General features: G+C 40.0%; 2 protein-coding genes across 2 annotated transcripts in view; one reads left to right on the top strand and one right to left on the bottom strand.

Annotated features, from left to right (window-relative positions):
• Window positions 1–5586: 5586 nt before the first annotated feature.
• On the top strand, window positions 5587–45698 carry gpatch8 (G patch domain containing 8). Its single transcript, XM_062050050.1, has 9 exons — window positions 5587–5723; window positions 17857–17934; window positions 28329–28401; window positions 37230–37297; window positions 37391–37477; window positions 40509–40652; window positions 40740–40864; window positions 40957–41716; window positions 41969–45698. Exons 1-9 carry the CDS (start codon window positions 5679–5681, stop codon window positions 45056–45058), a joined length of 4470 nt encoding a protein of 1489 aa, XP_061906034.1. The 5' UTR covers window positions 5587–5678; the 3' UTR covers window positions 45059–45698.
• A 5830-nt stretch (window positions 45699–51528) lies between these two features.
• Window positions 51529–52406, bottom strand: part of gosr2 (golgi SNAP receptor complex member 2) — a 12648-nt gene continuing 11770 nt past the window's right edge. The window contains exon 6 of the mRNA XM_062049404.1: window positions 51529–52406. This exon is cut by the window's right edge and continues 1911 nt beyond it. The gene's annotated coding sequence lies outside the window, so the exon portion shown is untranslated.

Below are 52406 nucleotides of genomic sequence, written 5' to 3'. Positions count from 1 at the left end.
CAAACCAATGTACATCAATATATGCTAAGCTGTGAACAAAACCTCCACGTTAGGTTTGTGTTATAGGTGACAAAGACAATGTGTGTAATCTAGTAACTAGGCTGTCACAAATGGATAACCAACAGGAAGCAATACGTGAAGATAGGCGAACACGCTTCTAAAGAGCTAAGAAAATCTTATGGCGTACCTCAGGGATCAATACTCGGACCAAAATTGTTCAATCTCTATATAAATGACATTTGTAAAGTTACAAAGGACTTAAAGTTAGTATTATTTCCAAATGACACAACTGCGTTTTGTTTAGCAGAGAACACACAGACGATTATACAAATAATAACAGAAGAAAATAACAAATTAAAAAGATGGTTTGACAAAAACAGACTATCTTTGAATCTTAGTACGACTAAAATAATGCTATTTGGTAACAGTAGAAAAGAAAGTCAAACACAAATACAGATAGACAAAGTAAATATTGAAAGTAGAGATGTCCGATAATATCGGACTGCCGATATTATCGGCCGATAAATGCTTTAAAATGTAATATCGGAAATTATCGGTATCGATTTCAAAATTATCGGTATCTGTTTCAAAAAGTAAAATTTATGACTTTTTAAAACGCCGCTGTGTACACGGACGTAGGGAGAAGTACAGAGCGCCAATAAACCTTAAAGGCACTGCCTTTGCGTGCCGGCCCAATCACATAATATCTACGGCTTTTCACACACACAAGTGAATGCAAACGCATACTTGGTCAACAGCCATACAGGTCACACTGAGGGTGGACGTATAAACAACTTTAACACTGTTACAAATATGCGCCACACTGAACCCACACCAAACAAGACTGACAAACATATTTCGGGAGAACATCCGCACCGTAACACAACATAAACACAACAGAACAAATACCCAGAACCCCTTGCAGCACTAACTCTTCCGGGACGCTACAATATACACCCCCCGCTAGCCCACCTCAACCTCCTCATGCTCTCTCAGGGAGAGCATGTCCCAAATTCCAAGCTGCTGGTTTTAGGCATGTTAAAAAAAATAATGCACTTTGTGACTTCAATAATAAATATGGCAGTGCCATGTTGGCACTTTTTTCCATAACTTGAGTTTATTTATTTTGGAAAACCTTGTTACATTGTTTAATGCATCCAGCGCTGACAACAAGCTATCCATACGCTTGGGTAGAACGGAATCCATCCTGTTTGGGTCCCACATCAACCTTAAGAAAGTCAATGATTTCACTATAAAAGTGGGTGACATTGTTATCACCGGGAAAGATGAGGTCACCTACCTAGGTTCCATTCTAGAGGCTAATCTTTCCTGTGATAAAATGACAACCAAGGTAATCAAAAAGGTCAACCAACGAACAAGATTTCTCTATAGAATCTCCTCTCTGGTCAACAAAAGCACCATGAGGATTCTAGCGGGAACTCTCGTTCAACCCTTTTTTGATTACGCATGCACCTCCTGGTACCCTAGCACCTCCAAAACCCTCAAATCTAAACTCCAAACATCCCAGAACAAGCTAGTCAAATTACTTTTAGACCTCCACCCCAGATCACACCTCACTCCTACCCACTTCTCCAAAGTGAGCTGGCTCAGGGTGGAGGACAGAGTAAAACAACTTGCACTGAGCCTAGTCTATAAAATCTGCTACACCTCCCTGATACCGAAGTACATGTCAAACTACTTCCATAACGTAAATGACCGCCATAACCACAACACCAGGGGGAGCTCCACTAACCATGTTAAACCCAGATTCCGATCTAACAAAGGTCTTAACTCATTCTCTTTCTATGCCACATCAATGTGGAATGCGCTCCCAACAGGTGTAAAAGAAAGGGCATCTCTATCCTCCTTCAAAACCGCAATAAAAGTACACCTCCAGGCAACTTCAACCCTAAACTAACACCCTCCCCGGATTGTAAATAATCAAATAATCAAATGTAAATAATCAAATGTAGATACTTTTTCTTATGCTTTCTGATCTCTCTCTCTCTATGTCCACTACTTGCTGTACATATCCTACCAAGTCAGACCTACACTGTTTCAATGTCCATTTCTCTGATGATGCAATTGTTGATGCTGATTGTTGATGACTGAAGTGTTGATACCAACCAAACCTAACCCCTCACCCCTCCATATCCCACACCCCGGATTGTAAATTATGTAAATAATTCAATGTACATACTCTGATGATTATCTTGTGTGATTACTGTATTATGATGTTAGTATATATTTGATAGTATATATCTGTATCATGAATCAATTTAAGTGGACCCCGACTTAAACAAGTTGAAAAACTTATTCGGGTGTTACCATTTAGTGGTCAATTGTACGGAATATGTACTTCACTGTGCAATCTACTAATAAAAGTTTCGATCAATCAATCAATCAATCAATCAATCATCACAACAAAATTAGGCATAATAATGTGTTAATTCCACGACTGTATATATCGGTATCGGTTGATATCGGAATCGGTAATTAAGAGTTGGACAATATCGGATATCGGCAAAAATAGCCATTATCAGACATCTCTAATTGCATTACTTCGTTTTTGAACATCTCATGGTTAAGCCTAGGTTGATTCCACATCCCACACCCCGGATTGTAAATAATGTAAATAATTCAATGTATATACTCTGATGATTATCTTGTGTGATGACTGTATTATGATGATAGTATATATCTGTATCATGAATCAATTTAAGTGTACCCCGACTTAAACAAGTTGAAAAACTTATTCGGGTGTTACATTTAGTGGTCAATTGTACGGAATATGTACTTCGCTGTGCAATCTACTAACAAAAGTTTCAATCAATCAATCATCACAACAAAATTAGGCATAATTATGTGTAAATTCCACGACTGTATATATCGGTATCGGTTGATATCGGAATCTGTAATTAAGAGTTGGACAATATCGGAATATCGGATATCGGCAAAAAATAGCCAGTATCGGACATCTCTAATTGTATTACTTTGTTTTTGAACATCTCATGGTTAAGCCTAGGTTGATTGGCAACATTAAATTGGCTCTAGTGCAGTGGTTCTTAACCTTGTTGGAGGTACCGAACCCCACCAGTTTCATATGCGCATTTACCAAACCCTTCTTTAGTGAAAAATAAAATGTTTTTTTTTTTCAAATTCAAGACAAAGTTATATGTTTTTGGTAACACTTAAGTATGGGGAACATATTCTAAGTAACAAAGACTTAATTTAGAGTTATTTGGACACTAGGGGAACATATTCTAAGTAATAAAGACTTAATTTAGAGTTATTTGGTTAGGGTTAGAGTCAGGGTTAGAGGGTTAGGGTTATAATAAGGCCTTGCATTAATAAGTACTTAAAGGCCTACTGAAAGCCACTACTACCGACCACGCAGTCTGATAGTTTATATATCAATGATGAAATCTTAACATTGCAACACATGCCAATACGGCTGGGTTAACTTATAAAGTGCAATTTTAAATTTCCCGGGAAATATGCGGCTGAAAACGTCTCGGTATGATGACGTATGCGCGTGACGTCACGACGGCAACGGAAGTATTTGGACCCAATGTGTCACCATACAAACTGCTCTGTTTTCATCGAACAATTCCACAGTATTCTGGACATCTGTGTTGGTGAATCTTTTGCAATTTGTTTAATGGACAATGGACCTCCAAAGACATGCACCTGGGGATAGGTTGATTGGCAACACTAAATTGGCCCTAGAGTGTGAATGTGAGCGTGAATGTTGTCTGTCTATCTGTGTTGGCCCTGCGATGAGGTGGCGACTTGTCCAGGGTGTACATCGCCTTCCGCCCGATTGTAGCTGAGATAGGCTCCAGCGCCCCCGCGACCCCAAAAGGGATAAGCGGTAGAAAATGGATGGATGGGAGACTGCAAATAAGAAAGTTGTATGTGCGATCGGTGTATTAGCGGCGGACTACAGCAACACCAACACCAGGAGGTTGTGTTGTGTTTGAGCTGGATAGCAGACGCACTACCGTGAGTACAGCTTTGGCTTCCAAACATTTGATCGCTTGCCCGTACGTGCGTGTCGCTATGTGCATGTCACGTTCGTAACTTTGGGGAAATATATGTTTTTTGCCGACTCTGATGGCGGCCGGGGTGTCGTCGAAAGCTACAACGCCCGCCGCTGCTCCGTAGCTAAATTAGCTTCAATTGTTAAGCTTCGCCAAGCTGGAAATTATTAACCATGTATTTACATGTTCATGGTTTAATAGTATTGTTGATCTTCTGTCTATCCTTCCAGTCAGGGTTTTTTAAAATTTTGTTTCTATCTGCATTTGAGCCTGATGCTATCAAGTTAGCTCCGTAGCTAAAGAGCTTCAACGATGTATTGTCGTGGAGATAAAAGTCACTGTGAATGTCCATTTCACGTTCTCGACTCTCATTTTCAAGAGGATATAGTATCCGAGGTGGTTTAAAATACAAATCCATGATCCACAATAGAAAAAGGAGAGAGTGTGGAATCCAATGAACCCTTTGTACCTAAGTTACGGTCAGAGCGAAAAAAGATACACCCTGCACTCCCTCTCTAGTCCTTCACTCTAACGTTCCTCATCCACGAATCTTTCATCCTCGCTCAAATTAATGGGGTAATCGTCGCTTTCTTGGTCCGAATCTCTCTCGCTCCATTGTAAACAATGGGGAAATGTGAGGAATCCTTCCTCCTGTGACGTCACGCTACTTCCGGTACAGCCAAGGCTTTTTTTTATCAGCGACCAAAAGTTGCGACCTTTATCGTCGTTGTTCTATACTAAATCATTTCAGCAAAAATATGGCAATATCGCGAAATGATCAAGTATGACACATAGAATGGATCTGCTATTCCCGTTTAAATTAAAAAAAAATCATTTCAGTAGGCCTTTAATAATGACTAGTTAAGAGCCAATATGTTACTAATTTGCATGTTAATAAGCAACTATTTAATGGTGAATATGTTCCCCATACTAAAGTGTTACCATGTTTTTTTACTGGTGCACAAAATGAACCGTGCATGAACATCACCTTGTTCAAACAACAAAACCAACACAGTGCATAAACTCACAACAAATTACACACCTGCAAATCAGTCTGACTTCTGCTGTTGCCGTATCCGTAACACGCAGATAGTGAGAAGTTTGTATTTACACGATGAGTCGGGTGTGTTTTGACCTCCGCCGAATCCCTGAGGCCGACTCACCGAACCACTAGGGTTCGATCGAACCCAGGTTAAGAACCACTGCCCTAGTGTGTGAATGTGAGTGTGAATGTTGTCTGTTTATCTGTGTTGGCCCTGCGATGAGGTGGCGACTTGTCCAGGGTGTACGCCGCCTTCCGCCCGAATGCAGCTGAGATAGGCTCCAGCACCCCCCGCCACCCCAAAAGGGACAAGCGGTAAAAAATGGATGGATGGTTAAGCCACCTAGTGGCAAGGTGAGGCACTGCCTCAATATGTTTCCCCCATTTATTTTTACAAATGTGTTATTTTATTGTTTTAAATGTGAGGCGGTCAAGTGCACGCTTTATCTAAATAAAAACAATGGTTACTAGTTGTACTTTTTTGTATTTTGTATCCAGGGTGGCTAACTTGTTAGCCCCGGAGAGGCTAATTGGCAGCGAACAGGTCTGGCCAGTGCGCATCACAGCATAGAGAAGCTGCTGTCTTCAGCAAAATGGCCGACAGGTTCTCTCGGTTCAACGAAGATCGTGATTTCCAGGTAAAACGCCGGTTATGCCTTGCACCGTTCGGGGTGTTTTCTGGACACATGCAGAGCTACCACGTCACCGGCGGTCGAGGGTTTCTCAGCGCCGTGCACCTTGCATGTCCGCATCCATGTTCGCAGGTTAGCATTAGCGGCTAGCGCAGGCTAATGCACTGCGGCGCTTCTCCAATTTTTGCTTTCGATGGCGTAAATCGCAACATTTATCCGCGTCTGCCAGCCGCGTCGTCGCTTGTTTGCGTCCACGACAGCGACACCACGCAGCGACCCGCTTGATATTTAAACCCCCAAATAGCTCATTAATGACCTTGAGAAGTGATTATTTATCGACATGCTAACGAGGCAGGGCTAAGCTGCTAGCTAGCAAGTAACGCTTTTTGAGCATTAGCATGCCATGACAGTGACATTTTCCCAAATAAATCTTCTTTTAACACTATTAACTCTTTTCTCCCTGTTGATTCACCCCGCCGACTGTTAAACTATGTATTTACTAAGTTGACGGTAATGCGAGTTAAAACGTAAATGCATAATTAACGTGTACAATGATGTTGTCTCTCTCAGACATGAGTAGTTATTTATTGTTCCACCAGCCCAAATAATGTCATGTAAATGATGACATCGTATTATAACATGTTTGCTGTTGCAGTTGCACCGTTATGACGACCTGCACTTCAGCAACTTGCTGTTATCTGTGCTTTAAGACCACACCCAGCAACAGAAAAAGCATTTATTTAATGTAGAGATGTCCGATAATGGATTTTTTGCCGGTATTCCGATATTGTCCAACTCTTAATGACCGATTCCGATATCAACCGATAGCGATATATACAGTTGTGGAATTAACACATTGTTATAATGATACATGGGTTATACTTGTATAGCGCTTTTCTACCTTCAAGGTACTCAAAGCGCCTAATTTTGTTGTGATGCCCCGCGGGATGCATTAAACAATGTAACAAGGTTTTCCAAAATAAATCAACTCATGTTATGGAAAAAATGCCAACATGTCACTGCCACACTGCAAAAAGTCAGTGTTCAAAAACAAGAAAAAACAAAACAAAAATTAGGGGTATTTTATTTGAACTAAGCAAAATTATCTGCCAATAGAACAAGAACATTTGGCTTGTCAAGACTTTCCAAAACAAGTAAAATTAGCTAACCTCAATGAACCCAAAAATACCTTAAAATAAGTATATTCTCACTAATAACAAGTGTACTACTATATGAGTATGTATTTTTTTATTGTTTCATTGAAAATAAAACTCCAAAGTCCATTTGGCTGTCATCTGTTTTAATTATGAGACACAATTGTGTCAAAGTCTTGCTTGAAATAAGAAATTATTACTTTGAAAAAGTAGTTTTATACTTGCGAGTGTTGATGACACAGCTTTGCAGCAGTTTATATTCTAGTTTCAAGCATGTTTTACTCTATAGGTCATAAAATCTCAGCAACAAGCTGTAATATCTTACTGAGATCATTTAGGACCAAAACAAGTAAAACACTCTAACTTAAAATCTGCTTAGTGAGAAGAATTATCTTATCAGACAGAAAATAAGCAAATATCACCCTTATTTGAGATATTTAATCTTACTTACATTCAGTTTTTGCAGTGCATATTTATTATTGAAGTCACAAAGTGCATTATTTTTTTTAACATGCCTCAAAACAGCAGCTTGGAATTTGGGACATGCTCTCTCTCAGAGAGCATGAGGAGGTTGAGGTGAGAGGGGGGTGGGGGGTAGCGGTGGGTGTATAATGTAGCTTCCCGGAAGAGTTAGTGCTGCAAGGGGTTCTAGGTATTTGTTTTGTTGTGGTTATGTTGTGTTACGGTGCGGATGTTCTCCCGAAATGTGTTTGTCATTCTTGTTTGGTGTGGGTTCACAGTGTGGCGCATATTTGTTACAGTGTTAAAGTTGTTTATACGGCCACCCTCTGTGTGACCTGTATAGCTGTTGACCAAGTATGCATTGCATTCACTTGTGTGTGTGAAAAGCCGTAGATATTATGTGACTGGGCCGGCACGCAAAGGAAGTGCCATTAAGGTTTATTGGCGCTCTGTACTTCTCCCTACGTCCGTGTACACAGCGGCGTTTTAAAAAGTCATACATTTTACTTTTTGAAACCGATACCGATAATTTTGAAAACAAAAACCGATAATTTCCGATATTACATTTTAAAGCATTTATCGGCCGATAATATTGGCAGTCCGATAGTATCGGACATCTCTAGTTTTAACAGTGCATGCACTATTCTGAAAACAGCTAGATCTTTACTTGGGTAAATGTTTAGTTTTATTATTGCCCATAATTTGAGCAGGTTGTCTTGTTGCACCTTTTGATTAAATTAGAGATGGGATTAAGGCTGGGCGATATGGCCTTTATTAATATCTCGATATTTTTAGGCCATGTCACGATACACGATATATATCTCGATATTATGCCTTGAATTAATCACACCGGTATGATGATTCTATGTGTCTTCAATAAAACATTCTTGTTCATACTGCATTAATATATGCTCATTCTAAACTTTCATGCAGAAGAGGGAAATCACAACTTAGTCAATTTACCAAAACTGTATTTATTAAACAGTTATTAAGCAGTGGCACAAACATTCATTTATTTCAAAACAAAGTGCAAGATTGTCAGAGACATTTTAAAACAAGCTATTAGTGCAATTTTGTGCATGATGTCACTAAGAAGACATATCAAAACAACACTAAATAAAATGCACTTTTTGTAGAATGCCACTACAATATTTAAAAACAAATAAAGTGCACGTTTGTGCATTATGTCACACGAGATATTTCAAAAACTGTAAAATAAAAATAATAGGAAATCAAAGTGTGTATGTCCTTTGCTATGTGGTAGGTTACTGCGGACGTTATCTCCTTCTGTTTTTGACTATTTTTTCATACGGTGTTGATGTGGAAATGGAAGACGCCAGGCTCAATTGGGTCAGTGCTGGTTGCTTCGGCATTTTGTTGGGTGGGGCACCGGCCGGAGATGTTGACATGCGGAGTTTCAAGCACTCTTCATTCTCTAGCGGGTGATTTTTCAAATGATGCTACAAATTAGTGGTGCTGCTACTTTTTGTAGCAACGCTTTTTCCGCATACTTTACATAATACGGTTGTCTGTTCAACATCTTCCCGCTTGAAGCCAAACCACCGCCGGACGATGGACCCTGTGCTGTTTTTCTTGGGAATTAATTTTCTTCCTCCATTTGTTACCAGATTCGCATCTTTCTTTCTCTCGTATTACCACTAGCACCACTCCGCGTGCACCGCCTGCCACAGCGAACCTTACCCATGCCGCTACCTCTCTGCTCGGCGAGGGCGTATGACGTTGCACGCGCGACAGTATGTGACGTATGTAACGAGGTGCGCTTGTTTTTTCTCTCTGTGAGAAGGAGAGACAAGAGAGTGAGAAATGCCTGTAGTGTAATGCCCGCAGCTAAAAGCAACTGCGTGAGGACGTATACTGGAATACTCATGAAATAGTAATTTTCTACATCGCACAGAGACAAACTACTCGATGTATCGCCCAGCCCTAGATGGGATTCATGGCTCTTTACAGGGAGCCAAATCTCGAGGAGCCGTTCAAAAGACTGGCTCGTCATTACAATTAGAGATCAAGCGATATGTCTTATTTTAGGAACTGTATCAATAAATGGTAGTCGACGAGGCTGATAACTGACATTTGAAGCCATTGTTTATTTGCATTAAAAATTTGCAAAACATAATTTGTATATGTCAGTTAGGGATGTCACGGTATGACATTTTTTTTATCATTGTTATTGTGAAAATGTTTTAAAACATCAGGGGATTTCACAATCACCTTTATTACGTGTGCCTAAAAGGAACATCAACATTTGTATTTCAAAATATAGGAAATCTCATGGGAAAATTCATACAAATATGGGATTTCTCTATATAACGTGCTAGCTAATTAATCTTACTAGCAGTTTATGATTTTAATACATTGTAAGGTTTCTTCCTGAGGAACCCTGAAATATTGTTTTTTATATTTTTTAAATACTGGTATCACGTGCATGTATTGTATCTGCTGATGTATTTTGGTTGTAGTTGTAAAAAAAAAAAAAAAACATAAAAAAAAAATTGGCCGACATCAATATACTTCAAAATGCCAAATAATTGGCACGGTCGGTCGATTCCTAATTATAATTCTTTTTTTTAAACTTTTTTTTAAAATTTTCACAAAGAAACAATCATTTGTATAATAAAGATCGGAATAATTTAATTTACATGAATATTTCTCTATTGGTGACAATTATTTTGAAATATATCCATAAGGCAGTGCCATATTTCCATGCTTTGGCAGTGACATCACTAGTTAGAATTTTCCCATACCTAAGTAGTGCAATTGTCAGTCATGCGCAGAGTGGGCAATTGCCGGCGCTAAATTTGCATGTGCATAAAAAACTGCTCACAATTGGGAATCGGTTCTCATCGTTCACTTAAAAGAACCGTTCAAAAAACTAGATTTGTTTGTGAACATCACATCTCTAAATTAAACATGGGTTGTTTTGTTGCATTGCGAGCATTCCACTCCGTAACCTGTTTAAGTATGAATTTGGTTAATTCGGTCACATTGCTTCTCTTTTCCTCCCTATTCATTCCCTGCTGTTATGTTAATGGGAGAGCTGCATCGCATTGCTGTAAGGCTGAATATGCCAGTGTAGGGCAGCTCTGCACAGTGGTGCTCTGTTGGCGCAAAGGCATTCACGCTGTCAAAACCCAGACAGGTTCTCTATGCAGTGAAGCCCCATTGCTTCCGAGCACCATGCTGCCGGAAGCGTCCGTGGTTGCAGTTGGAGTCAAACATGCGTGGTGTATCGACTCACATTGTGCTTTTAACAGGCATCTTGTAGGTCATGTCTGCTTGAAAGCGAGACCGTCCCATTTAACACGTCTGCAGCCCCTGAATTGGGACACACGTGTCATCTGTCAATACCAATTTTGTCTGCAGCCCATTTGAAAGCAAACTACTACTTCAAAGTCATCTGCTCTTGCGTTGGAGCTGCGCTGCTCCACAAAGTCACATTTTGAGTTTTTTCAAAGGGTACAGAATCGATGCAGTCGCTCTTCCCCTGACAACATACTTTATCATAAGCCCCCCACCTCCTCCCTGGCTTTACTAATGCTGATGGAAGGTCCAGTTTAATCAGAATTTGACCCCTTCTACACTAAGCCGGATAAGGTTATTCAGGGTAAATCCCACCCAACCTTGTCCGTGTCCACACACAACAATGCCACCGTTTAAGACCCCCTACCCCCTCCATCGCAACGCGACCTAGTACACATGCGCGAAATGCGCGTGTCATAGTCACCTCTGACCTGGAAGTGTATTCTTACCCCATGTTTAAATGTAGCCTATTGCCACATTTCTTTTAACAGTAAACCTTGCTTGCCTCACCATCAGCAGCTGTTAGACTATTGTAGTAAATCACACCTGAGCCATCATACATGAATCATATATTTAATGAACGTGAGAAAGTAAACAATGCGATAAAGAACATTTTACAACAACCAACAGGACACTGTGCTTGTAGGCTGAAATTGGCGGTCGTACTTGACGGCCGCAACCACTTCATGGCTTTACAATAGTTATGGAGTACAAAAGTAGACGTTGAGTAATCGCTCGACTAGAGATGTCCGATAATGGCTTTTTTGCGGATATTCCGATATTGTCCAACTCTTAATTACCGATTCCGATATCAACCGATACTGATAAATACAGTCGTGGAATTAACATATTATTATTCCTAATTTTGTTGTGATGCCCCGCTGGATGCATTAAAAATGTAACAAGGTTTTCCAAAATAAGAGAACAACTTCAACTCAAGTTATGGAAAAAAGTGCCAACATGGCACTGCCATATTTATTATTGAAGTCACAAAGTGCATTGTTTTTTTTAACATGCCTCTAAACAGCAGCTTGGAATTTGGGACATGTTCTCCATGAGATAATAATGATACCCACTACAACTATGGGAAATACTATACTTTGAATTTCACAAAGTGCATTATTTTATTTTATTTTTTTTAAACATGCCTCAAAACAGCAGCTACAAAAACAATGAAGGCACACAGTTTCTGTCCAGAGTATACTAGAGTAATAAAGTAACAATAACATAGTCCTCATTTAGTGCAAGACTGCCTGGCATACTGTATAACAGGAAATTATAAACTGGGCTCACATCCATCTTCTGCTTGTATTCATCGTGTATCTCCTTATGATTCTTGAAGAGGTGGAAGATCAAATTGCTCGTATTAAAGGAAGACGTCTTGGTTCCTCCTCGCATAACCAACTTTTTGCAGTCAGTGCAAATAGCCAGTTTTTTATCCATCAGAGACACTTTAAAATAATCCCAAACCATGTCTTCAGTCAGTCACCGAGCGAGCTCCCTTGTTAGCCACGGCTACAGCACCAGCAACAACACACTCTTGTTGTTATGCTGCGCTCGGGGCGGTTTGATGAGGTCATCAAGCTTCGCCAGTACACCTCTCATGCTGCAGTCGTCAACTTCTGTGTTGTGTGTGTGGAAGAGGGGAGAGGGGAGGGGCTGCTGACTGGGAGACGCAACTGCTCTGTACTGCTCCTTACGTCCGTGTTTTACCGGATATGTACTGCTTCGTACAGCGGCGTTTTGAAAAGTCATACATTTAACTTTTTGAAACCGATACCGATAATTTTAAGCATTTATCGGCTGATAATATCGGCAGGCCGATATTATCGGACATCTCTACGCTCGACATACATCGCGGACAATAACTGACAGTCTGCTTTGCCAGTCCAAATGCATTCTCTATTTTTCGTAGTCTTACCTTGTCCACGGGAGCCCGCATTGTCGTTGTCACTCCTTCGACAAATGGACAAAGTTTTTCACGAAGTAAAATCACAGCTGACCTGGACATTCGAAAATTCTCTTGCCGTTCCTGTGACACAACACACTCGGTGACAAACATATCCCACCAGGCTGCTGTTCTTCTAGGGCTTATCCAAAACCGTTGCTATGTTGCTGTCTGAGATGTGTTGATTTTTATTTTTTTATTTTTATTAAGGACCCCCATTAGCTGGTTGCCACAACAACCCACTAGTCTTCTTGGTGTCCACAAATTCAATACAATTACAATTAAAAGCATATAATTATAACTACACAATACAGAAAAAAAATAAAAGCATCAATAAGAAAACAACCAAACAATTTACAGCCACAGAATTATAATTACCATATAAATATAACTACACAATACAAAACCAAACAAAAATCATCAACAAGCAAACTAATTTAAAGACTCAGATAAAATATTACTTTCCTTTTGAAAACCTGTTTACTTTCAATGCCGGTGAGAATTGGAGGCAGGTTATTCCAGAGCGATACAGATCTATAAATAAAAGATTTCCGCAAAGCATTCTTCCTGGGACGAGGGAGTACAAAATGCCCCTCACTAGACGCCCTGGTATTATGATTATGTATAGTGCTACTGTGAACTATTTGGGCCATGAGAAAAGCAGGAGTTTTACCACCGGTTACTGATTTGAACAATATAAGAGTATTAGCTGACAACCTGTTCTGCACTGTTAGCCAGGAAAGAGAAGCATGCATTTGGTTAACATTGGTTCTTAGTGAACAACCCAGAACCAGCCTTGCTGCTCTATTCTGGACAATCTGGAGCTTACTGATCTCACCACTTGCAGCAGATGCCCAGACTGTAGAACAATAGTCCACATGACACAAGACTAAACTCTTAACAATCTGAAAAAGAAGAGGTGGATCAACAAAAGCAGCACATTTCCTGGAAATACCAACAGCCCTTCCCATCTTTGTAACTAACTATATCACTGATATGATTTGACCAGGATAGAGTGCAGTCCAGTTAAACGGTGATTTAGTTTGGCTGAAACGAGGCTTAGGCTAAATAATTATTTGTTGAAGGGGTTATCCGGCCGAGTGTAGACATAGCTTTAAGGACCGGCAAATTCTACAGTTGAGGGCAGAATTTTTAAATAGAATGAAGATGTGTTGTTATGTGTCCGGGGAAGCGCGGAGTCGCGAGATGAAAGTGTTTGCACGGGGGGTAAAACCTGTTGGAATTGTGCCATTTATCATGAGATTGGTAATAAAAGTTAAAAATTGCGTCAGACTTTGTATGATTTCTTCTGATGCTACAATATATTGCATAACTTGGATTTGTTTTCAAGTAAAAAAAAAAAAAAGACTTAATTTGAAGATGTGGCGGTAATGAAAATGTTGTGGCGGCGCGCCACATTCAATTACATTAAAGGGAAACCCTATCTATGGATAACATGATATATATATCTATATGCTATAACGATATATATCACATTATATTGTTTGGTATGTAAATGATAATAGAACCATTTCAAAAAGGCTCATTAAGCTGCTGACGTAACATACCGCCGTTGTATCATCTTGTTAAAACTATTATCTACTTGCTAATTTACTGTTATCTGGTTACTTTCCGTTGTAAAATGTTCTATCTACACTTATGTAAAATTATAATAAGCACTTATTCTTCTGTTGTTTGGATAATTTACATTAGGGAAGTTTTGGCCGATACTACAAATTTGGGTGTTGGTCCAACACCAAGTAGTTACAGGGGCAGTATTATTCATACCAATGCTGATACTGATACTAACAATTTTTGAGATCATTGAACGATTACATTTTTGATTACAATCATAATTAGACAAAAACAGGATGGCGGTGTAACAAGATCAATTAAATATTAAATTGATTTCCTACTCTTAGCTTTGACTGAAATTTTTTGGTTTTTACCTTTAAAGCCCTCGTGTTTAGGGACTTATTTCCTGAGTTTGTAAACGCTAACAAAAAACGACAACATTTTAAAAATCGATCGAACCACTGTGGTATCGCCTTTATACTGACACTCGACTTAGTATTGTTACTGTTGATATTTGTATCGATCCGCCCACCTTTGTGAACATTCAAGAGCTCTAGTTTGCGGTTAGCATATACTTCTACGGTGTGTTCTGTTGCATGTTTAGTATATTTCTTGTCCTCCAGCGATAATGCTACTTGTAGGAAAGTAGTCTGAATATTTCTGACTTAGAAGTGGCTTTGCTCTGTGGAGGGATGTTAGCTACGGCAAGAATGCTACAGAGCGTTGATGATAGAGGTGGGAATCTTTGGGCACGTTACGATTTGATTATAAATCGATTATTTAAACGTCTTTTATATTATGTTATATAGTGTCAATATATTGCATATTATTATTATATATCCTAAATGTATTACATTTAATTATTAATATTACTATTTGTATTATGTCTACAAGACTCATCCTTTGGCTACTACGTGTGCATTATTGCTTACTTCCCCTCCTTGTCCCGGAAGTCCCACCACCCAGTCAGAGCCATTGGCCATTGGATATTATTGTCTCTGCTGACTTAATAATTTAGTTGCTAATTTCCTCTTCTTAGCTGGTTACTCTCAGCTGTAACGCGGTTCCTATTAACCTTCTCTTGAAGTGTGCAAAGTTTTTTATTCTTTGGTTTCACTATTTCGGATTCAAGCCAGTTTAGAGCCGCGGATTATCCTCTACTCCTTCGTCCTCCGTGGGTCCTTGCTAACCCAGCTAACACGTAACATTAAAAGAATGTTGGGTAATATTTCTCCCTTGGTTAATTAGAAACTAACGTTTAGAGAACAGTATCATTAAAGCCAAATTTTAGAACTGTCTATATTACCTCAACTTAAGTAAATAATCTTCGTTTGGGCATTTGTCCATCGATTCAGGAATCGCCCACGTTCTACTTGTGATGCATCGGAGAATTGATTATTTTCCCCACCCACTAATAACCATCAAATCGAGATCATCAGACCACTTTCAGATGCTTGGACGGATATATTAAAATCCCAAAATACTGTAGGTAGTGAAACAAAATGTTCCACTAATATAAATTCAAGTGAACGGTGGACTATTTTTGGACTCTTTTCTTTTCCTCTGCCTACATGAAGGTCAGCACACTTGACAAGACGCACTCTTCGCCTGTCCTCTGCCAGCAAGAGAAAGGAAGCCATCTGCCTGTTGTACAAACACTCCCATTTAGGAGTTAGCCTGCCCCATAACTCATGCTTTGTGCCTTTCTACAGAGTCCTTCCTAGTGAAGGAAGACAGTATCAGTGGACATGACATTGACAATGCAAAGACAGTTTCAACCAGGGATGTCTCGATTAACTAAATATATTTGTGGTGGTTCAAATGTATTACTAAATGAATAAATTTGTGGTGCTCTGACTGATTGATCTCCAAGCATCATCGGCCAATTTCCATGGAAAATATGTGATCGTACTAGAGTACTCAATATGCTTTGCATTAACTGTATGGGTAGTGTCAATACAAAGGGTAGTATTAATGTATTATTGATACTGCAGTGATTAGAATATTTTTATCTTCACAAAATCATTTTGTGTTTGTTTTTTGGTGTTTACAAATTTGGAGATTAGGTTCTTAAACACATGAGGACTTTGAGGGCAAAAACTAAATGATTTAAATGAGAAATATATATGTTTTTGTTTTGCTATTTGTTTTGATTGTTTTATATTTTTATACTCTATTTTTTACACACTGAATTTTTTATACACAGAATGTTGTAACACTGATTTTTACACTAACTTTTTATACACTAATTTTTAATACACTGAATTTTTTACACTGATTTTTTTGTATGCTGATTGATTGTTTTTCACTGAAAGTTTACACACTGATTTTTACAGTGAATTTTATACTGTTTTACACAAAATGTTTATATACTGATTTTTTATACACTGAATTTTTATACACTCATTTTTTATACACTGATTTTTACACAACATTGTATACATTATTTTTATACAATACATTTTTATACACTTATTTATTTATTTACACATGATTATTTTACACTGAATTTTTATACACAGATTTTTTTACATTACATTTTTATACACCATTTTAAAACACACACATTGTGCCTACAAATTTGTATTTCATGAAGTTGTCAGCATAGTTTGATGTTAAAAAAAAAAAAATCAAACACAAAAAATTAATTTACATAAATTCAGTGTCCAAATAAAACGCTGAAATGAACCTCCATATTCCTGCCTCATCTGAAGAAGTACCTACTTACATTTTGTGTTTTGTGACTATATATTGTGACTATATTTGCTCAAACAATCGTAATAAAAGAGAATAAGTAACTAGATTAAAACATTGTGCTGATATTGTTACAAAGCTATCCTTAATTGTGGGGCATTTGTGGCAATTTCAAGAATTGTATTCACACCCCACACCAACACTGTTTTACTTAACATAATGAATAATCATGATTAATAATCGTGATTTCAATATTGATAAGCTCTGTAAGACAAGATCTCATATATGAACATTGTAACTATATGGACAAAAAGTGCAGTTGTGTATTTTGACCATCAGGTACCATCTTTTAAAATTCTTACGTTTGTTTTAATTGTTTATCTCTTATGTCCAAAATGCCATCTTGCACAATTTTCACATTTATTTGTATTTATTTATTTTGTTTTTGCCATATTACTTTGTTTATAATGCTTGTGTTGCTTTCATATGCACATTCAGTTTCTACTTGTGGTAGATGTTTTTTCTAAAAAGGAAATCATTTTGAATGTGTTGGTTATTTAAAAAAAAATAAAACTCAGTTAAATGATTTCAGTATAAGTACTTTTTGAAAATGTGGAGCACATTTAAAAATACTGCAATATTAATGATGACAGTGATAATTTTGATCACAACAACCTTTGTTGTTGTACCATGGCATCCCTAATCTAAACTAAGGAGATTTTATGGTTCGTTTTTCAGATCATACAGCCAAAAGCACTAAACATATAAATACATTGAAAATTTCACAGTTCATGCATGTGATCAGTATCGGGCAATCTCCATGGATGATTGGTATCGGAATGGGCAGTGTAAAAAACCCTGTTCGGAACCCCCCGAGAATCCGTGAACGTGAAACACTGCCAACATTTTTTGCCATTGAATAAGAAAACTCAAGGACCTGATCTGTGTCTGAAATAAAAATAAAATGTAACTGTGTGTTCTTCAGGGCGGGAATCACTTTGACCAATACGAAGAAGGCCAAGTGGATGTGGAGCAGGCGTCCTTGGACAAGCCCATTGAATCGGTAAGGCCACACCTCGTCATCCCGCACTATTGGACCAGCTGTGAAAGTGGATGATTGGTCCAGGCAGGGAAAATAAACACCACATCTTTGATTATTTTGACCTAGAGTTCTCTTTGACCCACTTCACCTATAGAAACACTCATGTCGTGCCCATTTAATGACCCCCGTTAAGCCCCTCCCTATATCCTCTGCCATCCATATCATGTGGGACATTTTAAAGATAACATACATGCTAGCTAGCATCTTCTTATTTACATGATAACTAATCTTTGTTAGCTTTTGTTATGCTACTAGATGAGTTGATACAGAACACATGGAGTGTATAAAGTACTGTTATTGATAAGACTTTCCTTTAATTATAAATGTATAACGTTTTTAAGTTAATCATTGAAAATTTGACCGTACATTAAAGTTTGATATAATTAACAAACTGTATCATGCAAATGTGTTTATTTATTAGCAGTGCTTCTTCCACTGCCCAACAACAGAGCACACATGTTAGATGATGTGAATGGCTATTTTTGTGTTAGAGTGATTGTTTGTGTGTATGTATGTAGCTTTAGAATTTGTTTGTGTTTGTAGGACAGTTATCTTATTGTACACAACTTGGGGTGTTCGACATTTCTCTCCTGCAGCGAATTGGCCCCCCTATTAGCTAAGCAGCAATGACCCGGTTTGTATTTGCACGCTCTGCTTTCTTACTCCTGTCTCTAGGGTCTTTGTAACGCTTCTCTTGACTGTTTTTGTCTCTCACTCGCTCTTTCTCTCTCTCCTTGCTCTGTTCATCTCCGAAAGCTATAATCTCTCTCTCTGTCTTTCTGTCTCGCTCCCTCCCTACTACACAGTGATTCGGTGTACAGTACCCTCTGTCATTCTGTGTTGGCATGGTGCTTGTGCAACTGGGACTGCATTTTTTTTCTACTGAAGAGGCGCATGGATAATAGTGCAGGCAGCTCTCTTCCTCTTAACTGTCGTCCTTGTCTTCCCCGTCCTCCTCTCTGAAATGGTCGCTGAAGCGGTCAGGGTGAGCAGGCCCAAAGCCTTACTCGCAACATTAGCAAATGGAAATATGAAATAATTGCATGCAGAAATGTACTGCTTGGCTGAAACTAGGTTATACATGGACAGTGGTACCTCGGGTTGTGTTGATAATCCGTTTAAAAAAGTCAGAACCAAATCGCGCAAAAACCAAAAACGTTTTTCCCATAAGAAGACCTGTAAATCCAATTAGTCCACTCCAGACGCCCAACTATATGAACACAAAACCCATTTTGTGGAGAATAATTATAGTTTTACATACAGAAAACATTGCAAAATACATCTACAGTGGTCTCTCGCTTATTGCTGTTTATTGGTCTTGGACATGACCGTGATAAATTATTTTTAGCAGAGTAGTATTTGGGATTTCAAAACCCTTTCAAAAATGCTTTCTTGAGGACCAAAAAGGTGTAGAATATGATTAAAAAAGAAAGCAAAAAAAATCTGCTATGTGGCGGGGGTAACTTAATTGTATCTATTATGTGTTTAAATTAGGGATGTCCGATAATGGCTTTTTTGCCGATGTCCGATATTCCGATATTGTCAAACTCTTAATTACCGATATCAACCGATACCGATATATACAGTCGTGGAATTAACACATTAGTATGCCTAATTTGGACAACCAGGAATGGTGAAGATAAGGTCCTTTTTAAAAATAATAATAAAGTAAAATAAGATGAATAAATTAAAAACATTTTCTTGAATAAAAAAGAAAGTAAAACAATATAAAAACATTTACATAGAATTAAATGAGTTAATGAAAGTTAATGAGTTAATCAATGAAAATGAGTAAAATGAACTGTTAAAGGTTAGTACCATTAGTGGACCAGCAGCACGCACAATCATGTGTGCTTACGGACTGTATCCCTTGCAGACTGTATTGATATATATTGATATATAATGTAGGAACCAGAATATTAATAACAGGGAGAAACAACCCTTTTGTGTGAATGAGTGTAAATGGAGGAGGGAGGTTTTTTGGGTTGGTGCAATAATTGTAAGTGTATCTTGTGTTTTTTATGTTGATTTAATAAAAAAAAACCTAAACAAAACGATACCGATAATAAAAAACCGATACCGATCATTTCCGATATTACATTTTAAAGCATTTATCGGCCGATAATATCGGCAGGCCGATATTATCGGACATCTCTAGTTTAAATATAGATTCAACTGAATTGTGTGCACCTTTTTTTGCAGCTGATTTTGGATTAGCGTTCTTAGCAGCGCAGTCGCCTTTGTAGGCTTTCAAAACCCAGTCTTAGCAAAGCTGCTGTTTCAGGTGGCTGATAAGGTTTGATGCCTAGAAGCAATGTTTTTTTTTTCCCTTCCTGGAATAAGTTTCTAGAACATCTGGTGCCAATAGCGCGCGTAAAGTATTCCACTGAAACAGTAAAGAAGTCAGCTATTGAAGTTTTTTTTCCATATCGGATTTATCGGTATGATGTCATAATTCCTCATATTGGCCTGATATTTATTGTGCGGCCATACTACGACTGCCACTTTTGTACTTTTTCTACAAGTTCTTTCTTGAATGAATAAGTGTTTTTGTTTTTTTTACCTTTATAAAAGTGCTGGCACTCACAACCTTCTTTGGCCGCATGGTGGCTTTTTTGAAAAATTTAAAAAGTGCGGAGGTCGAGTCACCAAACGGAATAGTTTATTACGCACAATGTTCAGCTGTACAATCATGAGACAGCTTACGTAAACCGGTTTGGGACATTTTGGCGAAAACCTTTGTCAAACTGAATCCTACAAAAAGTGGGACGTACGGAAACCGAGGTACCACTGTACAAATAAATCTCTTATCAATTATGTAGATTGAAAAGAATTTGAAGAATAAAATGCAACGGAAAGGGAAATCATTGATTGAAGCATTAAAATGGCTCATCTGCCTGACTCCCTACTCTGCCACAAAGGCAGTCATCCACTCGTGTGTGGGTGGTGGAGAGGTCGGGTGAGAGGTGGCCTGCTTACCTCGCTTGAGTGGCTCGACTCCTACTCCTGCGCTATTATTTATGTAAAGGTGGGGGGGCTACTGAGAGCTGAGCTGCGGCATCACACAGTTCTTCCAAATGACGTGTTAAATAGTCTATCGTAACAAGATAAAATGATGCATGATCTGGATTATTAATTCCAATGTACAGTAACATGCTGCCAGCCCGGTCTCTTGGAGCCCCTCCTCCGTGCCTCTCGTTGTGTAGGCAGCTAGAGGTCTGTGGTACTTGACTGGGATCTTTAATTCTTGTCTTTCCGCCCCTTCTCTCTTTGGTCTCTAACATTGATTATGCATTGCATGTGTGGTAGCAAACAGTACGAATTCCTGTCCACTCCCTCACCCTTCTCCCTTACCCTTCCCTGATCTGAGCTGACTCCGCCCCAGAGCGATATGCAGCGGGCACCCTCAGAGCCAGAGAATGCATATTTTGCGTACGGCCCACCAAATGAAGAGTGGCGCTGATACTGTCCAACCCAATCACTTGCACAGACCTTCTCACTAATTTTACTGGGAAACAAACTATTTTTAAATCCTCCTAATTAAGTATAGTTGACTTCTTCTCCCCAGCCTCCCTTAAGTGATTTTATAAGTAATATACTTCTCGTTTGAAGAATTTGGCTCATCAGAATAATGAGGTAAGTACGTACAGTGTGTTAAGTTACTAACCTTACACTAGCGCTATATTGTCTTATATTTACATTGAGCATCAGCACCTGTTCACCAAGCAACAGGAAGTCCTGTTGCTCAAATTTTCCATTTAGTCACACTAACCGCAAGTGAGGCTCGCAAGGAATTTGCCGAAACGAAAGGGAGCCGCAGGCGATTATGAGCATAGCAAACCCAAAAGACATCCACAGGACATATGAAATACTTAAAGTACCAGTAGAGTGTAAAAACAAGTTGGTTCTATAGTGAAGCTATTATCATATACAGTACAGGCCAAAAGTTTGGACACACCTTCTCATTCAATGCGTTTTCTTTATTTTCATGACTATTTATATTGTAGATTGTCACTGAAGGCATCAAAACTATGAATGAACACGTGGAGTTATGTACTTAACAAAAAAAAGTGAAATAATTGAAAAAAAAAAGTATATTCTAGTTTCTTCAAAATAGCCACCCTTTGCTCTGATTACTGCTTTGCACACTCTCGATGAGCTTCAAGTAGTAGTCACCTGAAATGGTTTTCACTTCACAGGTGTGCCTTATCGGGGTTGATTAGTGGAATTTCTTGCTTTATCAATGGGGTTTCGACCATCAGTTGTGTTGTGAATGAGGTGTGTCCAAACTTTTGGCCTGTACTGTATATCTGATTTATGACACCAAAATACTTCCAAACTTTGTGAATAAATAAATATGATCAAAATAGTATCAATCTTACAGTGATTCCCGAGCCATTTTTAGAGTTAATGAGGAAGCCAGTCATGTGATCTGTGACGTAGCGTTAGGAACCACAGATGTCTTCCCCATCAACAACATTGCTGATCAAGCAGACTTTGTGAGAGCCAGCAACAATTACTTAGGGAAAGATTATGATCTAGAACTTTATATTTTTTGCCCGAACACAAGGAGGATGAGCAGTAAGTTTTAGCCGAGTGCTAAATGGATGCAGCTTTATTGTCACACTGTAGCGTCAGCAATATTGCTAAATGCTAAACATACAAATTAACCATAATAAACCAGAATAACACAAACACATACTGTAATATTTCCGCTCTCGCTGGAACGCTGACCGATGGGATGCTCACCTAATTCTGTTTAGATGAAAATTAAATAGCCATCCTCACAAAGGGTTAAAAAAAGTTGCTGCAACTATCGTCTTTTTGTGTCTTTTTTGTCTCTCGGTCCATGGCCACATTTGCCTACTACCAGGTGAGAGATGCATGGATTATAGTCTAGAATTTACTTTGAGCAAGTTTGTGGCAAAGCAGAAACAGCCGCCGCCTTAGTGTGTCAAAATTAGCAGCGTAAGCTAGCATTAGCTCACTGCCATCAATGCACCGCTAAAATAGGGCGTTAGCGCTTATAATAACAATATTACTCATATTTGGTTAATTTTCAGATCACGACATGTAAATTGAGTATTGTTGGCACTTTCTGTATGTTTTATAGAGGGTATAATGGGCGCAATAGACAACCCTCGATCTGTTGACTCGATTGTTCGCTATTTATTTACGATTTCGAATGCACAATAAAAGCCACGCATATGTGTCCTTGTCTTACATAAGAATTGTCAATGATAAACAGAAGATCTCTTTCCAATTTTTGCTTATTTCCAGTATGACTGATCTGATGTGGTCAGAGAGCAGAAATGTTACTACATTGACTAAGAATCTATAAAAATTACTGAAAATATTCGGAGTGGAATATTCAAAATGGCCGAATTAATTTGCGGCATTTTGTGATTTTTAGACGGTATTTTATTAGCTCTCATTTAGATATACATCTGTATCTAATGTGAGTGTAAATACTTACTGTACTGACACTTCCAGAACACCTCTCTTGACTCCTGACACCCAATTACATATGTTTTCAAATTAGCATCGACTTCACATACTGAGACATGAATACTCTGAGGTTTCTGGTTGGGCTCCCCTGCATATCACTTCCCTCCCCCCCTCGGCCATATCTTTGAAAACGCACTATGCCGATAACAGCTCAGTGCACACTTTCCAAAACCCTCCCCGGTTGGTAGAGCTCTCTTTTGTTTGGATAACATTTTCTGCTTTTGTTTTTTTCCTGTATTAACAGTCCGTTGGTGGATTTATTTATTTTTGACATGCTTACCTTTTGTGTTTGTATACAATATTGTTTTTTTAAGAAAGAAAAAAAGAGAAGCAGTATTTATATATAAAAAAGAAAAAGAAAAAAGAAAAAGTAGAGAACCTAGCAGATTTGCAGTTGAAAGAAAGCGTTTGGCTGGTTTCTTACGTTGTGTCACGTGTGACTGTTTTTTTGACAGCCCAGTATTTTAAAGCCAGGTTCGTATGGAAATGCCTTCACTCCACTTGCACTGCTGTTGGACTCGCCGTCTTTGCTTTCATCCGTCCGTCCGTCCGTCTGTCTATTTTTTGGTGCACTCATCCGTTGCTCCAACATGCAGCCGGCATCTCCTCTCCGCCGCCAGCCCGAAATTTCTTCCATGTTTTTAGCTGCCAGCTCGCCCAACCTGCCCTTCCTGTTTTAATTACTTTTCAAACGTAGAACACAGAAAAAGGCACAGGGTTTGCAAGAGGGCATTTAGAATGGCAGAAACTTGGGGTCATGTTTAGTTGTCAAGCCTTATTGGGAGGAGTTGTGTAGCATTATCTTCTTTTTAATCAGGCCACTCGCTCTGGGAGCTTTTTAATAAACATTTTGTTTCGGGCTAAAGCTCTACCCCAAATCAATAGAGAGAGATGTTATTTTAGCATAATACTGCAGTATAGGACAATTGGAGGGGAGATGTTCTCTGCAGAAAACTCTGCAGTGTTTCTCCATACAATGAATTCAGCGGACCACACAAAAACGGAGGATGATGCTCCACAGGCCCTACATGCTCACATCCTGTGTATGTTTGGACAAGTCCAAGGACAGCCAGGCAGAGACACAGTTTTTTCTTAGCCTTATATCTTCACCGAGTGGTACATTTTAGTGTACGTATATGATAGTATAGTTTGTACCAGTAGGTTGTCAAATTTCATAGCTTTTAATGAACCAAACTAAACCACTTGGTGGAAATGTGGCTCTCAGTGTATAGAAAATAGTTTGGAAACAGGAAGTGGCAAAGTTCAGCATCTCTGAGCATGGTAGTGTTGATGCTAGAAACCAAATTTCTGCAGAAACAAAAACAACGGTTGGCATTGCAAAGCCATCCCAATGAGGACCATGTTGGCGGAGATGCCGTGCGTGCTGCAGGACCACCACTCCCCCCTTCCTTCACATGCACTAACCCATCCAGGCCCAGTTCACTTTCCACACCTTCCTAAAAGCTCCCTTGCCATGGCTCAGCCTGCTCTGTACCGCCCCCTGTCCATCTCACCTATTCTCTAAAATAGAAAAAAAAGAACCAAATGGGCCTTGCAGAGCCATTACCACCTTCTCTGTGCCTGATCCACCTGAGACTAACATTACCACTTGGAGTTTTGCAAACAACCCCCTCCCCAAACACTCCCGCCGCTCAGTTGCGTATGTGCGCCATTCGCACTGTGCTACTAACACGGACACTTTTTGTTAAAAGGATTTTAACAAAAAGCTGCATGTTTTGTTTTGTTCCAACCCACCCCTTTCACATTATTTTCGTGATGTCAGTCTCCTTTTGTGATTATAAATATCCTTCACGTTTGGTTTGTATGATTTGTTATATTTGGTAGAATGCAGCACTCTGGTGAATGTTAGTCAAGCCTGGAGTAGTAATAATCACAATACAACAACACTGCTAATTAAGAAATCTCATTGTGTCATGTTGATTTGTGCTTGACGTTGTTGTAGTGTGTAGTGTTGAAACAGTCTTGATTTCACTTCATGTGTTTTATTTATTTATTTTCTCTTGCTGACCCATACTAGTGACATAACATCCTCAGGAGACTTGCATATTTTGCCCCAGAGGGTTGAAGGAATTGCTTCTGTGCATGTTTATATACATTTAGGTTGATGTTGGCCAACATCTCTAATCATTAATTGCAGGAAACATAGCAGGACATTTAGACTCTAAAGCAGCTGTGTAGAAAACAAATATAATCCGATTTAATAGTTTAGTTAAGTTCTCATATGTCCGCAAATAAAGGCTGTGCGCCCATTAATCACTGGTTGCGTCATCCACTAGAGTAATTAATAGTGGTTATTGTCAGGTTCAAACACTGATGACATCTATTAAACAAGACAAGAAGCAAAGAATTAAACAAAGACAAAATTCAATTTAGCTCAATTTGAAGAGAAACGTCTGGTCTGTACTCTTGACAGTCTCCAGCACGCTCTGGCGAAAGATTGTACGCCTCCTCATTTATTTGGACTTTCCCTGACCACATGGTAACAGCTGCTTCCAAAGGGACGTGGGTCGTAAACAGCGTTGCCTTTGGTTACAGAACAGTTCAAAAGAAAAGGTCGTAAACATGTCACAGAAAAGGTCGTAAAACAGTTCAAAGAAATGTTCGTAAAACAGTTCAAAAAAGAGGTTCGTAAAAGAGTTTAAAAAAAGCGGTGTCTGGAACTTGGGCAGATCCTGCCCTCTCTCTGCTTTGTAGTCCTTGGGTTAAAACAATATATTTCTGTTTATTACAATACGAGGGACGGCGTGGCGAAGTTGATAGAGTGGCTGTGCCAGCAATCAGAGTGTTGCTGGTTACTGTGGTTCAATTCCCACCTTCTACCTTCCTAGTCACGTCCGTTGTGTCCTTGGGCAAGACACTTCACCCTTTGCCTCTGATGGCTGCTGGTTAGCGCCTTGCATGGCAGCTCCCGCCATCAGTGTGTGAATGTGTGTGTGAATGGGTAAATGTGGAAATACTGTCAAAGCGCTTTGAGTACCTTGAAGGTAGAAAAGCGCTATACAAGTATAACCCATTTATCATTTATTTAATACATTAAAGAAAACAGAACACCTCCATGTTGCTTCCCCCCTACACAGTGGAGTTTTACAAGCCTTCTTCTTGGTAGGTTCAAAGACATGTTTTTGCTTCTCGCTGGGAAACTCATTGTGATAACTTAGATACAATTATTCTAAGTTATTGTAATGGTTTAGTTAATTTCGAACATGCTTAACAATTTACATTGCTAAACATCAAATTTTTTTATTTGCCCAATTCAGTATGCTCGAAAAGGAGTAGGAAGTTCCTTCCTATGTTTCCTGTACTTAACATTAAATGAATATTAGTCGTAACTCAAATAGACACCTGGTTTTTTGGCTGATATTAAGAATGTGTTTATGTCATACCTAAAAATCCGATAAGATAAAAAATAGCTCTGATAACCGATTAACAAAACAAAACAAAAAAAGCAATTAAAAAAAAAATCGCTAGTTTGATGCTAATATACATTGGTGTTGTAATTGACATGCCATTTTACATGGCGATTTCAAAACCTCCAAATGTGTTAATGAAAACTACAACTAAGATGCGCGTTGCAATCAAACAGCTGGTCTGTAATAAGTATAATACTTACAGTATTACTACTTTTTAGGGTGCAACATTTTTTTAAACACACACCATAAACTATACACTACTGCCATCTAACGTCTTGAATAATAGGAACAAATGCAACAAAATATAACATCAAATTGGATAGCAGTTATCATTCATAATTCGCTTTAAATGTTGCAATATTTTTTTAAATTTTATTATCAAAAACAATTCATATTTATTAATACACACAAAAGTACTGAAAATTGATACCGTTGAGTCGATTCCTAAATACCGGATATCCTCAATAGATCAACAACATGGCATTGGAAATTACGAGGAATAATTACACCCTGGATTTGGGTGAAGGATCATATTCTAAGCCCAGCAAGAGGTCAAAATGTTAAATAAAAATCTGCTGTAATTAAAAGTCAAGTCAGGCAGCATGAAAGAGCATGCACAATAGCTATTTCTTGTCCATCCAACGGGCACCAGATGCACACTATGTCTCACTCCCTGTCGCCTGCACAAATTCCCTTCACCTGTGCACATTCTGTCCACCCTGGGCCTTGTAATGGTAATCCAAGGTCCGCTAGCTCCGCTCCTGTCTCTTCCTCTTTTTTATTTTAATTTGAACTCTTATATGTGTCAGCTACATAAGTTTCATGGTGCTCCCCGCCCCGCCACCACCACCCTCCCCTTCAGAATCACAGCAAGTTTGGAGTTTCTGGTTGTCGTTTTGTCAATGCAAGATTTCCATACTTGTTCTGTGTCACATTTTCTTTGTTTACTAAGATCTTGCTCTGTAGTGGTTCATATCTATATATCTGTATGTATGTATGTGTGTGTTTGCGTGCGTGTGTGATGTAAATACTGCCCCCACTCTTCCCTCTACCCCCCTCCTAACTTCTCAGGCAATGTTGATACACTTATTCCCAACCACAACATTAGCATTTATTGTACTTTGCAGAATACACATAGCCTAATTTACTCATCTTAGTCGAAAACTTTGCGTCCCCGCAGTCTTCCCTCCCCTTTCAACCCCTTCCCACCCTCCACTTGTGCTGGGAGACACTGATGTACACTGTAGTTGACGTGGATGTTGCTAATGATGACAATGGTGGTGGTGGTGGCTGTGCTGATGATGATCGTGTGAGCGGAGTCCTTTTTTGTTTTTTGTGACCTGTGATCCGCGTGGGGGAAAAGCTCCTCTTATTATTGGAATATTTCTGGTTTGTCTCCTTTCTCCTGTCTGCTAGGACAACATCGGGCACCGGCTGCTTCAGAAACATGGCTGGAAGTTGGGGCAAGGCCTTGGCAAAACCATGCAGGGTAAGCATTCTTGCTCCCACACATCTCTCTACTCCCAATGTATAGTTGGTGGCACCCGCCAGTTCACCTATATATGACTTTACCACAGACATTTACAGGTTTTTTCCGATTTATTCAGTCTTGGCCCCACTTCCTGTTGCTCTCATGCTGATTGTTCTCAATCTTGAAGCAGGAGGAAAATATTGGTGATGCATTTGCTTTCATTTAAAATTTGTTTCCATTGAGTAAAAATCACACAAGGCGAGACTTTGGATGGTTCATGTAAATCCACTCCCTTCAAGTATCATGTGTATAATTTATGGAAAGTCCCTGATGAGAAAAGTGCTCCTGTGAAGGACCCTGCCATTTTGGTTTCCCTGTACTTCAACACACGTTTCTTCAGAAATAAATACAAACAAAATATTACTGGTAGCTTGTCTGACCCAGTTCAGCTCAGGTCTCGGAGGTAATGAAAGGGTTTAAGTACCAGGTTGTCTGTCCACTCTCTTTCAATCCAAGTGAACCAAAGTAGGTCAAAGTGTCAGGGTGTCCAGACAGTATTGTACATTGCATTAGGGAGCATGCAAATACTTCAATAGGCCCGCATTGCGCTTAGCTTATTTCTCTGTTGAACCTAAACTTTGGTTCTATCTCTCGCCTTGTCTTTATTTATATACACTCAGTCTTCACATTCTAGCTTGTTTTCCACATCATCTCTGGCATTTATGCTTTCTGCTTGGTCAATGCGCTCACATACTCCACATCTTATCATCTTTCTCTCTGCTTTTGTAACGCCTTTATCGCTCAATTGCACATCTTGCTCAAGTGCTCCGTGTTGAAACATGCAAATATATCATGCCAGCAGTATATTATTGAAAGTTATCTGCTTAGATTGATGGTGTAGGGCAGAAGAATAGTCTGCGGTGCCACTAGGATATGCCACTTTGTCATATTTTAATTCATGAAACATTGTAATATAAATTCAGTGTGGAAACAATTTTTCCTTTCTTCTTATTGTTTACTATTATTATTCCAGCAGAGAAGACTGTTTAACATATCAAAAAATGGACCAAACTTGAAAGCATGCGTGCAAGTCTTTGCAATGGCTGGAAACATGACCAAAATCACTAAAGACCATATTCTGTAAGATGTACAACTAGCAGTCGGGCCGTTTTGTCCTGCAGGTAAGGATGGGTACCGTTTAAATTTTAACCAATACTTGTACTGAATTGGTGCTTTAAAATGGTGTAGGAGCCCGAGATGGTACTTTTTTTGTTGAAAAAAAAAAACGCCTTTTTGTTTCAATGGAATTTTGTGACATTCAAGTTGAACAGACTAGTAATTTAAATACTTCAATGATCTAAATTGAATGAGTACTAAATGATACATAAAAAAATAAGAACATCTACAACAAATTATTGCACATAGAGAACGTGTAAAAAAATACTTCCTTCAGTTAAATGTTTGATACCTCTGATGCCAGACTGATTCCCTCTGTTGTTGTTGTGGCTACAGGCTAGGCTAGCGCTGTGGTGGTAACGGTGTTATTAGATAGCGATGCTTTTGGCGGGGTGGGTAAGGTCGGCAACAAAGTTTAAAATGTGTGTAAGACTCTGTGCTTCTTTCGGGACGCTAGATTACCTACAAGACATTACTCGCCCATTATCACCACTGAGCACTTGTTGCAAGTGGCTGTGTCTGCATTCATTCAGCACTGCAATAAGGCACCGATAGATTCTTATTTTATGTTCTGTGTACTGCCGTGTTTTGTTGTTCTCTCTACTTGCAGGTTCCATGTTTTCATGGTATTTCTAGTATTTCTTGGTTTTTGGTGTAGTTTTCTAATAGTTGGCGTGTTTAATTTGATATAATATGTCACGGACCAATGAAAGGAACACGTTGCAGTGGTGTAGCGATTATAATTAGGAGTTTTCTTGCCACCTAAAGTTGAAATTTGTTAATACGGTCAAACCTCGTTTTTTTTTTTGAGTCAATGTTTGATGAAAATTTTCTTTAGAATTTGCTCCAAATTTGTTTGCATACCATCTCAGTTATCGTACCAGTCCGTTTGCCCGTTTGTCATTCCGCCGTGCTCCCCAAAAAATTCCACTTTTTATTGAGTACGACTGAAAGATAGGCCACTATGGGCCCGATGAAAGTTACGAGTGCCAGCAGTTTGAACAAGAAGGTGGGAAACACTATTGTATTTAAGAACTAAAGAGTAGTTAAGTACGAAGGTGGCGCCTGGACTGTTAATTAATTCCGGTCAAGTGGTTTCCGAGCGCTTCTGGTACATAAAAAATATATGTATCTTTGCATTGGCGTGGGTACTGCTGTTAAGCCTGTAGAGACGAGCACATTTGATGATTGCTGCTTCAGCTCCGTCAGTGTTGGCACAGGAACCCATTTGTCCTCCATCACAAACATCAAGCAAATGAACCTCACCTCACAGGTCTTCTCATGGCTGCTGCGTTCTGGGCAGGCTGACAAGTGCTCAAATGCCGACAATGCACAAGTTTGCTTGTGGGCTTTGCATTCTCACACTAAGCCCGTTCGTCCTTGAGCAGCAGCAACATCGGTATTCTATCCGACGCGATAAGGACGTGCGCCTTCTGCGGCGAGGAGAACAAAATTGCCGAACTCTCCGTCGGCATCGCTGATGCTGTGCACTTACGTAAGCGTCCGGCTTTGTCTGCAGATGGCTCTGCAGCAAAGTGCCTGGAGTTGTTACACTTGAAATGTTTGTCGTCCTGCTGGATGCGTTTGATGTTGAAGGGCAATCATTTTTCCTCTTTTTCAATTTGAAGTGACAAGCATTATGTCCCCGTTTTTAAGTTTTTCACTGTATTGACTGTGTTCTTATTCTTCTTTTGTCCCTTTTTTGCCCCTTTTTAGGTAAGGTTTGTTGGATCCCTTCTGTATGTCCGTATGCGTGTGTGTGTGCGTGGGTGTGTTTTCTTTCTCCTATTCCGCAGTTCACCTCAGTGTAATCCACCCCCCTTTTTTACAGTACACTGTAGGCTAATGGCCTCTGTCAGCTTTGTTGTCTCTGCTTCATAATCACTAAACCTTTATTTCAATCCGCCCTCGAGTAAACCCTTTGATTTCAACTCAACAACAGCAATTCGCTTGAATCAACGTAGACGTAAGAAGCCGTGATTCCTCCACATTTCTTTTTAGAATCATCATTTATCACTAGGTTGTCCCCCCTCACATCCCTTTGAGTTTCCGTGGCTGCTGTTGGGTATCTGATTGGCTGTAACCACGACTCAGACTTTGAATGGCTTGCCGAGTAGAGCAACTTCCCCTCTCTGCTTGTTTGCCTGTTTCAACCTCTTAAAAAAACCTGTGACACTTGGGTGTGTGCGTGTGCTCGTTCTGGGGGACTGAGATATGTGTGTGTGCGTTTGTGTGTGTGTGTGTGTGAATGTCCGTAACTGACCGGGCCATAGTGTCAGCTTACAGGGAAAACCTCACCACCCTCCTACACCCGAAATGTCTGTTGCCACGGTTACACACGCTCATCCTCCCCTTCTTTCTTTGCGGCCCCTTCCTCCTGCACTGCATGCTTGTCCCGGAGGTGCACTGTTGCCTGGCTCCAACTGTCACACGCCCCCTGGGCTTTAAGCAGTGGCATTACACACGTGGGGGAGGAATGAAGTGTCACACACTAGCACTGTTTAGAAGGGGACCTATGATGAATTTATTCTATTTGACTTATTAATGTTGTTACAATGTTGGATACTTGCATTAAATCAGTGTTTCTTAACCATAGGGCTTGGGCCCTTTGTTGGGCCACAGAAAAGGCCGCAAAAAAAATAAATCTGTTTTTCAGCTACGGTCCGTATGGGCTGCTGCGGCACTCAGTTGTAATACACTTTTCCACCACTTGTGGCAGTAATGACAATATCAAACAAACAGAAGAAGTCTGGAGCTAAACGTCATAAGTTTCTTCAGCTCAAAAATGTAATACGGGTATATAAATTAATATAAGAAATGTGTTCTATTAAACCACTAATGGTAACATACATTGGGGCGGTATAGCTCGGTTGGTAGAGTGGCCATGCCAGCAATTTGAGGGTTCCACGTTCGATCCCCGTCCCAGTGCCACCCACACTGGTTTAAATGTAACTTAGATATTGGGTTTCACTATGTAAAGCGCTTTGAGTCACGAGAGAAAAAGCGCTATATAAATACAATTCACTTCACTTCACATACAGTAAGCTGGGCGGTGGTGGTGTTATATTTTTTGCTTTGAAAAAATTTACTTTTAAACAGCACCTTTTTAAATGTATATATTTTAAATTGCATACATTTTGAAAAGATAACTTCTGATACCTTTGGGCGTAGTGGCATTTGCAATCTAGGATCTTGCAGACAGACTTAAAAAAATACGGGTTATAAAAAGTGAATGGAGTGAAATTTACACAAAAGAAAATCCAATATGTATTTTTTAGACCACAAGGAAATGTTTTAAATGTAGATTAAAATCATTATAGGTGTACCTCCCCTCCCCTTTTTTTTTTTTTTTTTTTGTGAAAGTTGCTACACATGAGTCAATCACTGCTTAAAGTCTGGCGGGCCATTTTTCTTCAGGTACATTTGTCTGTCACATGTTCACCCTACGGAGGTTTAAGTGCATCCTAAAACAAGCTTGTGAGGAAATAACTTTGCTCACTCACCTGAAAGGAGGAAGGCGGTGGCCACCCATCGTCTCATGCATTTCATTTTTAGTTTTTAAAGGCATAAAAGTATGATTCATTAGCACCCTCTGCTTCTTTTGTCATTTTCAGCGGTTAAATGATCAGACTCTGTGTGTAAAGTCATTCCTCACCCAGAAAAGCCTCTGCTAAAATGATCTGATGGGGTTTCAAATGATTGCTTTTTTTTGTTTTTTTGTTGCTTGGCACTATATGGACTATAATTGAAAACATAACCATGCGTAATCCAAACAGTGGTCATCCCTGTGCAGCTATTTTACTTTTCTGCAAGGAATTGTGGCCATTTGTGAGGTCAGTGGTTGCTTGTCTCCGTTCTAGTCTGACCCAAAGGTTGTTTGATGGGCTTGTAAGCCTTCCTCAATATGTAAATAAGAGGTGAAGCTTGCCCACTAATTGATTAATTGGACGCTGAAGAAGTGTATCCCAGTTTTTGTGTCCATATAGTGCAGCAACAGGAGATAGAGTATGAGATTGGGGTCCATCTTTTGAGGCATATTCTGGTTGCGGTAGTGGGATCAGCGACGTTAGAGCACTGGAATCAGTGATTTTCGAGAGGGTGATGAGGGAACCTGTAAGCACCTAGCTGTGTGTGTAGGGATGTGGGGTGGGGGCAGGGCTAAGGGGGGAGACACACTGACACCCCTCAGGTAATGATCCCCCTGCACTCTTCCCGAACCCCACAACTACACGCACACACAGAACAACCCCACCCTCCCTTCTCTATGTGTCTCAATCTTCCTGCTTAACCAATTGGTGTTTCTTTTTTACAGCCATTTGATCCTGCCCATGTTGTGCTGATGGTAAACTTAGTGGTAAATGTTATTTTATCCCCCAATTAATTTTTTTTTTTTGGTTTGTTTTCTCCCATTTTTTTTTGTTTTGTTTCTCCTGTCATCACAGCACCAATGCTACATAGACTTTTCAATTCTCTTTGTATTAGTCTTCATTCTGCTGCTTGTGTATATATTATCATGCATTATCTATTACTCTTAGAACATTGTCATTTTGTTTGTTTTCAGTTTGTTTTTTTTACCTTGTGATTCACACCTTGTGATTTAGATGCACATTGTTGTTGTCTGGTCCCTTTCTTTCCCCCTACTGGGATGGGTAATGTGGAAGTATTGTCACTGTGTGTGTGAAGATTTGGTGATAGGTTTTGGGATGCAATTTGTTCATGAATCTTTTAATTCCGGGCCTGGCTTGTGACTCCCTCCAGACTCACCACTGCAGTGGGCTGACTTATACCCCCCAAACACAGTATACACATTTAACTCTCGGTAATGTTTTGATCCAAATATCAGACAATTACAAACGCTCCTTTTCCACTGCACAGTACCGACTTGTTTTTTCGACACAATAATGTGTGTGACCTCTGGGTTCATGCTTTTTGATGCTATTGAAAGTCTGCAAAACATTTTCTTCTTTCTTGAGGGGGCGTAAGTGAAAATTTAGAAGCACGAGGACACGTATTACGTATGTTTACCTTTTGAAATGAACTTCACTAAAATAGAAGCAAAGGCCAACCTAGTGTGCTTATTGGAGGACATGTGGATGTTGACTGGCTGTCCAGCTGAAAGACCGCTTGCATCAGAAATTTTAGATGCAAGACGGTATAATCCAATACTTGTTTTTTTTCTTCAGATATCCGACCGATATTAATATCGGATCAAATCGGGACATCCCTAATAATAATGTACATACATTTTACACTTGTCACACCGAATACTACAGTATAATGACACCAAAATAAACTCCCCTTAATGCAGAATCAGTAGGACTCATTTCCTTGTTCCCGTGCAATTCATTTTGCTAGTTTACCCTATTTTTCGGACTGTAAATCACAGTTTTTTTCATAGTTTGGCCGGGGGTGCGACTTATACTCAGGAGAGACTTATGTGTGAAATGATTAACACATTACCGTAAAATATCAAATAATATTATTTAGCTCATTCACGTAAGAGACTAGACGTATAAGATTTCATCGGATTTAGCGATTAGGAGTGACAGATTGTTTGGTAAACTTATAGCATGTTCTATATGTTATAGTTATTTGAATGACTCTTACCATAATATGTTACGTTAACATACCAGGCATGTTCTCAGTTGGTTATTTATGCGTCATATAACGTACACTTATTCAGCCTGTTGTTCACTATTCTTTATTTATTTTAAATTGCCTTTCAAATGTCTATTCTTGGTGTTGGGTTTTATCAAATACATTTCCCCCAAAAATGTGACTTATACTCCAGTGCAACTTATATATGTTTTTTTCCTTCTTTATTATGCATTTTCGGCCGGTGCGACTTATACTCCTGAGCGACTTATACTCCGAAAAATACGGTACTATAACTGCATGTACTGAATGCAAGAGGCTCAATCAAGCGCGACAGTGTGACAAATGGGTGTAATTGGAGATTCTGTCAACATAAGATTCCCACCAGACAAAAATAGAAATGCATGTCAATTTCTACGACCTGTCTGCTGCCTGGGGACCAGTGTCCTGATAAAATAGCCACAAAACAAGGATTATGAACCTGTGAATGTCAGTCTTTTTTTAAGTTGGGGACGACGTGGCGCAGTTGGGAGAGTGGCCGTGCCAGCAACCTGAGGGTACCTTGTTCGATCCCCACCTTCTCCAACCTCGTCACGTCCGTTGTGTACTTGAGCAAGACACTGCACCCTTGCTCCTGATGGGCTGTGGTTAAGGCCTTGCATGGCAGCTCCCGTCATGTGTGTGTGAATGGGTGAATGTGGAAATGGTGTCAAAGCGCTTTGAGTACCTTGAAGGTAGAAAAGCGCTATACAAGTATAACCCATTTTTACAATTAAAAAATAATAATTTAATAGGAAATACACACATGGTGAAATTATATTTCCTCTACGATGGTGTGCTCATTATACTCCCTAATTTACAGTATGCTGCAGGGATGCTCATTCTCCCCGCTGATAAAAATGGTCTGGTACTGTGCAGTGGTGAAGGCGGCAAAATGGAAAAAATAGAAAGCGGTCTAGGAAAACCGAAAGACACTGCAGTGGAACTGAGACTCCAGGCAGACCATGACGACGTTACAATGCCCATGCATTTGTGATCTCAGAACTTAATGTCATTGGGCTGTGATGACTCAATTACTAAAAAGGAAGGAAAGAGAGGAAATAATGCTCTTAGCTTCCTGCGGGAAGATAAGAATGCCCTGTCGAGATTGATGCATTCATAACACCCCCACCTCCAAAAGTGTTTAAATTCAACTTGTGGTAATGTCATATGCCCAATGGTGTACATGTCTATGTGATTCACTGTAAGCACAGATGTGTGTGAGGAGGGGGAAATAAAGCTGAAACCAAACTGAAATGATAATCGGTAATATTTGGTTGTTGTATCTGGCTGGTAAGAGGAGCAACATAGACTGGTCCAAATTATTTTTATTTTCTTGAGAATTCTTGTCTATCTCTGTCCTACCCCGATCCCCATGTTTTAGCAGGTAAGTATCGCCATCCCTTGCACTGTCACCACGGCGATACCTTGGCCTGTGACGTCACTCTGCTGTAGTTCATTGCTTGTGTCTTGTTTTTAATTTGATTTTTTTACTACAGTATGTCTTTCTCTCTGCTTTGTTTGGCTGATTATGAGTGGATTAAGCCGTTATGTCTCAATCTTCCAAAGTAGTGTTGATTTTTGTATATTTTTCTTTCTTTTCTTTATTTTGGTCGTCTTTGTTCGTTTCTCTACCGTTACTTTCCTTCTCATCTAGCTCTTTTCACAGCTTATGTCAAATAGCGTTGGGGAAAGAAGCACATTTGTAAAACTCTGTCAAAACACTTGGAGGTTTTGTTGTCCTCCTGGATGATGATGATGATGATGGTGACGATGCAGCTGTGCCAGCCTGTTTCACTTGAATTGACTGCATTTTAATACAAGAAGCAATACAAACTTGCTGTCTTGTCAGTAAGCTGTGAGAATGGCTGGTGTTTGGTTCACTGTAGCTTTCTGGTCTCTCTGCACTTAAAAAGGCAAACTTCTCTAACCCCAGCACCCTATGCTCTCTAAAAGCAGGCTATCTCCGAGCTGGCTTTCCATCACACGTACCAAAACAACTCAACCTGTCATCTCTCTGTCTCTCTTTCCCTCAGGACGCACGGACCCCGTGCCTATCATTCTTAAATATGATGTCATGGGGATGGGACGAATGGAGATGGAGGTAAATGGCTTTGTTCTACGTGAATCTTATTTATTTATGTATTTATTTTTTCAAATTTTGTATTGTAACCGATGCTTTTGCCTTTTTATTTAGATGGACTATGCAGAGGATGCCACAGAGAAAAGACGAGTCCTTGAAGTGGAGAAGGAAGAGACAGAAGAACTACGGCAAAAGTACAAGGTGCGGTCCACAAAGAAATGATAAATAAATGAATAAATAGAAGAAGATATTTCCAATTATTAACATTTTAATCAGATTCAACCGTTCACAAATTCTTTAAAGAGGAACTGCACTTTTTTGGAATGTTGCCTATCATTCACAATCCTACGGATAGGGGAAATGGGGGGAAAAATGTTTTTTATAATTTTTATTTTTTATTTTTTAGACAAACTTTTTGTAAAGTTATAAACAAAAATTAAAAAAAATTATAAAAGTTTTTATATTTATTTTTATTTTTATTTTTTAGACGTGCGCACGAGATACATGTCTAAAAAAATAAATAAATAAATACAATTATTTAAAATAACATTTCCCCCATGTCCCTTTAAGGGCTCCGTACAATCCTTATTTTTCCTGTTTTTTCTTTTTTATGCATTTAAACTCGTGAATAAGTGTTAGCAAAGTCAGCTATCAATGGAGCCAATAGGAGTCGCTCTATTCCGTCTATAAAGTGCTGTAAAAAACATCCAAAAGCCTCCATCTCGTTTTGTATACATACTGTAAGTATATACTGTATGTAATGTAGTAACCGGTACATTCAAAATAACATGTAATATTTGATTATTTTAAGCAAATGACGGCGTATTATTTTCACAGACTCATTACAATGTTCGCATTTCCCTTCAAAAACAGCATTACTTCTCATGTAGACTTCATGAGAGACAACAAAGACTACTTGGGGAAAAATGATGATATAGAACCCTATTTTGTTGAGCCTGAATTTATGAAGGAGGATCTACACGTTTTAGAAGCTGTGTGCTAAACAGATCCAGCTTTAGTGAAACACTAAGTATCATGTAGCAGTATTGCTATGAGCTAAACAATAAATACAAACTACGAACATAATAAATTATTAAAAATTATTAAATTATTATAAATATTCTCGTATCCATGTGAGAGGCATGATTTATAATCTACAAATAACTTTTACCAACTCAGAGGCGACGCAGCAGCAGCATCTCAGTATGTCAATAATATAGATGCACAAGCTAATTAGCTCTCTGTGACCACAGCGCAGCTAAAAATAGTTTGTAATAGCATTATTGCTAATATTTGGTTAATATTCAGGTCACAAGTTTTTTAAACTTATAAGAATTGTTTGTGTTTTTTTATGTTTTGTTTGAGGGGTTTATGGGCGGAATAGAGTACTCCCATTAGCTGCATTGTTAGACACATCATACTTGCCGTATTTTACAAATTGGAATGCATAAAAAAAAAAAAAAGTGTTCTTGTCTTCCATAAGAATTGTGAATAATAGGCAACATTCCAAGAAAAGTGCAATTCCCCTCTAAACGGGGACCTTTGATAAATTTTGTCTTTTCTAACTAATTAATGTTGTTACAATGTTGGCTATTCATGTTAAACAATGCCTAAGTGTCAAATCATAAGGTCCATGCATTTTGGTGGTGTTTGGATGCCTCTACTCGCAGGTTTTTGCAATCTGGCTACGTCGTGATGTCGGACAGGAAAAGGTCCCAAAAACAAATGGGACAAACTGACAGGCTTGTGGGCTCAGTTCCACTTGTCTGGTTGAATCTTGACAAATTAGCCCAAAAACACGTCACACACCTCGTCGGAGCAGAGCAAGTAAATAGACCAGACAGGAAGCTGGTAGAATGTGGCAAACAACATTCAACAACACTTCCTCATTCTCCACAAGGAGTTTCATGATTAGCGGTATTAATGATAACCGCTGTAAAACTCCGGACGGTTAATATTAGTACTTTAAATAAAAATTAACGAAAAACCGTGATTGATAACTGCACTTTGATAAACTCACCGACTAGCACCAGCTTGCGAGCTTAAATGCTAACATGAAAACGACATAACTCTTAACAAAACTGATATAAACACGTTGCAGTCTGAGCAACTAAGATATTCAATTGTGCACATTGAAACTATAAGCTGCACTTATAGAGTGATCGTGCTAAACTCATAGGAAAAGAGACAGAGGTCTTTTTAAAGTGCGTTCAAGAACTGCTGAACAGAGTTGGACACCACTAAGCCCACCAGAAATAATGGTACATTTTATTTGTTACGCACTTTTCATTTAAATACATACTAAAGAGCTACAGTAAGAAACAATATTTAAAGCCATAATAGCTTAGCCATTGAAACAGATAACAGTTTTCGAACAGTGTCTACCGTATTTTTCGGACTATAAATCAAATTTTTTTTCATAGTTTGGCCGGGGGTGCGACTTATACTCAGGAGCGACTTATGTGTGAAATTATTATTATTACCGTAAAATATCAAATAATATTATTTAGCTCATTCACATAAGAGACTAGACGTATAAGATTTCATGGGATTTAGCGATTAGGAGTGACAGATTGTTTGGTAAACGTATAGCATGTTCTATATGTTATAGTTATTTGAATGACTCTTACCATAATATGTTACATTAACATACCAGGCACGTTCTCAGTTGGTTATTTATGTGTTATTTATCAGCCTGTTGTTCACTATTCTTTATTTATTTTAAATTGCCTTTCAAATGTCTATTCTTGGTGTTGGGTTTTATCAAATAAATTTCCCCCAAAAATGCGACTTATACTCCAGTGCGACTTATATGTTTTTTTCCTTCTTTATTATGCATTTTCGGCCGGTGCGACTTATACTCCGGAGCGACTTATACTCCGAAAAAAACGGTATACATTTTAGTTATTAAAAAAAAAACTTTGGTCAAAATATTTCAGTGTGTGTAACTGTGATAATTTTGGTCGTGGTAACCGCAATATGAAATTTTCATATTGTTACATTCCTATTCTCTGACAGTAATACTCATAAGAGGTGCATTCATGAAAATCAGAACTGCCAACATCAACCACCAGCACAAGCAGGTCATTACAAGGAGACCACCGGCTATCGACAGCGAAATAAATACTAAAATTAATTTTAAAAAAAAATTAATTTTAACGTGTTTTTTTTGACAGCCCTCATTAAAAATGGCAGTGATTAACCCATGAATTGTTTTTTTCATGGACCACAGGATCAGATGGAGAAAGAGAAAGCCATCGCAAAAGCTTTGGAAGACCTGAGGGCGAACTTCTACTGCGAGCTATGTGACAAGCAGTACACCAAACACCAGGAATTTGACAACCACATCAACTCCTACGACCACGCCCACAAGCAGGTAACATTATTACTACCTTCTTAAGCGATGGCTGCAGTTTTTTGAAGAAATGTTCATGTTCCCTTGGTTCTCCGCACCGTAACACAGAGGCTAAAGGAGCTGAAGCAGCGAGAGTTTGCACGGAATATGTCACGTTCTCGAAAAGGTGGGAAGAAGAAGAAAATGCAGCGCCGTATGCAAGAGCTGGCTGAGCAGAGAAAACAGCAGGACCAGTAAGCCATAGTTGTTTCTGGCATCCTCTGCTGGTAGGCACCATACTGTCCGCCTTTGGTGTTCATAAGCCTCTTGATGTTGTGTGTTTCAGAACTCCGGGAAGTGGTCCCATGTTTAAAACCACCACGGTGGTTGTGGACGGCAAGAAGGCAAAAGACGAAGACATCTTTGCCCCCGAGAGCACCGCTCCCCTGCGAGCGATCGCCACAGAGATCCCTGTTCCAGACAAAACTCGCCATGCCTCCCCTAAGCCGACCCCGACGTTTCGCTTCTCCCTGGGCAGGAACAAGTGCTCTTCCCCAGCAGCTAGCGCTTCCTCCAAAGTCAGTGTGTCATTCTCTTTCGCCAAGAAAACTCCTGTCAAGTTGGAGACGGCGGCGGCGGCGTTCGCCGACCATGGTGAAGAGGCTGTGGAGGGAGAGGAGGAGGGCCAGGAGGGAGAAAGGCCCGCAGCACAAGATGAAGCATCCGCCTGCGATGCCGACAGCCCTAGAGGAGGATCGCGTGGAAGTGATGGAGGGGAGTCCAATAGTGCAGCCATGACGGAGGAGGTGCCGCCACCACCACCGCAGCAGCAACAACAACAACAGAACGATGGAAGCTCCTTGGCCTCCACTCTGAACAAACTAAAAATGATGATGAAGAAGGAGGAGGGATACAAGGGACAAGAGCCTCAGTACTACCACTACATGCCTCCATCCCACTGTCGAGTGAAGCCCCATTTCCAGTTCCTGCTCTTCATGAGGGCAATAGATCAGACTCAAATCAAAGAGGATGAAGAGGAGGACGAGGTGCAGGAGGAGAAGGTGCAGGAGGAGAAGGTGCAGGAGGAGAAGGTGCAGGAGGAGAAGGTGCAGGAGGAGAAGGTGCAGGGGGAGAAGGTGCAGGGGGAGAAGGTGCAGGGGGAGAAGGTGCAGGGGGAGAAGGTGAAGGGGGAGAAGGTGAAGGGGGAGAAGGTGAAGGGGGAGAAGGTGCAGGGGGAGAAGCCTCAGGGGGAGAAGCCTCAGGGGGAGAAGCCTCAGAGGGAGAAGCCTCAGAGGGAGAAGCCTCAGAGGGAGAAGCCTCAGGGGGAGAAGCCTCAGAGGGAGAAGCTTCAGGAGGAGAAGCTTCAGGACAGCTCTCAGCAGACTGAGTCCAACGTCCCCAAGTGTAATAATGACAAAGATGATGGAACCACCACCTCAACCCCTGATCCTCCGCAGCAGACTCCACCGCCCCCTAAACTGAAGGAAGAGGACAATGCTTTATGCTCAGTGGAAACAACTCCTGAAGTTCCTGCTCCTCCTACAGAGAAAGCAGAAACTCCACAAGAGCCTTCGGACTCTAACTCGGGTCCTAAAATCCCTACAGGTCCCTTTTTCCCTGTGTTGAGCAAAAACGAGAGCACCACCCTGCAGTGGCCCTCCGAGCTCTTGGAGTTCACCAAAGCACAACCCTCGTTGTCTTACAGCTGCAACCCGCTCTACTTTGACTTCAAGCTGTCTCGCAACAAAGGCCCGCGTGCTAGAAAAGCGGCAAAGTCTCCAAAGATTTGTGAGCAGCCCGACAAGAACAAGGAGAAGGAGAAGGAAAAGGTGGAGCCCGCTATAACGGAGCCAGCCGCTAAAGCTGAGCTCAGCGTCAACAACGACGAGGCCGGGGTGAAGGCTGCGGTGAAGGCCGAGTGTGGCCCCTCTGAAGGCGATGATCAAAAGGCGGTGACCAACAGCGGCGGCACCAAGAAGAAGAAGAAAAAGAAGAAGCACAAGAAGTCCACAAAGCATTCAAAGCGCAAAACAAAAGACAAAGAGGCAGCAGAAGACGGTGAGGGTGAAAAGGACCCCACTCAAGAGACGCCCAAGAAGAAGAAAAAGCACAAAAAAAAGAAGAGCAAAAACAAGGCTGCCGATCAGGAAGAGAAGGCATGTGATGAGAAGGAGAAAACCAAAGCAAAGTGCGAAGATAAGTTGGATGTTTCCTCCACGAAGGCAGCAGAAGGAGGGGTTAGCGGTGTGAACAAGAGGAAGCGCAGTGTGAAGGATCAGACCAGCAAGTCAGAAGTGGAGGAGGGCAGTAAGGGAAAATGTCAAGAAAAAGCGCCTTCCTCCGAGGAGCACGGCCCTAAAAAGCGTCAAAAAACTAAGTCCAGCGCTCCTCAGAGCACCTCTTGTTCCACCTCAGCCCAGAAGAGTCCTGGTCCAGCCAGACCTCCCAGCAGCGAAAGCGAGGAGGAAGGGGCCTCCACCACCCAGCGCTCGCGCCACCACAAGTCGAGTCCTCGGGAGGAGCGGCGCCACCGCAGTGAGGAATCGCAGCGCTCCGGCAGCCGCTCGTCAAGACACGGCAGCAGCCGTCGCCGGCACCATTGCGGTAAAACCTCCAAGAGTCGCTCTTACTCCAGCAGTTCCGAGCGTTCCTCGGCCGGCAGCAGTGCCTACAGTCACAGAAGTCGCAGCTACTCGGACAGCTACAGCGACGACAGCGCCGAAGGGCGCAGGCGAAGGCGCTCTAAGCGCTCTTCGGAATCTGAGTACGAGAGGCGAGGCAGTCGAGGCCACAGGCGGTCGAGGCGGCATCAGTACTCTTCCTCCTCCTCCGACGATTCACGGTCACGCTCGCGCAGCTACAGCCGCAGGAAGAGGCACCGGCGGCACCACCGCAGTACTTCCAGGAGCTCCAGCAGCTGGAGCCGCAGCACCAGCGCCCGATCTTGGCGCCGTAGCTACAGCCGCAGCCGCAGCTCGGCCAGCCGCTCGTCCAGCTCCACCAAAGCCTCCCCGCATCGGCGCGACAACCGAGGCCGAGGGGTCAGCGAGGCCAACCGCAGAGACTTTAACCGCTCCAGCATTTATCGATCTCAGTCTCCTCGCTCCAGCTCGCGCAGCCTTAATCGCAGTGCCACGGGCTCGCTGGCGCAGAGGCTGGGCGGGTCTCGGGATGCTGGCGAGCACAAAAACTCTCTCACGGCGCGACAGCTCCTGGAGAAGATTCAGGCAAAAAAGAATTCCAGCAATCCTGTCACAGGAACCAAATCTGGATTGAAGATTAAGGATCCTCCACAGGGATACTTTGGTCCCAAACTTCCCCCGATAGGAAACAAAAGCATCCTACCACTTTTTGGCAAACTTCAAGCCGGGAAGAAAACGCCTTTCATCCCTCTGACCAGACCTGACGAGGGCGACAAATCAAGAGCGGGGAAGAGCTCGGACGCAGATAGAGAAGTTATCCTGGTGGAGCCCATTCGAGAGTTCCCGCCCCCGCCCCCGCCTCCAGCTCCACCAGTGCAAAAAGTGGAGGAGACGGTGGTCCAAGAGATGACCACAGAAGGTCAGGTGGTCCAAGAACCACACCTGCTGTTAGAGCAGGAGTCCACTATCTTGATGCCTCAGTATCAGGGGGACTCAGAACAGGACCCCTCGCAGAACCCCATGCTGGAGCCCCTCATGCCGGACCAGCAGCCCCCCATGCACGGCTATCCCGTCTACCCCCCGCAGAGTCTGGAGGAGGACGGCATGGAGGCGGAGGAGGACGGCTTGGCTCCTCTGGAGAGTCAGCCCATCACCTTCACGCCAGAGGAGATGGAGAAGTACAGCAAGCTGCAGCAAGCGGCGCAGCAGCACATCCAGCAGCAGCTGCTGGCCAAACAGGTCAAGAACTTCCCCTCAGCTGCCGTGGCCGCCGCCGCCGCCAACCTGAGCCAGGCCCAGGCGCCGCCCGCCCTGCAGCAGATCCACATCCACCAGCCTGCCGTGACAATGGGGTCCGGCACGTCCCTCGCCTCTGTACAGCATGCCCTCCTGCAGCACCACGCCGCCACCATGGGCATCCACCCGGCGCACCACCCGCACTCGGCCCACACGCAGCTGGCCCAAGTGCACCACATCCCTCAGCACCACCTCACCCCCATCTCCTTGTCTCACTTAGGCCACACCCTCGGACACTCGCTCGGACACTCTTTGGGACACGCCGGGCTTATCCCCGCCCATCCGACCGCCTTCCTATCCGGTCAGCCCATTCACATCATCCCGGCCTCTGCGCTCCACCACACCCAGCTGGCTCTGCACCACGTCCCCCACGCGGCCCTCTACCCCACCCTCTTCGCGCAGAGGCCCTCGCAGGCTGCGGCCGCAGCGGCGGCGCTCCAGCTCCACCCCCTCCTTCACCCAATCTTCTCAGGGCAGGACCTCCAACACCCGCCTAACCACGGCTCCTGAGCACATCTGAAGGTGTTTAACTCCAATTGGACACTTTTTATTCCTCTCATTTGAGGGGACTCTCCAGACACTGGCTTTTTTTCCACGGGGTAAGTAACCCAGAATTTTTTTTTTTAAATCTTATTTTGACCACTGGACTTTTTTTGTTCTTCATTTCCACATTTTATTTCTTAGTTTGCTCATTGATGCAGTCAGTGACAAACACAAATATTACAGAAGGATTAAAAACACTATTTTATACTACATATTACCAACACAATACTTAATTACTCTAATATGACTACTTGCTCTATATCATATCCTCATTTATTTCTAATGCAGTAACGTGTACAAATATCCATGTGCAGGTTATCAAGGCATTCATTCACATACGCCCTCACATTTTTATTCTCTTTTGCAAAGTTGCAAATATTTTTTGTTGTTTGTGTTTGCTCACGTTCCCCCGTGAGGGCAAAACCGAATGAATTGCACTGAACCCTTGCTCAAAGATGATGCGTTTTGCGTCGTTTAAGATTGTAGTATACTGCAATAATTGTATTTTTCCGTTTTTAAATTATTTTCCAAGAAGGTTTGTTGTTTTTTGTGTTTGCTTTTGTGTAATTTTTTTGTAAATAATAAAAATGCTGTAGATGAACCTTAACGTTCCGGAGGTTGTTTTTGCTAAAGATAGTTAAAAAAATTTTTTTTAAAAGAGTCTGGTGGGAGTTTGACCCTTTTGCATGCTTAGGATTACAATTAGGATCCAAAATGACCCATTCATAAAAGTGGCAAAGGTCTTTTTTTTTGTTTTACTTTCATCGCTTGAAATCTTTGAACAACTTCAGATCCATCTATAGATACAAAAACATTTTTTTTATGATTTAAAGTGCGGCCCGCAGGTAATATTTTAAAGGCCTGCGGCAAATTTTGAAAATATTACCAAAAAAATACTGTAACAAGTAGAATTTAAGCTGCAAGCAGCGATGGACGGGACTGACTTTGAGGGCTCATAAAATCCAAACCGGAGCAGTAATTAAAACTCTTTCATCAACTTTTAATCAGAAGGGATCAATCTCTCTCCTGTGCTAATTTGAAGCCGACACGACAAACGCGCTCAGAGGAGATAATGTTTGAAAAATGGTGACTGTTTTTACACAACTTTTGTTTTGAAGGGGGAATTGCAAACTTCCTGTTGATTTTTGCTAGGGGTTGTCAGTGTTTCTTCCTAGGGGGCGCTAGAGCGCAATTTTGAGTTTTGGGGTTCGGTTTTTTGATTAGATCGCAATTTTCGCCAGTCCTGATGTGTGTGTCCAATTTGGTGAATTTTGAAGCATGTTAAGGGGGTCAAATTACAGCTCAAAGAGGCGGTGGTATAATAATAAAACGCTAGAAATTCAATAGGGTCCTCGTCCCAAAGGGACTCGGTCCCTAATAAAAAAGCAAACAAATGTAATGTAATGAGAAAATGTTGCAATATTGACATGAATAACACAAAGCTGCCATTTAAAAACTGTCTTTGCTCCAAAAATAACGTATAATCGGCGGGTAGAACTGAAGTCGACACTAAAAAGTAATAGTAAAAATAATATATCTATATGACTTATTTTTAACACTTTTATGAGTAGAGGGCGTCTGGATTCCTGAGACCTTTAGTCCGATTTTTTTTTTAAACTCATTGTTCAAAAAATAATAATGAAAAAAAAAAACACTTTTGATGTTTTTATTTATTTAATTTTTTTGTTACCAATTTAAGGCTCTAATTACTTTACATAATATTCCACCTTAAAACAATTTTTTGGGGGGAAATATTCCATATGTTGTTTTTTTGATTTTGACAAAAAGGGCATACAACCTAAAAATATTTTAACTTGGAACTTTAAATTATGCCAATGGATAGATCTGAAGTTGAGCTATAGATATATAAGTGTTGTAAGTAAAATAAATATTAACACTTTGACTGAGACCCTTTTGGGTGCCTGGGGCCTTAAATGTACATCAACATTTAGGGAATCCCTAATGGTTACAATAAATATTGTATGGGTTTTGAAACTCAAAAATATCAAAATGGCCTCTGCATGCTTTCATTTTTCAGTGTGCGGCCTCCTCAGTGGAAAAAGTTTGGACACCCTTGATTTATGGCCTTTTTTTTTTAATATAATGGGAACATGCAAAATATGCATTATTTCTCTTAAATAAGTAGTGGAATATTTGAGTTTGGGTAATTGCAGCCTTGAATAAGTCAATAATTTATGTCGCCATTGATGCTGATGCAGTAGACAAAAAGATTGGAAGAGAGAAAATACAAGTCTTTCATATATAACTGGCCAAAATCACATTCATTGCATGTCACTGATATATTTGGCAGGATAACTCAATCAAAGCTCTGAGAATTATGCTCGTGGTTTTCTATTGCCATCTGGTGGTTCAGATGTGCAATTACACCAACAATATTTTCTTATTTTTCAATCGGCAAGAATGAGATTCATTCGGTTTTAATGGGAAAAACATAATAATATAGCAGGATTACAATCTGTTTAAAAAAATTGCAGTTTTAATGGGAGTCAAAGTGCATACTTTATTTTGTATTCTAGCAACATTTGAATTATAAACAATGCAATTAGCGGCAAAACTTCAGACTGCTGAACAATCGTGTCACATAAGGAACACATGTAATGCCCGTTTTGGGCGCTAGGTGTGCAAAAGGGTTAAAGCAGTGATGGATAAGATGCCTTAGTGAGTGTGTGGCACACTCACTACCTGTATTGACACGGCACTAATGATATTCTGTTGGTGTTTCGCAATGGTGCCATCTACTAGATTAAACCAGGCACTACATTTGACCTGCAAAAATAAAATATATTTTTTCTCTAAGCAAATCGCTGTGATTCGGGATACAAATAATTTCTGTAACTTTTCCTTTTCCTTAGTTTCATTTTGATCGATGATGGTGACGGAAACCGACATTTTTTTTCAGTAGTTGCCTGGAAGAGGCGCTTCCGCAACAGGGTATGGCGCTTCAAATGATAGCAGCTGAAGCAGGCACACGTTTTGTTTCTTAAAGTGACACACACACACGTCCAGGGACACTCTTTGTGTTTCATCATGCATCGATGTTTCTCTATCACTTGTCAAAGCTAGCAATACTTTCAATTATTTTTTTAAAACTTCTTCCAAAGAGGGCCGCATTCAGTAAAATGGAAGGATGCAGGAGCCACATTCAGTACGTAAAAAATGCTAAAAACTAAGCAATATGCAACAATATATGCTAAGCTATCTGAACAAAACCTCCATGTTAGCTTTGTGTGACAAAGAAAATGAGTGTCATCGAGTAACTTGGGCTGTCACAGATAACGAGTTAATTTATGCAATTAATCACAAAAAATACTACATTAATCACAGAATTAATTTTTGCTTCTATGTATTCTGACAATAACGTTGCATTTGTGCCCAAGTATTGGGGTCTTTTTTTAAATGTAATCTAATCTTTTTCAAGTTAGTTGAAATCACGAGTAATTCTTGTGATTAATCATGATTAATCCAAATGCAAAAGTGTGAATAATCCCATTTTATAAATGTAAAGTTGACAGCATTTCTCATAACATTATTTATGATTAACAATTCTTTTAATTTTTACAATCTGCCAAGGGGCCCACCAAAAACAGCTGCGAGCCAAAATTGGCCCCGTGGGTCGCATTTTGGAGACTTTCTGGTCTAGAAGACCTCCAACTATGGAGTGAAATTACTGCCAAATGTTTTTTTTTACTTTCTAAGGTTTTTTTTTGCCTTACTTGCAAATCGTTTTTAATCGAATAAGATTGTTTATTTCCTTGCAAATCATTTTATTAATTGAGGAAAAATGTTTTCTTTTCTTGAGAATCGCTTTTTACTTGCAGAAAATTGTTTTAATACTTACCAATCTTTTTTAATTTAACCGTTTTTTACTTGCAGAATTATTTTTTTTACTAGTAATTAATTTTTGTTTACTGGCTGAAAACTGTTTTTTTGTCTACTTGCGTATCTTTTTTTTAATTGAAGAAAAAACATTTTTTGCTTGCGAAATGTTTTTTACTTGCATAAAATGTTTTAATACTTGCGAATCGTTTTTAATTGAAGAAATTATTTTGCTTGCGAACCATTTTTTACTTGCAGAAAATGTTTTATACTAGTAATTAATTTTTGTTTACTGGCTGGAAACTGTTTTTTTTTGTCTACTTGCGAATCAGTTTTTAATTGAAGAAAATATTTTTTTTGCTTGCGAAACATTTTTTTACTTGGAGAATATTTTTTGTCTCTTGTGAATCGTTTTTTAGTTGCAGAAAATTGTTTTATATACTTGCCAATTTTTTTTTAATTTAAGAAAATAATTTTGCTTGCGAACCGTTTCGTTACTTATAGAAAATATTTTTTAGTTGCGTAATTCTTTTTTTATACTAGTGATTATTTTTTGTTTACTGGCTGACATTTTTTTTTTTTTTCTATTTGTGAATCGTCTTTTTAATTTAAGAAATTGGTTTAACTTGCAAGTAGGTTTTTTACTTGCAGAAATTTGTTTTTATACTAGTAATTTTTTTTTACTGGCAGAAGAGGTTTTTTTTTTTACTTTCAAATGGTTTTTTTAATTGAAGAAAATGTTTTTTTTTTTACTTGCAAGTCGTTTTTTTAATTGAGGAAATTATTTTTTTACTTGCAGAAAATTGTTTTGTATAAGTGTTTTTTTTACTCGCAGAAACCTGTTTTTTACTTGCAAATTGTTTTTTTTAACTGAAAAACGTTTTTTGTTTTAGTTGCGATTTTTTTTAGTTGCAAAAATGGTTTCATCACTTGGAAAGCGTTTTTTAATTGAAGAAAAAATATTTTTACATTAGAGTCGTTTTGTTTTTTTGTTTTATTAAAACAAAATTTTTATACTTACAAGTCATTTTTTTACTTGTAGAATTGTTTTAAATTTGGTAATAGTTGGGCATGACTAAAAACATGTTTGTGTGTTTTGGGAGTTCTGGCTGTCGTTTCACTCCATATCTAACTTTTGAAAATGTTGTAAGCATTATATCCCGCCATTTTCCGCCTTTGAGCACGTAAACTTCGACGCACTTAACTCCTAATGACAATTATTTGACAAAATTTTGACAAAGTTTGGCTAATGTTTGCTATTAATACATATATATTTTAGCGGCACATTGTTAGTGACACTACTTATTTATATTTAATATAATAGTATTAGCAAAAAATATACTTTTTAATGTTCTTTTAAACCACTTATGGTAACAAAGTAGTCGTTGGGTTACATGTTCTCACTTTGAGCAAGCTGTGAACAATCACACAGGTTTTAATGAAGCTTAAAGAGGGAGTTGCAGTAGTGACAATGTGACGCTAGAGGGCGCCAAAGATGCTTCAATGTGAAACTGCAGCTCCTCCACAGGAACTCAAATACAGAATACAATTGTTGTCCATCCATCCATCCATCCATTTTCTACCGCTTATTTCCTTCGGGGTCGCGGGGGGCGCTGGAGCCTATCTCAGCTACAATCGGGCGGAAGGCGGGGTACACCCTGGACAAGTCGCCACCTCATTGCAGGGCCAACACAGATAGACAACATTCACACTCACACACTAGGGCCAATTTAGTGTTGCCAATCAACCTATCCCCAGGTGCATGTCTTTGGAGGTGGGAGGAAGCCGGAGTACCCGGAGGGAACCCACGCAGTCACGGGGAAACTCCACACAGAAAGATCCCGAGGCCGGGATTGAACTACTCAGGACCTTCGTATTGTGAGACACATGCACTAACCCCTCTGCCACCGTGCTGCCCTACAATTGTTGTGTTGGAGCTAATTACTTTGTGTAAGGGTAAGATTGTACATCAGGGTATCAAACTTGTTTTCATTGAGGGCCCCACACATCGCTTATTACAGTGAATATATATATATATATACATATATATGAATTTGAATGTATAGTCTCATATTTTTTTGGGACATACAAATTTGATGGATAACGTACTTGTCATTCAAATTTTTTTTTTTAATATATGTTAATATTGGGGTGTCCAAACTTTTTCACCAAGGGCCGCATGCTAAAAAGTCAAAAGTATGGGGAGGACATTTTTAGATTTTTTTTATTTTGTAAAAACAGACATTAGCTATAGAGTTAATGACATGTTGATACTACTAATAATACACTTTGTCACTTACAACACTAAGCTTTTGTCTTTAAATATATTTATCATGTCTGTTTAGTTTTCATAATGGCCCCCACACACTTTTAAGACTTTTCGGTAGGTGATTCTTGGTGGAAAATCCCCAGTTATTAGCATCAAATTGTCAGCTTTTTTTCCTCATTAATTCACACGTTATGTTCTTACCGTTTTGTTTTTTTTTAAATCCAAAAACATGCTGCAAGCCACACTCTGGACACCTATAGATGTCTTTTTGCACGGTCAGCAAATTCTCAAGTTTAAAAGACATTGCATTTTTCTGTCCAAATTGAAAGAAGGAATACAGTAGGGAAGTGATTCTTACGACCCCATTCCAGGGTGGATCTCGCATGAGAGGAAGCGCAATGCAGTCTGCTGAAAATGAGGGAAAGCTGCACTCTACATAGCAATTGACGCTGTGGTTAAAGTTGTAATTGCCACAAAACACTTTTTAACCCTTGTGTGGTGTTCGGGTCTGTGGGACCCATTTTCATTTTTTATTGAAAGAAAAATGATACAATTAATTAATTTTTCAAACTGAGACTCACTGACTTTGGCTCATTTTCTGTGAAGAACTAATATCAGAATACATATTTAATGACCACACACCATACACCCCCCTACACATTTCTATTACATATAAGATGTCCGAGTCCAAAGGACGCGGGGCTAATAGAAGTGTGGAAATTGATGTTCTGTGTACCACACGCACCCACACACAGCAGGCCTAAACAGGAGGAGGACAGAGTGTAGGTACACAAAACATCAGAGAGTCAAATGTGCGAGAAAATGAGAGCAGACAGTGTTGACAAACAATGTTGCAACCTTGTGTGGGAACCGCAGGTGCGGAAACACAAAAGAAGAATCCCTGTGGGATGCAGAAACTGGCAGATACATTTTCCGTGCAACGTTCATATTGTTGTTACTCAGCCAGCGTTTGTGGGTCTGATGGTATTTTAACATAAAAGTGTTTGATTGTGAGGCATTAAAAGCCACAAAATGCAACGGCTCCATCAGACCCACAAACGCTGGCTGAGTAACAACAATATGAACATTACACAAGGGTTAAGATATTCAACACTCCTGCCATCTGGCGGCTAAAGTGGCCAGTGCACCGCCCTAATTTGTCCCGTTTCATGTGTCAGGTAAACGGTGACGAATGGGGCCATATTTAAA

Source organism: Entelurus aequoreus, linkage group LG06 (assembly GCF_033978785.1).
Source record: "Entelurus aequoreus isolate RoL-2023_Sb linkage group LG06, RoL_Eaeq_v1.1, whole genome shotgun sequence".
NCBI classification, from domain to species: domain Eukaryota; kingdom Metazoa; phylum Chordata; class Actinopteri; order Syngnathiformes; family Syngnathidae; genus Entelurus; species Entelurus aequoreus.
Note: the sequence above shows the minus strand (reverse complement) of the source record. Positions and strands in the feature narration are given on the sequence as shown.

Coding starts and splice junctions, on each gene's coding strand:
- gpatch8 (XM_062050050.1), top strand. CDS start 5,679: ATGGCCGACAGGTTCTCTCGGTTCAACGAAGATCGTGATTTCCAG. Junction 40,865..40,956: donor CAGAGAAAACAGCAGGACCA/GTAAGCCATAGT, acceptor TGTGTGTTTCAG/AACTCCGGGAAGTGGTCCCA. Junction 41,717..41,968: donor AGAAGGTGCAGGAGGAGAAG/GTGCAGGAGGAG, acceptor CTTCAGGAGGAG/AAGCTTCAGGACAGCTCTCA.